The sequence below is a fragment of the Triticum aestivum genome, chromosome 7D, assembly GCF_018294505.1.
Source record: "Triticum aestivum cultivar Chinese Spring chromosome 7D, IWGSC CS RefSeq v2.1, whole genome shotgun sequence".
Taxonomy (NCBI): domain Eukaryota; kingdom Viridiplantae; phylum Streptophyta; class Magnoliopsida; order Poales; family Poaceae; genus Triticum; species Triticum aestivum.
The window spans coordinates 186,448,001-186,520,089 of record NC_057814.1 but is presented as its reverse complement, the minus strand read 5'-3'; the positions used below and the strand labels follow the sequence as shown (position 1 = coordinate 186,520,089).

The 72,089-nt window shown below is 45.1% G+C and overlaps 3 protein-coding genes and 1 pseudogene across 3 annotated transcripts; 2 read left to right on the top strand and 2 right to left on the bottom strand.

Annotated features, from left to right (window-relative positions):
- Nucleotides 1-31,806: 31,806 nt before the first annotated feature.
- LOC123166881 (epoxide hydrolase A) lies at nucleotides 31,807-34,012 on the top strand. The gene is made up of 3 exons (XM_044584688.1): nucleotides 31,807-32,368; nucleotides 32,606-32,841; nucleotides 33,632-34,012. Exons 1-3 carry the CDS (start codon nucleotides 31,886-31,888, stop codon nucleotides 33,879-33,881), a joined length of 969 nt encoding a protein of 322 aa, XP_044440623.1. The 5' UTR covers nucleotides 31,807-31,885; the 3' UTR covers nucleotides 33,882-34,012.
- Nucleotides 34,013-37,936: 3,924 nt separating this feature from the next.
- On the bottom strand, nucleotides 37,937-38,251 carry LOC123170455 (peroxidase 1-like). The gene has a single exon (XM_044588319.1). The coding sequence runs from the start codon at nucleotides 38,249-38,251 to the stop codon at nucleotides 37,937-37,939; it is 315 nt and encodes a 104-aa protein (XP_044444254.1).
- Nucleotides 38,252-45,501: 7,250 nt separating this feature from the next.
- LOC123168167 (peroxidase 1) lies at nucleotides 45,502-46,745 on the top strand. The gene is made up of 2 exons (XM_044586038.1): nucleotides 45,502-45,768; nucleotides 45,884-46,745. Exons 1-2 carry the CDS (start codon nucleotides 45,562-45,564, stop codon nucleotides 46,649-46,651), a joined length of 975 nt encoding a protein of 324 aa, XP_044441973.1. The 5' UTR covers nucleotides 45,502-45,561; the 3' UTR covers nucleotides 46,652-46,745.
- A 12,216-nt stretch (nucleotides 46,746-58,961) lies between these two features.
- Nucleotides 58,962-61,203, bottom strand: LOC123171028 (aspartyl protease family protein At5g10770-like; annotated as a pseudogene).
- Nucleotides 61,204-72,089: the final 10,886 nt, after the last annotated feature.

Below are 72,089 nucleotides of genomic sequence, written 5' to 3'. Positions count from 1 at the left end.
GTGCACTAGTTCGGCGAAGAGATGGTGATACAAGTGCAATATGGATGGTAGATATAGGTTTTTGTAATCTGAAAATATAAAAACAGCAAGGTAACAAGTAATAAAAGTGAGCGTAAACGGTATTGCAATGCGTTGAAACAAGGCTTAGGGTTCATACTTTCACTAGTGCAAGTTCTCTCAACAATAATAACATAATTGGATCATATAACTATCCCTCAACATGCAACAAAGAGTCACTCCAAAGTAACTAATAGTGGAGAACAAACGAAGAGATTATGGTAGGGCACGAAACCACCTCAAAGTTATTCTTTCTAATCGATCTATTCAAGAGTCCGTAGTAAAATAACACGAAGCTATTCTTTCCGTTCGATCTATCATAGAGTTCGTACTAGAATAACACCTTAAGACACAAATCAACCAAAACCCTAATGTCACCTTGATACTCCAATGTACCCTCAAGTATCCATGGGTATGATTATATGATATGCATCACACAATCTCAGATTCATCTATCCAACCAACACAGAGAACTTCAAAGAGTGCCCCAAAGTTTCTACCGGAGAGTCAAGACGAAAACGTGTTCCAAACCCTATGCATAAGTTCACGAGGTCACGGAACTCGCAAGTTCATCACCAAAACATACATCAAGTGGATCACGTGATATCCCATTGTCACCACAGATAAGCACATGCAAGACATACATCAAGTGTTCTCAAATCCTTAAAGACTCAATCCGATAAGATAACTTCAAAGGGAGAACTCAATCCATTAAAAGAGATAGAGGGGGAGAAACATCATAAGATCCAACTATAATAGCAAAGCTCGCGGTACATCAAGATCGTACCACCTCAAGAACACGAGAGAGAGAGATCAAACACATAGCTACTGGTACATACCCTCAGCCCCGAGGGTGAACTACTCCCTCCTCGTCATGGAGAGCGCCGGGATGATGAAGATGGCCACCGGTGAGGGATCCCCCCCTCCGACAAGGTGCCGGAACAGGGTCTCGATTGGTTTTTGGTGGCTACAGAGGCTTGCGGCGGCGGAACTCCCGATCTATTCTGTTTCCCAGTGTTTTTAGGGTATATGGATATATATAGGCGAAAGAAGTCGGTCAGGAGAGCCACGATGGGCCCACGAGGGTGGAGGGCGCGCCCAGGGGGTGGGCGCGCCCCCCTGCCTCGTGCCTTCCTCGTTGCTTCCCTTACGTACACTCCAAGTCTTCTGGATTGCTTCCGTTCCAAAAATAACTCTCCCGAAGGTTTCATTCCGTTTGGACTCCATTTGATATTCTTTTTCTGTGAAACACTGAAACAAGGGAAAAAACAGAAACTGGCACTGGGCTCTGGGTTAATAAGTTAGTCCCAAAAATAATATAAAAGTGCATAGTAAAGCGCATTAACCATCCAAGATGGATAATATAATAGCATGAATACTTCATAAATTATAGATATGTTGGAGACGTATCAGCATCCCCAAGCTTAATTCCTGCTCATCCTCGAGTAGGTAAACGATAAAAGAAATAATTTATGAACTATGAATGCTAGCAGGTGCACAAGTTTGAGCAATGATAATTTCAATCACCTTTTCTAGCATCATTATATGTCATAACAGTAGCTCATATCATAAAACTTTGCATGATCAAGTAATAAACTATTCACATGTTAAAGTATAGATCATAAACTTTCTTGAAAACTAACAAACCGTGTTATTAGTCATCGAACAATTACAATTCATCTTATTTTCAGGAAGAGTCTATGTTAGAGCTTTGATTCAGTAAACTTCACATACTCAACTATCATTTAGTCTTCCATGATTGCTACCACTCAAAGCATATTTTTAGAACACATAGTATTCATCGAACACAGAGAAAGATAGGGGCTTAATGTTTCGCCTCCCAACCTTTTACCTCAAGGGTAATGTCAACAATAATAATTCATGCTCAAATATATTTGAATGGCCATATATGCTTAGATCTTTCCATCACATGATGCATGCCAACTAAAGAGTAGGTTGGAATGAGAAGGAATACTATTGACTCTTGCATAAAAGTAAAAGATAGGCCCTTCGCAGAGGGAAGCAGGATTTGCAGCGGTGCCAGAGCTCGAAGCTAAAACAGAGATGAAAATAATTTTGAGAGGTATGCTTTCATTGTCAACATAACGACCAAGAGTTCCCAATATCTTCCATACTAGATATATCATAGGCGGTTCCCACGCAGAAAGGTAAATTTTTTACTCCCCCTCCACCAACATTCACACTCCACGGCTTGTCCGAAACAATGGGTGCTGTCCAACTATCAACTTTCCTGGGGCAGTTTTGTTTAAATTATTTGCGAATTTGTTTTTGATCTTTTGATCATAGGACTGGGCTTCCCAGTTACCAGCCATTTTCTCGTGAATGATGAGCGGAGTCCACTCATCGTGAGAATAACCCACCTAGCATGGAAGATACTGACAGCCCCTAGTCGCTACATGAGCGATTCGGGCATACAAAACAGATTATTATTTGAAGGTTTAGAGTTTGGCACATGCAAATTTACTTGGAACGGCAGGTAAATACCGCATATAGGTAGATATGGTGGACACTCATTTAAGGAACTTGGTTCAAGGATTTTGGATGCACAAGCAGTATTCCCGCTTAGTACAGATATTTTGGCTAGCAAAGGATTCTAAATAGCAAGCACCACATGTTAGAGGATCCATAACAATATAACTTCTATACAAATATACCCAAGCATAACTCATTATGATGTCTTCCTTGTCCAACTTCAACTAATTTGCTCAGGTTTGAAAATAATTAATGGGGCTCACAATCATAGAAGATGTCCAAGATAGTATATTTATATGTGAAATCTCTCTTCCTTCAATATTCTTTCATGAATTGTTCAAGTGACCAATACAACGTTTGCTAACCTTCAATAAATTTACCACCTCTACTTCTTATATGTAAAGTCATTACTCCCCATGGGATAAGCATATGAAACATATATAATTTCAGATTTATGACATTCAAATCATTCAACCATTTACTCATAGGATCTAAGTGAAGCACACGAGTAAATGACAAACTACTCCAAAAAGATATGAGTGAAGATCAATGAGTAGTTAAATAATTATGTAGCTTTGTGAAGACTCTCTCTCATTTAAGAATTTCAGATCTTGGTATTTTATTCAAACAGAAAGCAAATCTAAAGAAAATAAAATGACGCTCCAAGCAAAACACATATCATGTGGTGAATAAAAATATAGCTCCAAGTAAATTTACCGATGGAAGTAGACGAAAGAGGGGATGCCTTCCGGGGCATCCCCAAGCTTTGGCTTTTTGGTGTCCTTAGATTATCTTGGGGTGCCATGGGAATCCCCAAGCTTAGGCTCTTGCCACTCCTTGTTCCATAATCCATCAAATCTTTTACCCAACACTTGAAAACTTCACAACACAAAACTTAGCAGAAAATCTCGTGAGCTCCGTTAGCGAAAGAAAACAAAATACCACTTCAAGGTACTGTAATGAAATCATTATTTATTTATATTGGTGTTAAACCTACTGTATTCCAACTTCTCTATGGTTTATAAACTATTTTATTAGCCATAGATTCATCAAAATAAGCAAACAACACACGAAAAACAGAATCTGTCAAAAAACAGAACAGTCTGTAGTAATCTGTATCAAACGTATACTTCTGGAACTCCAAAAAATTCTAAAATAAATTGGTGGACCTGAGGAATTTGTCTAGTAATCATCTGCAAAAATAATCAACTAAATATCACTCTCCAGTAAAAAGTTTTAGCTAATCTCGTGAGCGCTAAAGTTTCTGTTTTTTACAGCATGATCATAAAGACTTCACCCAAGTCTTCCCAAAGGTTCTACTTGGCACAAACACTAATTAAAAAACAAAAAAATATTAACATAAGTTAGATGGATTATTTATTCCTAAACAAAACCAAAAAGCAAGAAACTAAAATAAAATTGGGTTGCCTCCCAACAAGCGCTAACGTTTAACGCCCCTAGCTAGGCATGATGATTTCAATGATGCTCACATAAAAGATAAGAATTGAAACATAAAGAGAGCATCATGAAGAATATGACTAGCACATTTAAGTCTAACCCACTTCCTATTCATAGGGAGTTTTTGAGCAAACAACTTATGGGAACAATAATCAACTAGCATAGGAAGGCAAAACAAGCATAACTTCAAAACTTCAAGCACATAGAGAGGAAACTTGATATTATTGCAATTCCTACAAGCATATGTTCCTCCCTCATAATAATTTTCAGTAGCATCATGAATGAATTAAACAATATAACCATCACATAAAGCATTCTTTTCATGATCTACAAGCATAGAAAATTTACTACTCTCCACATAAGCAAAATTCTTCTCATTCGGAATAGTAGTGGGAGCAAACTCTACAAAATGACTATCATGGGATTGAAAATTGAAATCAAGATGACAAGTTTCATGGTTATCATTATTCTTTATAGCATACGTGTCATCACAATAATCATCATAGATAGGAGGCATGCTTTCATCATAATAAATTTGCACATCAAAACTTGGGGGACTAAAAATATCATCTTCATCAAACATAGCATCCCCAAGCTTGTGGCTTTGCATATCATTAGCATCATGGATATTCAAAGAATTTGCACTAACAACATTGCAATCATGCTCATCATACAAAGATTTAGTGCCAAACATTTTATAGATTTCTTCTTCTAGCACTTGAGCACAATTTTCCTTTCCGTCATTTTCACGAAAGATATTAAAAAGATGAAGCATATGAGGCACCCTTAATTCCATTTTTTTGTAGTTTTCCTTTATAGACTAAACTAGTGATAAAACAAGAAACAAAAAGATTTGATTGCAAGATCTAAAGATATACCTTCAAGAGCCAACCTCCCCGGCAACGGCGCAAGAAAAGAGCTTGTTGTCCACTACGCAACCTTCTTCTTGTAGACATTGTTGGGCCTCCAAGTGCAGAGGTTTGTAGGACAGTAGCAAATTTCCCTCAAGTGGATGACCTAAGGTTTATCAATCCGTGGGAGGCGTAGGTTTAAGATGGTCTCTCTCAAACAACCCTGCAACCAAATAACAAAGAGTCTCTTGTGTCCCCAACACACCCAATACAATGGTAAATTGTGTAGGTGCACTAGTTCGGCGAAGAGATGGTGATACAAGTGCAATATGGATGGTAGATATAGGTTTTTGTAATATGAAAATATAAAAACAGCAAGGTAAAAAGTAATAAAAGTGAGCATAAACGGTATTGCAATGCGTTGAAACAAGGCCTAGGGTTCATACTTTCACTAGTGCAAGTTCTCTCAACAATAATAACATAATTGGATCATATAACTATCCCTCAACATGCAACAAAGAGTCACTCCAAAGTCACTAATAGCGGAGAACAAACGAAGAGATTATGGTAGGGTATGAAACCACCTCAAAGTTATTCTTTCTGATCAATCTATTCAAGAGTCCGTAGTAAAATAACACGAAGCTATTCTTTCCATTCGATCTATCATAGAGTTCGTACTAGAATAACACCTTAAGACACAAATCAACCAAAACCCTAATGTCACCTAGATACTCCAATGTCACCTCAAGTATCCGTGGGTTTGATTATACGATATGCATCACACAATCTCAGATTCATCTATCCAACCAACACAAAGAACTTCAAAGAGTGCCCCAAAGTTTCTACCGGAGAGTCAAGACAAAAATGTGTGCCAACCCCTATGCATAAGTTCACGAGGTCACGGAACTCGCAAGTTGATCACCAAAACATACATCAAGTGGATCACGTAATATCCCATTGTCACCACAGATAAGCACATGCAAGACATACATCAAGTGTTCTCAAATCCTTAAAGACTCAATCCGATAAGATAACTTCAAAGGAAAAACTCAATCCATTACAAGAGAGTAGAGGGGGAGAAACATCATAAGATCCAACTATAATAGCAAAGCTCGCGGTACATCAAGATTGTACCACCTCAAGAACACGGGAGAGAGAGAGATCAAACACATAGCTACTGGAACATACCCTCAGCCCCGAGGGTGAACTACTCCCTCCTCATCATGGAGAGCGCCGGGATGATGAAGATGGCCACCGGTGAGGGATCCCCCTCCGGCAGGGTGCCGGAACAGGGTCCCGATTGGTTTTTGGTGGCTACAGAGGCTTGCGACGGCGGAACTCCCGATCTATTCTGTTCTCCGATGTTTTTAGGGTATATGGATATATATAGGCGAAAAAGTCGGTCAGGGGAGCCACGAGGGGCCCACGAGGGTGGAGGGCGCGCCCCCTGCCTTCCTCGTTGCTTCCCTTACGTACACTCCAAGTCTTCTGGATTGCTTCCGTTCCAAAAATAACTCTCCCGAAGGTTTCATTCCATTTGGACTCCGTTTGATATTCTTTTTCTGTGAAACACTGAAACAAGGGAAAAAACAGAAACTGGCACTGGGCTCTGGGTTAATAAGTTAGTCCCAAAAATAATATAAAAGTGCATAGTAAAGCCCATTAACCATCCAAGATGGATAATATAATAGGATGAATACTTCATAAATTATAGATACGTTTGAGATGTATCAGGGCATCATGATCATTCTTATAACAACAACATGTATATATATTGTCATATGATTTCTTATGCTCAAGTAACAATCCATTCACAATGGAAAGTATGAATCAGAAACTTCATTGAAAACTAACAAACTATAATCTCGGTCATTGAAGCAATTGCAATTTGTCATAACATCGGAAAGAGTCAATATAAGAGCTTTTCAGCAAGTCCACATACTCAACTATCATTTAGTCTTTCACAATTGCTAACACTCACGAGTTTTAATCGGACACAGAGGAAGATAGGGGTTATAGTGTTGCCTCCCAACCTTTTACCTCAAGGGTAATGTCAACAATAATAATTCATGCTAACTTACATCCAATTGGATATATATATATTAGGATCTTTCCAACACAATGTGCTTGCCAAAGGATAAAATGTAAAAAGGAAAGGTGAAGATCACCAAGACTCTTGTATAAGGTATAAGAAAAGAAAAAGATAGGCCCTTCGCAGAGGGAAGCAGAGGTTGTCATGTGCTTTTATGGTTGGATGCACAAAATCTTAATGCGAAAGAACGTCACTTTATATTGCCACTTGTGATATGGACCTTTATTATGCAGTCCATCGCTTTTATTTCTTCCACATCACAAGATCGTATAAAGCTTATTTTCTCCACACTAATAAAACATACATATTTAGAAAGCAATTTTTATTGCATGCAAGAATGACAACTTACTTGAAGGATCTTACTCAATCCATAGGTAGATATAGTGGACTCTCATGGCAAAACTGGGTTTAAGGATATTTGGAAGCACAAGTAGTATCTCTACTTGGTGCAAAGAATTTGGCTAGAATGAGGGAGAAAGGCAAGCTCAAAATGTTGGATGATCCATGACAATATACTTTATTTTGGATATAAGAAAACATAACCCATTACGTTGTCTTCCTTGTCCAACATCAACTTTCTAGCATGTCATATTTTAATGAGTGCTCACAATCATAAAAGATGTCCAAGATAGTATATTTATATGTGAAAACCTCTCTTTCTTTATTACTTCCTATTAATTGCAACGATGACCAAAACTATGTTTGTCAACTCTCAACAACTTTTATTCATCATACTCTTTATATGTGAAGTCATTACTCTCCATAAGATCAATATGATCTCTTTATTTCTTTCTATTCTTTCTTTTTATTTTATTCCCTCGCGATCATAGCAAGATAACCAAGCCCTTGAGTCAAAACTAATCTTTATTATATATAGCTCGCCGACTCGATTACATAGAAGGACCATAAAGCAAAACTCAAAACTAAATCATACTAAAACTTTATGCTACTAGATCAAGATATTACCAAAAAGATCGAACTAAGAAAACGGTAAAGATAGAAGTGTGATGATGATACGATACCGAGGCACCTCCCCCAAGCTTGGCAGTTGCCAAGGGGAGTGCCCATACCCCTGTGTTTATATCTCTTTCTTCGGATGTGGTGATGATGGAGTTGTTGATGATGTAAATCGTGCTTTCAGCTTCTTCATATTGTAATTGAGAAGAGCAATTTCCTCCTTTAAATCATCGACCTCCGATTCTAGCCTCAAGATCTTGTCACATAAGTCTCCTTTGCTTTTCTGCCGAAAACGAGAAGGAATAGATTGGTTGTTAGACAGTTTAGCCCTCTTAGGGAGACTAGACTTCTAGAACTTCACGTGCATATCCCCAGGTTGAGGTAGAGGGACATCCTCCTCCTCCGAACTTGAATCATTGATCCTCATCAAATGAGCATCCTCCTCCTCATCCGTAGTTTGACCACAAGGAGATAGATCGCCATAGGTCTTTGGGTCAGCAATAAGATGTGAGACATAGCTCTCTCCGTCTGAGTCTTGAGAATACATCTTGATCTAATCTGCGACAGAAACACCTCGAAACAAAAACAGAGGATATTTGGTCAAAACCTTTGGGAGATTATATAATGAATTTTTACCGACCAAAAGACGTATCGTGCAAGAAAACGGAGTCCGGAGAGCACACGAGGTGCCCATGAGGCAGGGGCGCGCCCAGGGGGTAGGGCGCGCCCTCCACCCTCGTGGACGCCTCATGTCCTTCCCGGACTACTTCTTATTTTCCTATTTTATTAAATATTCCAAAACGGAGAAAAACTGCCATTAGAACTGTTTTGGAGTCAGTTTACTTACCGTACCACATACCTATTCCTTTTCGGAGTCTAAAACGTTCTGGAAAGTGTCCCTTATGTATTCCTCCGGGGTTACGGTTTCAATAACATTAGTTTCAACATTTATGGGATTACCTGAGATATAATGTTTGATTCTTTAACCGTTCACCACCTTCGGATTTGTGCCTTCGAAGTTGTTGATTTCTATGGCACCGGAACGATAGACCTCCTCGCTAACGTAAGGCCCTTCCCATTTAGAGAGAAGCTTTCCTGCAAAAAATCTCAAACGAGAGTTGAATAGCAACACATAATCTCCTACATTAAACTCATGCTTTTGTATCCTTTTGTCATGCCATCTTTTAACTTTTTCTTTACACAGTTTCGCATTCTCATAGGCCAGAGTTCTCCATTCATCAAGTGAGCTAATGTCAGATAGCCTCTTCTCACCGGCAAGTTTGAAATCATAATTGAGCTCTTTAATGGCCCAATATGCCTTATGTTCTAGTTCGAGAGGTAAGTGACATGCTTTTCCATAAACCATTTTATACGGAGACATACCCATAGGATTTTTATATGCAGTTCTATAGGCCCATAATGCATCATCAAGTTTATTAGACCAATTCTTTCTAGATCTATCAACAGTCTTTTGCAAAATTAGTTTAATCTCCCTATTACTCAATTCTACTTGACCACTAGACTGTGGGTAGTATGGAGATGCAATTCTATGATTAACATCATATTTAGCAAGCATCTTACGAAAAGCACCATGAATAAAATGTGAACCACCATCAGTCATTAAATATCTAGGGACTCCAAACCTCGGAAAAATAACTTCTTTAAGCATCTTAATAGAGGTGTTATGATCAGCACTACTAGTTGGAATAGCTTCTACCCACTTAGTAACGTAATCAACAACAACTAAAATATGAGTATAGCCATTAGAGGAAGGAAACGGTCCCATATAATCAAAGCCCCAAACATCAAATGGTTCAATAACAAGTGAGTAGTTCATAGGCATTTCTTGACGTCTACTAATATTACCAATTCTTTGACATTCATCACAAGACAAGACAAACTTACGAGCATCCTTGAAGAGAGTAGGCCAATAAAAACCGGATTGCAATACCTTATGTGCAGTTCTATCTCCAGTGTGGTGTCCTCCATAAGCCTCGGAGTGACACTTGCATAGGATCTGTTCATGCTCAGATACACAACGTCTAATAACACACTCCTTCTTTATAGAGATGTGGGTCATCCCAAAAGTAATGTCTTAAATCATAGAAAAACTTTTTCTTTTGCTGGTATGTGAAACTAGGTGGTATAAATTTAGCAACAATGTAATTAGCATAATCAGCATACCATGGAGCAGTACGAGAAGCATTTATGACAGCTAATTGTTCATCAGGAAAGCTATCATCAATAGGTAGTGGGTCATCAAGAACATTCTCTAACCTAGATAAGTTGTCTGCAACGGGGTTCTCAGCTCCCTTTCTATCAATAATATGCAAATCAAATTCTTCTAGCAAGAGAACCCATCTAATAAGTCTAGGTTCAGCATCTTTCTTTTCTATAAGATATTTAATAGTAGCATGATCAGTGTGAACAGTTACTTTGTAATCAACAATATAAGGTCTGAACTTATCACAAGCAAATACAACCGCTAAAAATTATTTTTCAGTAGTAGCATAATTTCTCTGGGCACTGTCTAGAGTTTTACTAGCATATTGGATTAATTTCTTATCTACTCTTTGTCCTAAAACAGCACCTACAACATAATCACTAGCATCGCACATAATTTCAAAGGGTAAATTCCAATCAGGTGGCTGAACAATAGGTGCAGAAATCAAGGCTTTCTTAAGTATTTCAAATGCTTCTACACAATCATCATCAAAGACAAAAGGAACATCTTTTTGTAAGAGATTAGTCAGAGGCCTAGAAATTTTAGAGAAGTCCATAATGAACCTCCTATAAAGACCGGCATGAGCAAGGAAACTTCTTATACCTTTGATGTCCTTAGGACACGACATCTTTTCAATAGCATCAACTTTAGCTTTATCAACTTCAATACCTCTTTCAAAAAATTTATGCCCCAAGACAATACCTTCATTAACCATAAAGTGGCACTTCTCCCAATTCAAGACAAGATTAGTTTCTTCACATCTCTGCAAACTCGATCAAGGTTGCTCAAGCAATCATCAAAAGAAGTTCCATATACAGAGAAATCATCCATGAAAACCTCAACAATCTTTTCACAAAAATCAGAGAATATAGCCATCATGCATCTTTGAAAGGTAGCAGGTGCATTGCATAAACCAAAAGGCATACATCTATAAGCAAAGGTACCGAAAGGGCAAGTAAAAGTGGTCTTTTCTTGATCCTCTTTTGACACAGGTATTTGAGAGAAACCAGAATAACCGTCTAGAAAGCAAAAATGTGTATGTTTGGATAATCTTTCTAGCATTTGATCAATAAAAGGTAAAGGGTAATGATCCTTTTTAGTAGCTTTATTTAGTTTGCGGAAACCAATTACCATTCTATAACCTGAACGATTCTTTGTGGGATCAATTCATCTTTATCATTAGGAACTACAGTAATACCTCCCTTCTTAGGGACACAATGGACAGGACTTACCCACTGACTATCAGCAACGGGATAAATTATACCTGCCTCCAGAAACTTTAGTATTTCTTTTCTTACCACTTCTGTCATCTTAGGATTTAACCGTTGTTGGTGATCAACAACCGGTTTAGCATCTTTCTCCAATTTTATTTTGTGTTGGCATAGAGTGGGACTAATGCCCTTGAGATCGTCAAGAGTATATCCAATAGCAGCACGGTGCTTCTTCATAGTTTTCAATAATTTCTTTTCTTCATGCTCTGAAAGGTTAGCACTAATAATAACAGGATATATCTTTTTCTCATCAAGATAAGCATATTTAAGAGTATCAGGTAATGGTTTAAGCTCAAACACAGGGTCACCCTTGGGTGGAGGAGGATCCCATAGGATTTCAAGAGGCAAGTTGTGTTTCAAAATAGGTCTGTGTTTAAAGAATACTTCATCTATTTCCCTTCTTGCATTCATAAACATATCATTTTCATGGTCGAGCAAATATTGTTCTAAAGGATCATTAGGAGGCGCGGCAATAGAAGCAAGACCAATAATTTCATCTTTACTAGGCAATTCTTCATCATGGGGTTGTCTACGAAATTTAAAAAAATTAAATTCATGAGACATATCCCCTAAACCAATAGTAATAACATCCTTTTTGCAGTCTATCCTAGCATTAACAGTATTCAAGAAGGGTCTACCAAATATAATGGGACAAAATTTATCTTGTGGGGAACCAAGAACAAGAAAATCAGCATGATATTTAACTTTCCCACACAAGACTTCAACATCTCTAACAATCCCAACTGGTCAAATAGTATCTCTATTGGCAAGCTTAATTGTAACATCAATTTCTTCTATCTCAGCAGGTGCAATATCATGCATAATTTCTTTGTATATGGAATGAGGTATTGCACTTGCACTAGCCCCCATGTCACACAAGCCATGATAACAATGATCTCATATTTTAACAAAAATAACAGGCATGCCTACAACAGGTCTATGTTTATTTTTAGTATCAGGTCTAGCAATTCTAGCAGCTTCATCACAGAAGTAAATAGCATGCCCATCAATATTATCAGCCAAGAGATCTTTAACCATAGCAATACTAGGTTCAACTTTAATTTGCTCAGGGGGTGTAGGTGTTCTAGTATTACTCTTACGAACCACAGTCGAAGCTTTAGCATGATCCTTTATTCTAACAAGGAAAGGTGGTTTCTCAATATAAGCAGTAGGAACAACAGGATCATTATAAGTGATAGTCTTTTCTTCAAATTTAATCGGTGCAACTACTTTTACTTCAATGGGAGGATTATATTTAAACCACTTCTCCTTCGGGGGATCAACATGAGTAGCAAAGGATTCACAGAAAGAAGCTACTATCTCAGAGTCAACTCCATATTTAGTGCTAAATTCACGGAAAACATCGGTATCCATAAAAGATTTAACACAATCAAACTTAGGTGTCATACCTGACTCCTTACCTTCGTTGAAATCCCAATCTTTAGAGTTGCGTTTAATTCTTTCCAATAAATCCCATTTGAATTCAATAGTCTTCATCATAAAACAACCAGTACAAGAAGTATCGAACATGGAGCGATTATTGAGAGAAAGCCGAGCATAAATTTTTGAATAATAATTTCTCTTGAGAGCTCATGATTGGGGCATGAATATAACATTGACTTAAGCCTCCCCCAAGCTTGAGCGATGCTTTCTCCTTCGCGAGGCCAAAAATTATATATATAATTATGATCACGATGAACAAGATGCATAGGATAAAACTTCTGATGAAATTCCAATTTCAATCGGTTGTAGTTCCATGATCCCATATCATCACATAGCCTAAACCATGTCAATGCCTTTCCCTTCAAAGAAAAAGGGAAGACCTTCTTCTTGATAACATCCTCGGGCATACCCGCAAGCTTAAAGAATCCACAAACTTCATCCACATAGATTAGGTGCAAATCTGGATGTAATGTTCCATCTCCTGTGAAAGGATTAGCTAGCAGTTTCTCTATCATACCCGAAGGAATTTCAAAGTAAACATTTTCAGTAGGTTCAGTAGGTTGAGGAGCAACTCTTTGCGCTACTGGTCGGGGTGAAGGTACCCCGAACAAGCCCCTCAAAGGATTACTTTCCATAGTAACAAGTGACAGTAAATTTCAGCACACTATATAAATTTTTCCTTACCAAATTCCACTTACCAAAGGCGCTTCACTCCCTGGCAATGACGCCATAAAAGAGTCTTGATGACCCACAAGTATAGGGGATCTATCTTAATCCTTTCGATAAGTAAGAGTGTCGAACCCAACGAGGAGCAGAAGGAAATGACAAGCGGTTTTCAGTAAGGTATTCTCTGCAAGCACTGATATTATCGGAAACAGATAGTTTTGTGATAAGGTAATTTGTAACGGGTAACAAGTAATGAAAGTAAATAAGGTGCAGCAAGATGGCCCAATCCTTTTTGTAGCAAAGACAAGCCTGGACAAACTCTTATATGAAGGAAAACGCTCCCGAGGACACATGGGAATTATCGTCAAGCTAGTTTTCATCACGCTCATATGATTCACGTTCGTCACTTTGATAATTTGATATGTGGGTGGACCGGTGCTTGGGTACTGCCTGAGTTGTGTTAGATGACAATGTCTGAATCTTTTTCCTTTGCAGTGGTTGCCAAAGCAGTTTACTCAAGATTACCTCTCAAACTACATGATTGGTGGGCATGCAAAGGTTAAAGTATTTCTACCAGAACACGATGATTATCTAGATGTTTTCATGAAGACCGTGAAGGATGGGCGGTCGTCCATCACAAGGGGTTGGACTAGAGTCGTGTGTGCCTTCTGCATGGAGGAGGGCACAATATGGGCATTCCGCTTCACCTTGTTCAGCAACCAGAATGTACTTTGCCTCTTTCTTTACCGTCTTTAATAGTACAAGTATACAACTGTGGTTCATCATTCTTTATTTGGTTCTTATGTAATTCTTGAACATATGTACCTATGAATCGAATAATGCATTGGTTGTTTGAACCTGATGGATATGAATAAAGTTGTAGCATACATTCAAATTCAAATCCAAATCTGGTACAATTTGAAATAGCAGCAATTAAATTACGATGAAATTACGCTCTCCAGGTCGTTACGGCACACACGGTTGGTAAAACACAAACGTTTGTGATATACACCATAATCCGAGACGGTTCACAGGGAGGAAACATGTGCAAGAATGCACACAGTTGCCGTTTGCAAAGCATGTGCGATGTCAGACAATATCACAAACGGTACGAGCAAACTAAACGTTTGTGTTAGTTGCCTTATCTTGCCTCCACCCTCGTGGGCCCCTCGTGGCTCCCCTGACCGACTTCTTTCGCCTATATATATCCATATACCCTAAAACCATCGGGGAACAGAATAGATCAGGAGTTCCGCCGCCGCAAGCCTCTGTAGCCACCAAAAACCAATCGGGACACTGTTCCGGCACCCTGCCGGGGGGGGATCCCTCACAGGTGGCCATCTTCATCATCCTGGCGCTCTTCATGACGAGGAGGGAGTAGTTCACCCTCAAGGCTGAGGGTATGTACCAGTAGCTATGTGTTTGATCTCTCTCTCTCTCGTGTTCTTGAGGTGATACGATCTTGATGTATCGCGAGCTTTGCTATTATAGTTGGATCTTATGATGTTTATCCCCCTCTACTCTCTTGTAATGGATTGAGTTTTCCCTTTGAAGTTATCTTATCGGATTGAGTCTTTAAGGATTTGAGAACACTTGATGTATGTCTTGCATGTGATTATCTGTGGTGACAATGGGATATCACATGATCTACTTGATGTATGTTTTGGTGATCAACTTGTGGGTTTAGTGACCTTGTGAACTTATGCATAGGGGTTGGCACACGTTTTCGTCTTGACTCTCCGGTAGAAACTTTGGGGCACTCTTTGAAGTTCTTTGTGTTGATTTGAATAGATGAATCTAAGATTGTGTGATGCATATCGTATAATCATGCCCGCGGATACTTGAGGTGACATTGGAGTATCTAGGTGACATTAGGGTTTTGGTTGATTTGTATCTTAAGGTGTTATTCTAGTATGAACTCTATGATAGATCGAACGGAAAGAATAGCTTTGTGTTATTTCATTACAGACTCTTGAATAGATCGATTAGAAAGGATAACTTTGAGATGGTTTTGTACCCTACAATAATCTCTTCGTTTGTTCTCCGCTATTAGTGACTTTGGAGTGACTCTTTGTTGCACGTTGAGGCATAGTTATATGATCCGGTTATGTTATTATTGTTGAGAGAACTTGCACTAGTGAAAGTATGAACCCTAGGCCTTGTTTCCTAGCATTGCAATACCGTTTGTGCTCACTTTTATTATTAGTTACCTTGCTGTTTTTATATTTTCAGATTACAGAAACCTATATATCATCCATATTGCACTTGTATCACCATCTCTTCGCCGAACTAGTGCACCTATACTTGACCGGGTCCGCTGGCGATTGGGGCCCGTGGCGCTTCGCTTTTGCCCTTTGGCTTCGCCTCGAAAGCAAGTCCGAGCGCTGCTTGCCTGATTCCTGCTTTCGAAGGAGCCTCCGGAATAGTATTCGGCTGGGGGCCGAATTGGATATGGCCCCCATCACCAGTCTCCGGGGGGATTTGCTCCCCCATGTGTCCGGCGGCCGAGGTATCACCCTCTGGCGCCACCCTGACGGCCTCCTGTATCTCTCCCTGGCCTGGGGAGGTCCTTCGGGACAACACCTCGGCGTCGTCCATGGCCTTCGGAGAGGAGGCCGCCGGAAGTGACCCGCTGTCCATCACCTTCGGATCCAGCGAATTCCCCGAAGATGAGGATCGCTGGGGGCGGGCGTGGGCCAGACTGCAGCACATGATTTGACATATTAAAACCACGAAGTAAAGAAGTTGGATATATGTGTGTATAAGTGCCTTTGAGTACTTACGATTCAGCCAGGGGCTTCTCCCTGGGACGCCACTCGGAGCTGCTATCGGTGTCCAACGCGGAGTTGTCCGCAAGGGAGACCTTCCCCTTCTTGGACGCCTCTGCCTCCAGATCCATGGAGGCCGCCCTTTTCTTCCTTCCCCCCCTCGGGGGGAGAGTTGCTTTCCTCCTCCTCCTCGTCGTCCTCGGCGGCGAAGGAGGAGTGGGTTTCAGTGTCTTCGGACGTCACGTCCGAAGTGCCTTTACGGCGGAGGCCACTTCTGGTCTCCTTGGCCTTCTTCTTGGCCTTCTTCTCCGGCACCTGGTAGGGCGCCGGAACCAGCATCTTCGTTAGAAGTGGGATTGCTGGGTTTTCGGCCAGCGGAGCCCGACACTGGATCCGCTCCGCCTTCTTTGTCCAGCCCTGAAAAGACAGATAGGGAAGCTCAGACATCTTCCTTGAATGTACAGGTGAAGGATACACCTCGAAATATGAAAAACTTACCAAACTGGCAGGATGGGTCAGGTTGTACCCACGGTCCTCGGTCGTCTACGGCCACGTCTCATTGGCCTTAAAAAGCACCTTCCAGATGCCATCGTGCGTGGAGCCGAAGAACTGCTGCATGGTCTGGTGCTTGGCCGGATCGAAGTCCCACAAATTGCAAGTCCAGCTTTGGCAAGGAAGGATCCGGCGAAAAAGCATCACCTGGATCACATTGACAAGCTTGATGTTCTTGTCCACCATGCTCTTGATGCGCGTCTGCAGCGCTGGCACCTCGTCCGACGACGCCCAGTCCAGGCCCTTTTCTAGCCAGGAGGTAAGCCACATTGGGGCCCCAGACTTGAATTCAGGAGCCGCGGCCCAGGTGGTGTTGCGGGGCTCTGTGACGTAGAACCACTGCTGCTGCCACCCTTTGAAAGTCTCCACAAAGGTGCCTTTGGGCCATGTGACGTTGGACAGCTTGCTCACCATAGCGCCTCCGCACTCTGCGTGTTGACCACCCACCACCTTCGGCTTCACATTGAAGGTCTTCAGCCACAATCCGAAGTGGGTGGGATGCGGAGGAAGGCCTCACACACGACAATGAATGCCGAGATGTTGAGGAAGGAGTTTGGGGCCAAATCATGGAAAACTAGCCCGTAGTAGAACATGAGTCCGCGGATGAATGGGTGGAGAGGAAATCCCAACCCGCGGACGAAGTGGGGGATGAATACCACCCTCTCATGGGGCTTCGGGGTGGGGACGATCTGCCCCTTGGCCGGAAGCGGGTGGACCATTTCCTGGGCCAAGTACCCCGCCTCCCGGGGCTTCGTGATGTCCTTCTCCATGACGGAGGAGGCCATCCACTTGCCCTGCGCTCCAAATCCGAACATGGTCGAAGTGCTTTTTGAGGCGAAAAGGATGGAAGCTTGGGCGCTGGAGCTCGATAATGGGTGGGCAGAGAGAAAGAAGGCGTGGGTGAAAAGGTGAATCCTTATCTCTTTATAAAGGCGGCGAATGTCAAGCGCCTCCCCATTTGCCTTAAAACTCGCCTATTCCCCAAGGGTCGTGCAGACGGCGCGGTTGGATTACCCACGCCCGTATTGATGAGAATCCCGCAATAAGGGGACACGATCTCTCCTTCGATAAGACGTGCCAATGGAAACTGCATCTCGAAACACGGAGCGGGAGGCTAAAAAACGGTTCGAAATAATGACCGGGCGGAGACGTGGCGTCTCACTACAGAAGATGTCAGTAGATGGGACTTGTTAAATATTATACTCTTTGCGGAGCTTATTTTGCAGAGCCGGACACGTTATCTGTGTTCGAAGACTACTTTGAAATATTCGGAGGAGGAACCCGCCTTGCAATGCCGAAGACAATCTGCGCGCCGGACACATTGTCATTGAAGCCTGGTTCAGGGGCTACTCAGGGAATCCTGGATTAAGGGGTCGTCAGGCGTCCGGGCTATGTGACGTGGGCTGGACTGATGGGCCATGAAGATACAAGATAGAAGACTTCCTCCCGTGTCTGGATGGGACTCTCCTTTGCGTGGATGGCAAGCTTGGCGTTCGGATATGAAGATTCCTTACTCTGTAAACCGACTCTGTATAACCCTAGGCCCCTCTGGTGTCTATATAAACCGGAGGGTTTAGTCCATAGGGCAGAATCACAATCATACAGGCTAGACATCTAGGGTTTAACCATTACGATCTCGTGGTAGATCAACTCTTGTAATCCTCATATTCATCAAGATCAATCAAGCAGGAAGTAAGGTATTACCTCCATCAAGAGGGCCCGAACCAGGGTAAACATCGTGTCCCCCGTCTCCTGTTACCATCAACCTTAGACGCACAGTTCGGGACCCCCTACCCGAGATTCGCCGGTTTTGACACCGACAGTCATTGCCGAGCCCACCACGACGTCACGATGAGAAGCTTTGCAGGTGAAAACCACCTTTCGTCAGGATAAGATGTACTATTTGTCTTCCTTCAAACTTGGCCGTTGTGGGATCCTTTCCCGCCTTCATTTTGGGGGAAGAGGACCAAGGCCACTATAAATATAGCTTAGCCACCACCATAGGAGGGGATCGAGCCATCCGAACCCTCACAGCTCCTACCTACACAAGAACAGACCTCCTGAGGTAGTTCTTCCTCTGTACTAGTTCATCCACATCCCACCTCGAGGCTAATCCACCACAAAGCAGGAGTAGGGTCTTACACCGCAAGGTGGCCCGAACCTGGGTAAATTGACGTGTCCTTTTCCTTTCCCATTCATCGAGCTAGGCCGTGAGAGCGACGAGTTGATAGGCTGGGGAGATTGAGTTCTTCGCACGCACCCCATAGTTCGAACCTTTCTTGGTCGGCGGAGCCCTGAATCCGCCAATACTGCGTTGAAACATGATGGATAGATCGGTAGTTTTTCCAAAAATAATCAAGACTATAAGAGAAGAAGTGGCCCGACATCCCTTATTGAGAAATTGGTATACTTTTTTTGAAACAAAGAAATTGGCATACTTTTAAGAACTTGTATGCAATGTGAACTTTTTTCTTGAAAGGTGGGAACAAATTCAGCGATAGCCCTCCTGCACAAGTGCACGTGCAAACGGAACACGTATGCGTGGTGCAGGTCGTGGATATATACTGTTGACAAACGTTCCATCTATAATTGGCCGGCAATTCGTTCACGTGTTCCATTTAAAGATTGAACTGGGTCATTGAAAGTAGGGACGTGCTCCTTGCATATCCCTGTGGAAACATCACTATCAAATATCTAGTGATTAATTGCATGCAAACGAAGACATTATATTGTGAGGTATACATAGGAGGAAGCGACGGAGATAAGAACTGCCAACTTTATTACGCAAGAATGACATAGCTTAAACAAAAAAACCTCCCCATGCGTTAGGTACGTGGAAATGTCAGTCATCGGTCACTTTTCTCATAAACCGCTAGATCTTGATCAAATGGCCGAAACCGGTCATATTGTTCATCTTCAACCTCCCTATCTCTTCTTCCTCACATGCGCCTCTAGCCTACCTCGCCGCAACCGCCGGCCCTGATACGTCTCCAACGTATCTATAATTTATGAAGTATTCATGCTATTCTATTATCCATCTTGGATGTTTAATGGGCTTTACTATGTACTTTTATATTACTTTTGGGACTAACCTATTGACCCAGAGCCCAGTGCCAGTTCCTGTTTTTTCCCTTGTTTCAGTGTTTTGAAGAAAAGGAATATCAAACGGAGTCCAAACGGAATGAAACCTTCGGAAAAGTTATTTTTGGAAAGAAAGCAATACGAGAGACTTTGAGTGCACGTCAGGGGATCAACAAGGAGAGCACGAGGCAGGGGGGCGCGCCCTCCACCCTCGTGGGCCCCTCGTGGCTCCCCTTACCGACTTCTTTCGCCTATATATCTCCATATACCATAAAACCTTCGGGGAACAGAATAGATCGGGAGTTCCGCGCCGCAAGCCTCTGTAGCCACCAAAAACCAATCGGGGCCCTGTTCCGGCACCCTGCCGGAGGGGGGATCCCTCACCGGTGGCCATCTTCATCATCCCGGCGCTCTCCATGACGAGGAGGGAATAGTTCACCCTCGGGGCTGAGGGTATGTACCAGTAGCTATGTGTTTGATCTCTCTCTCTCGTGCTCTTGAGGTGATACGATCTTAATGTATCGCGAGCTTTGCTATTATAGTTGGATCTTATGATGTTTCTCCCCCTCTACTCTCTTGTAATGGATTGAGTTTTCCCTTTGAAGTTATCTTATTGGATTGAGTCTTTAAGGATTTGAGAATACTTGATGTATGTCTTGCATGTGCGTATCTGTGGTGACAATGGGATATCACGTGATTCACTTGATGTATGTTTTGGTGATCAACTTGCGGGTTCCGCCCATGAACCTATGCATAGGGGTTGGCACACGTTTTCTTCTTGACTCTCCGGTAGAAACTTTGGGGCACTCTTTGAAGTTCTATGTGTTGGTTGAATAGATGAATCTGAGATTGTGTGATGCATATCGTATAATCATACCCACGGATACTTGAGGTGACATTGGAGTATCTAGGTGACATTAGGGTTTTGGTTGATTTGTGTCTTCAGGTGTTATTCTAGTACGAACTCTATGATAGATCGAACGGAAAGAATAGCTTCGTGTTATTTTACTACGGACTCTTGAATAGATCGATCAGAAAGGATAACTTTGAGGTGGTTTCGTACCCTACAATAATCTCTTCATTTGTTCTCCGCTATTAGTGACCTTGGAGTGACTCTTTGTTGCATGTTGAGGGATAGTTATATGATCCAATTATGTTATTATTGTTGAAAGAACTTGCACTAGTGAAAGTATGAACCCTAGGCCTTGTTTCCTAGCATTGTAATACCGTTTACGCTCACTTTTACCGCTTACTACCTTGCTGTTTTTATATTTTCAGATTACAAAAACCTATATCTACCATCCATATTGCACTTGTTTCATCATCTCTTCGCCGAACTAGTGCACCTATACAGTTTACCATTGTATTGGGTGTGTTGGGGACACAAGAGACTCTTTGTTATTTGGTTGCAGGGTTGTTTGAGACAGACCATCTTCATCCTACGCCTCCCACGGATTGATAAACCTTAGGTCATCCACTTGAGGGAAATTTGCTACTGTCGTACAAACCTCTGCACTTGGAGGCCCAACAACGTCTACAAGAATTAGGTTGCGTAGTAGACATCAAGCAGTTTCTGGCGCCGTTGCCGGGGAGGTTAGGTAAGCGGCACTCACACCCCGTCAACTAAGCTCTTTTCTGGCGCCGTTGCCGGGGAGGCGAGTGCTTGAAGGTATATCTTTAGATCTTGCAATCGAATCTTTTAGTTTCTTGTTTTATCACTAGTTTAGTTTATAAAAGAAAACTACAAAAAAATGGAATTGAGTTTGTCTCATACGCTTCATCTTTTTAATATCTTTCATGAGTATGATGGAAAGGAAAATTGTGCCAAAGTACTAGAAGAAGAATTACATAGAATGCTTGGCATAAAATATGTGAATGATGAGCATGATTTCAATGTTGTTAGTATGAATTCTTTGAATACCCATGATGCTAATGATATGCAAAGCCACAAGCTTGGGGAAGCTATGTTTGATGAAGATGATATTTTTTGTCCCCCAAGCTTTGATGAGCAAATTTACTATGATGAAAGCATGCCTCCTTTATATGATGATTTTTGTGATGACACGTATGCTATAAAGAATAATGATAACCATGAAACTTGTTTATCTTGATCTTAATTTTCAATCACATGATAGTTATTTTGTTGAGTTTGCTCCCACTACTATTGATGAGAATAGATTTGCTTATGTGGAGAGTAATAAAAATTCTATGCTTATGCATCATGAAAAGAATGCTTTAGGTGCTGGTTATATTGTTGAATTCATTCATGATGCTACTGAAAATTATTATGAGAGAGGATCATATGCTTCTACATATTGCAATAATATCAAGTTTCCTCTCTATGTGTTGAAAATCTTGAAGATTTGCTTGTTTTGCCTTCCTATGCTAGTTGATTATTGTTTGCTCACAAAATCCCTATGCATAGGAAGTGGGTTAGACTTAAATGTGCTAGTCATATTCTTCATGATGCTCTCTTTATGTTTCAATTCTTATCTTTTATGTGAGCATCATTGAAATCATCATGCCCAGCTAGGGGCGTTAAACAATAGCGCTTGTTGGGAGGCAACCCAATTTTATTTTTATTTCTTGCTTTTTGGTTCTGTTTAGGAATAAATAATCTATCTAGCTTCTTGTTATATGTGGTTTTTTGTTTTAATTAGTGTCTGTGCCAAGTAGAACCTTTGGGAAGACTTGGGTGAAGTCTTTATGATCATGCTGTAAAAAAAAACTTTAGCGCTCACGAGATTAGCTAAAACTTTTTACTGGAGAGTGCTATTTAGTTGATTCTTTTTGAAGATGATTACTAGACAAATTACTCAGGTCCACCAATTTAGTTTAGAATTTTTTGAGTTCCAGAAGTTTGCGTTAGTTACAGATTACTACAGACTGTTCTGTTTTTGACATATTCTATTTTTCGTGTGTTGTTTGCTTATTTTGATGAATCTATGGCTAGTAAAATAGTTTATAAACCATAGAGAAGTTGGAATACAGTAGATTTAACACCAATACAAATAAAGAATGAGTTCATTACAGTACCTTAAAGTGGTGTTTTCTTTTCTTTCGCTAACGGAGCTCACGAGATTTTCTGTTAAGTTTTGTGTTGTGAAGTTTTCAAGTTTTGGGTAAAGATTCGATGGACTATGGAATAAGGAGTGGCAAGAGCCTAAACTTGGGGATGCCCAAGGCACCCCAAGGTAATATTCAAGGATAACCAAGAGCCTAAGCTTGGGGATGCTGGAAGGCATCCCCTCTTTCGTCTTCGTTCATCAGTAACTTTACTTGGAGCTATATTTTTATTCACCACATGATATGTGTTTTGCTTGGAGCGACATTTTATTTTCTTTAGCCTTGCTTGCTGTTTGAATAAAATACCAAGATATGAAATTCTTAAATGAGAGAGAGTCTTCACATAGCTACATAATTACTTAACTACTCATTGATCTTCACTTATATTTTTGGAGTAGTTTGTCATTTACTCGTGTGCTTCACTTATATCCTATGAGTAAATAGTTGAATGATTTGAATGTCATAAATCTGAAATTATATATGTTTCATATGCTTATCCCATGGGGAGTAATGACTTCACATATAAGAAGTAGAGGTGGTAAATTTATTGAAGGTTAGCAAACATGTATTGATCACTGGAAAAATTCATGAAAGAATATTGAAGGAAGAGAGATTTCACGTATAATTATACTATCTTGGACATCTTCTATGATTGTGAGCCCCATTAATTATTTTCAAACCTGGGCAAATTAGTTGAAGTTGGACAAGAAAGACAACATAATGAGTTATGCTTGGATATATTTGTATAGAAGTTATATTGTTATGGATCCTCTAACATGTGGTGCTTGCTATTTAGAATCCTTGCTAGCCAAAATATCTGTACTAAGAGGGAATACTGCTTGTGCATCCAAAATCCTTGAACCAAGTTTCTCCCATGAGTGTCCACCATATCTACCTATATGCGGTATTTACCTGCCGTTCCAAGTAAATTTGCATGTGCCAAACTCTAAACCTTCAAATAATAATCTATTTTGTATGCCCGAATCACTCATGTAGCGACTAGGGGCTAGCAGTATCTTCCATGCTAGGTGGGTTATTCTCACGATGAGTGGACTCCGCTCATCATTCACGAGAAAATGGCTGGTAACTGGGATGCCCGGTCCCATGATCCAAAGATCGAAATCAAATAAAAAATAATTGCAAACAAAACTCCCCTAGGATTGATGTTAGTTGGAGGCACCCGTTGTTTCGGGAAAGCCATGGATTGATGATTGTTGGTGGAGGGGGAGTAAAATCTTTACCTTTCTGTTTGGGAACCGCCTATAATGTATGTAGTATGGAAGATATTGGGAACTCTTGGTCGTTATGTTGACAATGAAAGCATACCTCTCAAAATTATTTTCATCTCTGTTTTTTCTTCGAGCTCTGGCACCTCTACAAATCCCTGCTTCCCTCTGCGAAGGGCCTATCCTTTACTTTTATGCAAGAGTCAGTAGTATTCCTCCTCGTTCCAACCTACTCTTTAGTTGGCAAGCATCATGTGGTGGAGAAAGATCTAAGCATATATGGCCATTCAAATATATTTGATCATGAATTATTATTGTTGACAATTATCTATATGATAAATAAGTTGGGAGGCGAAACATTAAGCCCCTATCTTTCTCTGTGTTCGATGGATGCTATTTGTTCTAAAAATATGCTTTGAGTGGTAGCAATCATGGAAGACTAAAAGATAGTTGAGTATGTGAAGTTTGCTGAATCAAAGCTCTGACATAGACTCTTCCTGAAAGTAAGATGAATTGTAATTGTTTGATGACTAATAACACAGTTTGTTAGTTTTTAAGAAAGTTTATGATCTATACTTTAACATGTGAATAGCTTCTTACTTGATCATGAAAAGTTCTATGAGTTGAACTACTGTTATGACATATAATGATGCTAGAAAAGGTGATTGAAATTATCATTGATCAATCTTATGCACCTACTAGCATTCACATACATAAATTATTTCTTTTATCATTTACCTACTCGAGGACGAGCAGGAATTAAGCTTGGGGATGCTGATACGTCTCCAACGTATCTATAATTTATGAAGTATTCATGCTATTATATTATCCATCTTGGATGTTTAATGGGCTTTACTATGCACTTTTATATTACTTTTGGGACTAACCTATTGACCCAGAGCCCAGTGCCAGTTCCTGTTTTTTCCCTTGTTTCAGTGTTTTGAAGAAAAGGAATATCAAACGGAGTCCAAACGGAATGAAAATTTCGGAAAAGTTATTTTTGGAAAGAAAGCAATACGAGAGACTTGGAGTGCACGTCAGGGGATCAACGAGGAGAGCACGAGGCAGGGGGCACGCCCACCCCCCCTTGGTGCGCCCTCCACCCTCATGGGCCCCTCGTGGCTCCCCTTATCGACTTCTTTCGCCTATATATCTCCATATACCCTAAAACCTTCGGGAAACAGAATAGATCGGGAGTTCCGCCGCCGCAAGCCTCTATAGCCACCAAAAACCAATCGGGACCCTGTTCCGGCACCCTGCCGGAGGGGGGGATCCCTCACCGGTGGCCATCTTCATCATCCCGGCGCTCTCCATGACGAGGAGGGAATAGTTCACCCTCGGGGCTGAGGGTATGTACCAGTAGCTATGTGTTTGATCTCTCTCTCGTGCTCTTGAGGTGATACGATCTTAATGTATCGCGAGCTTTGCTATTATAGTTGGATCTTATGATGTTTCTCCCCCTCTACTCTCTTGTAATGGATTGAGTTTTCCCTTTGAAGTTATCTTATTGGATTGAGTCTTTAAGGATTTGAGAATACTTGATGTATGTCTTGCATGTGCGTATCTGTGGTGACAATGGGATATCACGTGATTCACTTGATGTATGTTTTGGTGATCAACTTGCGGGTTCCGCCCATGAACCTATGCATAGGGGTTGGCACACGTTTTCGTCTTGACTCTCCGGTAGAAACTTTGGGGCACTCTTTGAAGTTCTATGTGTTGGTTGAATAGATGAATCTGAGATTGTGTGATGCATATCGTATAATCATACCCACGGATACTTGAGGTGACATTGGAGTATCTAGGTGACATTAGGGTTTTGGTTGATTTGTGTCTTAAGGTGTTATTCTAGTACGACTCTATGATAGATCGAACGGAAAGAATAGCTTCGTGTTATTTTACTACGGACTCTTGAATAGATCGATCAGAAAGGATAACTTTGAGGTGGTTTCGTACCCTACAATAATCTCTTCATTTGTTCTCCGCTATTAGTGACCTTGGAGTGACTCTTTGTTGCATGTTGAGGGATAGTTATATGATCCAATTATGTTATTATTGTTGAAAGAACTTGCACTAGTGAAAGTATGAACCCTAGGCCTTGTTTCCTAGCATTGTAATACCGTTTACGCTCACTTTTACCGCTTACTACCTTGCTGTTTTTATATTTTCAGATTACAAAAACCTATATCTACCATCCATATTGCACTTGTTTCATCATCTCTTCGCCGAACTAGTGCACCTATACAATTTACCATTGTATTGGGTGTGTTGGGGACACAAGAGACTCTTTGTTATTTGGTTGCAGGGTTGTTTGAGAGAGACCATCTTCATCCTACGCCTCCCACGGATTGATAAACCTTAGGTCATCCACTTGAGGGAAATTTGCTACTGTCCTACAAAGCTCTGCACTTGGAGGCCAAACAACGTCTACAAGAAGAAGGTTGCGTAGTAGACATCAGGCCCCACCACCCGCAGCCGGTGGGCGCTGCCGTGCACTGCCACGCCGCTCTGCCCTCCCCAAAACCTCCCCCACCGTCGTTGCTGGTCATCGCCCCGGTCATCCCTCTACCCCCCATCCCTCCTCCACCCACCCACCCACACACACACACACACACACAAATATGCAGGAACCCGGCGACCCCCTGGTTAAGTTTCTTCCTCACGTCCACTTGGGACTCCCTAGTTCCCTGCCACACGCATCATCATCCCCGGCTCCGGCGAGGTGTCTGGTCGGCCTTGGCATTGCCGATGCTCGTTGCTGCCGCTCCTCACGTCGCCCTCACCTCCGGCCTCATGCATAGCAAAAATCGGACACCAAGAAAAATTTCAGGCACCTGAGATTTAGCAAAACCGAAAAAATGACATAGCATCATGCGGGAAGACAATGCACACGCCAGTTATACTCGCAGTCTAGGAAGACTTGGTTCGGACTCGATCGTCTGATCGTGGACCATGTATAGGAAAGGATGAGATGAAGCAGGCGGCGGAAAGAACGAGGCGAGATGGAGATGTCGTACTCGCAAAAAATAAAAATAAAATAGATGGAGATGTCATGCAATACTCGTGTAGAGGTAACCATGCATGCGCCTGCAGAACACGCAACCCCTACATGGGGTCACGACACTGGCGGCGGTGTGCATGGGGTCCCGCAGGAAAAGCAGGGGGTAGGCGAGAGTGCGAAGGAAATTTTATTCCAGCCCATCTCAGTGGAGTATATTTAGGGAGAAAGTGTTAGGATCCAACTAGTTGATTCACTCAATCACCATGGATTTGATTACAAGCTCAGATTACATGAGGGATTGAAGGAGGAAGGAAGGGGAATTACAGCAGAAGGAGGAAGAAGATAAGGTAGACTATCGGCCGAAGCCGCCGTCCGGTCCAAGCCAACTCGCATGTAGCTGCCTCTCTTGTATATGTAGTCCATGTCTTACTTGTGGGTTGGGTCCTGGCCGAGGCCCAACGAGGCCCAGGTCGCTGACAATCCCCCCTCCATAAACTGAGGCTTGCCCTCAAGCCGACTATATCCCGAACAACCGAGATCCCAAGGAGCTTGTACGGAAGACTGAACGCAATCAAGAAATGTCTCACTTGGATCATTCTTCAGTTTGTAGGCTTACAGAATTAGCACACCATGAGCCACCGTGAGAAACAAAGTACTTGGTTTACTCACTGTGGACCGATCATTCAATCTTGTGAAGACCTCACACTGGAAGTTGTAGGCCTTATATGTATGCACAGAACAGGGCACCAGCTCGGCCCTGGAGACATGAATAGATCCTGGAAAGGATGGTGTCTAGACAAGTTGCCCTTTGAAATGCTCAAGTATCAGTAGGACCGATCCAGAACAGGGGAACCCAAGGAACAAGAGATTAACATCTCCGTCGTACCCATTCACAGCATAAAATGTGCGGTGAATTTTTGTTGGTGACCATGGAAGCCTGAATGTGCACTCATCCGCCAGCGGGATGCCTAATTCAGTGATTTTAGACAAATGAGAAAATGTACCAACCTTGCCAACCCAAGGAAATGGCAGTGAATTAAGAATTTGAATAGGTATCCAAGGAAACTCGTAAATCCACAATGCTGATTTCAGTAACTCCATCAACGAAACCTGCAATTTCACAGCTGCAAGAACTCCATTCCTCAGTTGCATGGATCCAGCAAGTTGACTGAAGGAGATGGGTGCTTGCTGTCCAGGGTCCCATGGTGATCGCAAGTATCCAACACACGGAATAATCTGTAATATGGTAACTTTTCCAGACAATGATGGCAACCATGGTTGTATATCAGAACTCGGACACCATGCAATTTCCCACTGTAAACTCTCAGAACCATATGAAGAATCATGTTCGGTATAACAAGACTGGAACCAAACACTCCCTGGTCCATGACAATGTGCCCAGGCGAACCAAACACTCCCTGGTCCATGACAATGTGCCCAGGCAATTTCCTATTGCACAAACAGAGAACCCAATTGATCATTATCCCTCAGCAGCAAAGATATCTCCTAGTAATGCCAGGGCTGCAACTCGGCCAGGGAAATGAAATACTGTTGTAGCTTATCAACCTTCAGGAACTCACAACAGAGACATGGCTGAGCAGGAAAACCTTGTAACAACTTCCACATATAGCCCCAAGGAATGCAAAATTCAGTGCAGGTTTCACATGCATGAGAAGAATCACCAAACTCACCAAACTAAGAAAATGGACGTAACTTGGGCATTAGGATTATTGTCGCCGGAACCCCTTTGTTGAGCTGCAAGAATAATGGCCATGGTGGTTTCAATGGCAAGCTATCAACAACAAGCGGTGACACTGAGTCGAGCAGATCGTGTATTAGGAGCTTCTCGGCAACAGTATGCTCTGGAGCTTCATGTGGCTTCCCAAGAGAACACGATCCGTACCTATCTTGGATTGGGAACCAGTACTCCGCTGATTGTACTCCTATTATGCCCTTGCCGTTAACAAATTCCATCCAGGCACAGGAGTAGAAACATCTAGTATTCCATGACTTTTCATGATGCAAACTGAAAATAGGGTCGCAGTTGTGCACTGGAACAACAGAGAATAATTTTTCCTTGTTTTCATCATAACCTTTATCATCTACAGGAGTGAGTCTGAAAATTTTTGTCACCAAATTTTCAGTAAGACAGTAACCCAACCAAGCTTCTTGTGAGTAGTCATCATCAAGTTGGTCTCCTTTCTGACTGTGCATAGACGATGGCCACGTCAGTGGTCGTAGCTCTTGTCCAAGATCACTAGATTTGGTGTTGAGAGTAGTAAGAGTTGCAACTGGAACATTCCTACACGACACAGTCTTGTCGATCTTAGAATCATTGTCAATGTCAACATGCCACGTCCTTTCATTGAACAACTTGGACGAATCTAGTTGAGCATTGGGAATATACATGGTAAGAGAAAGTGCAGAGGACTGGGCGTCGCCGAGCATCATGGTGTGGGTGCCGACTTCAGAGCATTCAGTCGAACATTTGGCAGGAGCTAGCTTGCCAAGCGTGATATCCAACAAGGGATGCAACATTCCGGTGGTTGTGACCTCTGTGGGTGTAGGAGCCGAAATGGATACATCCTTCAGATCCATGGAACTGACCTCCGCGCTTACCTCACACGTAGTAGGAACATCACTGGTCAAGGATGCAGTGGTGCTGTTGTAGGAGTCGGTGTGGTCCTTGTTGAACCGTTGTTTTCTCCTGGACACTTGGTCGAGCACTTGGTGGGCATGTCGAGAGTAGGGCCGGTATCGAGCGAGGCGGACACTGCTGCCATGGAGGTGAAGAAGGTCGTAGATCGCCCTGTGAACACGGTGAGCTTGGGTGGAATCACCGAAAGGCTAGTGTCTGGTACTGCACTGATGTATCCTCTTGGGCTCGTTGATCCCGTGGTTGCCGGCGCGACAAGGGAGGCGATGTCGCCAGACGCGGATGGCGCCTGAGTCGTAGTCGGCGTGGAGATGCCCATCGCCGTCGCCGCACGCACGGAGAGCGCAGCATAATTGGCAGTTGGGAACGCAGCCCAGCCGGTTGTGGAGGAGGAAGCAGCAACTTGTGACTCGTGCAATTCATTGGTGAGGATGCCACTGCTCGGGAATTGCGGAGGCCTCGTCAAGCGCGTTGTTGATGAAGTCGACATGTCCAGGCCGCGCTCGGGGTTGGAGAAGGCCTGGCTCGCAGCGGGCGTCATCGGAGCTGTGGCGGCCACGATTTCCTAGGCGTGCTCACCGTTGACGCGATGAATCCGGAGGAGGTCGGCTACGTCGGATCGGAGATCCTGCTTGATAGCATCGATTCGTGAGTGAGCTTGTCCAGATTGGTGTGGAGGTCATCGAACGCCGTCACCACAGACTTCTCTAGCCTCGCCTTGGAGGCGGCGAAGCTTCGATCCAGATCGCGAGCTAGCTAGGCCTTTAGAACCTCATACGTCGCCAAACCCTCCGGCGAGAGAGTCGCCAGGAGCTCCGCGCGCCGTAGTGAGTCCATGGACTTGATTGGGGAAAAAGTTTGGGTGGAGTTTTGGTGCAGGATCGAACGGCTCTGATACCAATTGTTAGGATCCAACTAGTTGATTGACTCAATCACCATGGATTTGATTACAAGCTCAGATTACATGAGGGATTGAAGGAGGAAGGAAGGGGAATTACAGCAGAAGGAGGAAGAAGATAAGCTAGACTATCGGCCGAAGCCGCCGTCCGGTCCAAGCCAACTCGCGTGTAGCTGCCTCCCTTGTATATGTAGTCCATGTCTTCCTTGTGGGCTGGGTCCTGGCCGAGGCCCAGCGAGGCCCAGGTCGCTGACAGAAAGTTAGGGCTGGAGTAAAAAATTTACTCTCTTATGGTGAATTAGGAATCGGCTAGGTGACGGTTAGAGAAGTAAAATTTAATCTAACCAATTATAAGGGATCTGTTAGAAATGTCCTTAGTGGTTGTTTGAGTATCAAAAATAAAACCTGACATTTTGGAAAACTTGTTTTAAGAGTGTTTTTAGGAAAACCAGTGTAGGGGAGAATTTATGTTACAATGGGTTTGTGGAATAAATCGTTTGGGTGAGAAAACGTTGACACAAGATTTGATAAAAACGTGTTTGGATTAGTACTTTAGTACTACTTTTCTCCTGTCTCTTCCTTAAGGTCGCGCGATTCCGCTTCTTCCCACAAACCGGCAATCTCGCTTCTCGTTCTTTCTCTGTTCCTATAGTTGCTCGACCCAGCCCGAGCTCGCCACGCCATCAAAGGTTCCCGGCGACCTATTTACAGGCTGGGAACATGTTTTGATGTAAACGTGTTTGTACAAAAACGAGTATTAGTGGTTTTCCACAAGATACATTTTCGTGGCTTTGTGGAAACCCAATTCTGCTTATCCACATTTCTGATGGGCCACCCAAACGTGATTTTAGTTTTTTTTTTTTTTGATGTAAAACGTGATTTCAGAAAAGATTACACGAAACCAGCTTTGATAAGCAGGGGGCGGAAAGAACGAGGCGACATGGAGATGTCGTGCAATACTCTTGCACCCGTAACCCCTGCGATCCACCCACACTCCTTATATATAGTGCGTTCCGGCCGTCCAGTCCAGCCACATCCACCATCAACCTCAACGAGCTCTAAGCCAGCTGCTGCTCCTGCTTACTCCCATCGTCGATCAGTTCGTCACCGCGAACTAACCAAGACATGGCTTCCGACGGCGTCATCACGCACCGCAGCGTCGAGGTCAACGGGGTGCGCCTGCACGTCGCGGAGGCCGGCCCGGCGGGCGCGCCCGTGGTGCTGCTGCTGCACGGGTTCCCGGAGCTGTGGTACACCTGGCGGCACCAGATGCCCGCGCTGGCCGCGGCGGGGTACCGTGCCGTCGCCCCCGACATGCCCGGTTACGGCGACTCCGAGGCGCCCTCCGCCGGCCCGGACCAGTACACCGCGCTGCATATCGTCGGCGACTTTGTCGCGCTCATCGACTCCCTCGGCCAGGAGCGGGTCTTCGTGGTGGGGCACGACTGGGGCGCCATAATAGCCTGGAGCCTGTGCCTGTTCCGGCCTGACAGGGTGAAGGCGCTGGTCCCCTTGAGCGTCCCCTTCATCCCTCGGAGCCCGGCGGTGAAGCCCGTCGATGCTGTCAGGGCTCTCTACGGCGACGACTTCTACATCTGCAGCTTCCAGGTACCATGCAAGGCAAAAGTCTTGCTGCGAGCCTGAAGCCATACTTGTTTTGAAAGTTGGTTAACAAAGTGAGTGTATAGCAGATAGAGCGCTCTACAACCTAAGAACAGTTAAATGCCACTTTATTTTACAGAAATTTCATACGAGTGATGAAACCATTGCCTTTTCAATCCATATATTGTCTCCGGAATTGCACGCAAAATAAACATGACCGATCTGGTGCTAATTTAATTGTAGGAGCCTGGGGCAATTGAAGCAGAATTCAAACGCCTTGGTACGGAGTTGGTGCTAAGAAAGTTTTTCGCTGATCGAACTCCTGGCCCACTGTTCATCCCGAAGAGCGGGTGGGGCTCACCAGATGATGAGGTGCCCTTGCCGAGCTGGATCACAGAGGAGGACGTCAAGTACTACACGACCCAGCTTGATAAGTCTGGTTTCACCGGGGGATTGAACTACTACCGGGCCCTGAATAAGTAATAAAGTTACGCTTACTTTGGACTATTTTCCTCTTGAGCTTTTTTTACCTAATTATGAAGGCCTAAACTTGAAATTTGATCCAAAGCTTAACAAAATGTTTTCTAGAAAGTTATAGGAATTTTCTAGAGAAAAAGAGACTAGATTTGATTCAAAGCAAATATATCTACAATTTTTGGAATGCTCTATATAAGGTCGAAATTCTAAACTGTATTTTAGATATGACCAATATTATTATAAAATATAAAATATACAGATTTTTGGAAACACTGATTACTCCATTTAGAATTAACTCAATGAGTGGCAAATGATTTCCCCAAATTAAATGGAGCTCCAAGAAATATTTACCATGAATATGTAAAGTATGGCTCAAGAGCAAGTTCACCTTGCTAAGATGCTGCAAAACCTGTAATATATTATTACTCATAATATATTGATTGTGTCATTTACCTGTCCAAAACTTTTGTATTTTTTTTTTCAAATTTGTCCAGAATAATTCCATATTGATTTAACCATTTACTTGCCCAAAACTTTTACTCCCTCCATCCGAAAATATATCTATTTCTCCGACTAGTATTTCCGGACTGAGGGAGTATACTTTTACATTTTGTCTGCAGTCATACCACACGAAGTTGTCTTATAAACCAATGTGGTACATCGTCCACAATCCAATCGTAGAAATGTAATTACCATATATCTCTCGGAGAAATGATGGAAGAAAAGTTCTAGGGTAACTGGACCGCACCACACAATATTCTTGTCTAACAACAATATCTGTTCTATGTTTAGGACATGGGAGTTAACTTCACCATGGACGGGAGCTGAGATAATGGTGCCAACGAAGTTCACAGTTGGCGACTTAGATCTAACATACAATATTGCAGGCGCAAAACTTTTCATTAACAAAGGTGGTCTCAAGAAGTTTGTTCCATTACTAGATGACGTGGTGATAATGAAAGATGTGGGGCATTTCATAAATGAAGAAAAGCCAGAGGAAATTAGTGCGCTCATAATCGGCTTCATAAAGAAATTCAACTAAACTGAAGTATATCGAATACATAATGAATAAGGTCAAAATGTTCATGATTATCGGAAAATTTATATTTTGACCATTGTATTATTGTGCTGAAAAAGTACGGACATATTTATGTAAGTATATTTTTTACTGTCCACTACTTGTATAATTTGTGATGTTTACTACTATAATTATACCTGCTCCACTTGGTGTGTTCCCTCTCGTGCGTTCGAGCGCTTCGATGGGCTTGCCCATTAACAATTGTAGGAATGGAGGGGGTGTGCGCTCGTTTGCACTCTAGTCTATATCGGGTGCTTAAGACACCAACTAGGACGCAATGACATCAGAGGCAATGGCGATGAGAGACGGACTGAACTTGGCAAATAGCCTAGGGTTCCAGTGAGTTGAAGCGGAATCCGACTCTCTAATGGTGATCAACTGCTACTCCGGTCAGAGTACTTGGTGGGACGCGGCGACAACGATATTCATGGAATGTGTGGACATCTCTACCTTGATTGAGAGGTCAACTTTAAGCATTGTTTTCGATCAGCAAATCAAGCGGCGCATGTGCTGGCTAATTTTAGTTATTGTAATAAACTTTCTTCTAGTTGGACTAACGAGCCTCCAGATTGTCTGGTGAGCAAGCTCGTAGACGATGTATCTTTATGCATTAATCAATAAAGCTGGCCATGATAGCCTTCCCTGAAAAAAACTAGGTGCCAAATGTGTTGTTTGCTTGTGGTCCATTAGTTTTGTGGGGAACAAAGGAGCTCACCTGATCACCATTGCTCTTCATCGAGACTAAATAATAAAACTATAGCTAAACACCGAACAATTCTACCTTCCTCTCAAAAAAATAAATACTGCATAGAACAACAAGCCAAGACAGTGCCAACTAAGAAAAACACCACTATACCCAGCATAACTAAAGTGCAACCTAATACAGGAACTCAAAACCTCTTGGCTCTGACACCATATTGAATTCATGCACCAGCCAACTCATCCAAAAGTCCGAACTGTTGAAGAGAGGCGTGCAATATATTTCAACAGAACCGACTGTAATAACCAAGTCTGAGAGCTCCAGTCCTGGGTTAACACGCGTGATAGACAGAAAACGTGCAATATGCAGCCGCACTTGTAGTGCTATGTGTGTATTGCGCTGGCAGGTTTTTCTCAATAAGCTTCAGAGATTTTCTTTATTTTGGTCATTTTTCTGTTAAATACTTTCCAATATTTTTAAAAACATTTAGGATTGCGAGCAGAAGCACGGGGTCAGGATCCATATAGCGCTTTGTGCATATTGTACCGATAAATATTTTTGTGCTCGATTTTTCAACCAATTTTATTATTTCATTTGGTTTTCTACTAGCGAACATGCTTGTGCATTGCAACGATAGATAAAAAAATTACACGCTACTCAAATAAGTATGACTCAATACCCCGACATATGAGCGTCCTCTATTTTAACATGGTGGCACATCATTTTCCACTTATCTTTCTTCCGACCCTCACTGATGATGGACGTGATGTCCACGTGATCGCAATGCATTCGACATGGTAAATCCCAAGGCAACGAGCTTGCCACCGCATGACACACTTGTCATTGTGTACCGCAAGGAAATGTTTAAAATTTGAAAATATATCTCATCTACCACGAACTACTCCCAACGCCTAGACATATAAAGACTTTCCAAAAACTAATCAAAACCTAGACATAAAAGACTTTTGAAACGGCGGACAGTTTTTTGAATCGACATATTTTTTAAACTTTGGGCATTTTTTAATTCACAAACATTTGTTTTGTTTAGACGAACATTTGAACACATGAATAGTTTTTGAATTCCTGAACATTTTTTGAATTGATGATTGTTTTTAAATTAGGGCCAAAAATTGAAATTCACAAAAAAAATGAATATTTTTTAGTATTTTCAAAAATTTCTTGGATATTTTTTCAGATTCATGAATATGTTTTGAATACATTATCATTTTTTTCAAAATCAAGAACTTGATTTTATTTGCCGACAATTTTTTGCAAATTGTGAATTTTTTTATAATTTGCGATTTTTTTGTAAAATCACCAATATTTTTTGAAATCTTGAAAAGTTTATGATTTTTCGAACATTTTCTAAATTCATAAACATTTTATGATTTCTAGAACATATTGTTTCAAAATTTGCCACTTTTTGAAATTTGTAAATCTCGAATTAAAAGTTTTTTTCTAAATCTCGATTTTTTTTTTCAAATTGTGATTTTTTTTATATTTTGCGAATTAATTGAAAGAAGAAATAAAAAAACGGAAATAAGAAAAGAAAATACAAAAAACGAAATGGAAAAAAAGGGGCGCCACGCTGGGCCAGCCCATGAACACGTACGTGGTGGGTGGGGTTGAGAAAAAGGAGAGAGCAACTTGTTAACGAGCGCTCCTTCGGAGCCTCGCAACGATCAGCGCCACTTGGTGCTCTCTCAGCCATTCGCCACGTGTCGCGCTCTGGACGCTCCCTCCGGATTTTTTTCCCGCACGCGTTTTTGGCTTTTTAAACGTTTTTTTCCGGGTTTTTTCGACGTTTTGGTTTCCCCCGGTCTTCCTTAGCTTTTCGATAAAAAAATTCAAAAAAAATTGCGCGAAAAAACACGTTTTGTTTTTTTTCTATCGCGAAAGTCACAGTTTTTCTTCCGCGAAAGGCACGGTTGTGCTTTAGCGAGAGTCACGGCCGTGCCTTTCGGAAACGGAAAAAAACGCGTTTTCTGTTTTTTCTTTCGCAAAGGTCATGGCTTTGCTTCCGCGAGAGTCACGGCCGTGCCTCTCGAAAAGGGAAAAACAAAACGCGTTTTTTGTTTTTTTCTTTCGCGAGAGTCACGGTTTTGCTTCTGCGAGAGGCACGGTTGTGCTTTCGCGAGAGTCACGGCCGTGCCTCCCGGAAAGGGAAAAAATACGCATTTTTTGTTTTTTTTCTTTCGCGAGAGTCACGGTTTTGCTTCCGCGAGAGGTACGGTTGTGCTTTCGCGAGAGTCACGACTGTGCCTCTCGGAAACGAAAAAAACGCGTTTTCTGTTTTTTTTTCCTTCCACGAGAGTCACGGTTTTGCTTCCACGAGAGGTACTGTTGTGATTTTGCGAGAGGCACGGGCGTGCCTCTTTCGGAAACGGAAAAAAACCGTGCTCCCGTTTCGTTTTTTTGCCCGGTTTTTTTCGTCGGTTTTTTTTTTGTGAAAAAAAGTTTGTCAAAACCTATCAACATGGGATCTAGTTTTGAAGATCTTGACGCGAGGAATCCAATGGTGAAAACGGTTCGAGATTTGGACGCACAGTTTAAGAGATAAAACGTTTTGAATAAACGGATCTATGAAAAAAGGAAAACATCCAGGTTGCGACAAGTGGCGCGCTGCATGTGCACCACTTGTCGCGACCTGAAAAAGTAGAGTGTTCTATGCAACGAGTACTTCTTAATTAGTGATTTCGGAAAAAGGAGCGGGAAAAACGTTGGAGAGATAGGCTGCCAGTGTGTGATATATGTTGGGTATCATACCTATAAAAAAACTGAGCACGACGGTGACTTAAAAAAAAAACTGAATCATTTTCTTCACTTATAGATGGCATAGCAGGGAATATATAGCAACTTTAAGGGTAATTTTTTAGATGGACGACCAAAAGCAATATTTGCATTATTATTAGGGGTAGATTAAAACACTTATAATATTTTTGAAAAACAAAGGTTTTTTGTCTACAAATTTACAAAAATGTTCACAAATTGGGAATAATGTTGTGAATTTAAACAATGTTCGTAACTTTAAAAAGTTCACGAATATGAAAGATATTCATGAATTTTTAAAAATGTTCGCAAGTATTAAAATTGTTCACAAGCTTTAAAAAATGGTCATGAATTTTACAAAATTTCCTTAGATTTAAAAATGTTTAATTCTCTACGTTTGTGCCATATATATTTGTAAGCGCGAGCAGTAACAATAGACAAACTAACAAACACCATCTGGTGCTGCGAAAGTGTTACGATTAAAGATTGACTTATCGATTCACTTGTCAACAAACATTTGTTCCACGGAACTAATCCGCTGGTAGCTTGTCTAGTTGAGGACGTAGCATTTCTTCCTGATTTCTCCGTCGCTGCCGGTGAGCATGCCGACGTTGGCCATCTTGATCATGGACTCGCTGAAATCCCTGAAGAACGCGTCCTCGAATTTGCCGGTAGCGACGCGTTGGACGTATTCCTTGATGGCCGCGTCGGTGAGGAGCGCGGCGTCGGAGCGGAAGAGCCCCTGCGCTTGGCGACATGGCGGCAGTAGCTGGTGTCGAAGGTCATGTAGCTGCCGGGATCCATCTCTGACAGCATGCTCTTGTTGTCGACGCTCTTGGACTTCAGCCTCATACTCCTCATGCATGTGCACGTTGCATGTCACCCTACGGCTTAAAGTTTTTCAGCTGCGCTGGCCGCATGCAGATGCACTTATCGCGTCGAGAGCAAGTGAAAGCCATACACGCCGACAGCTCCAACTTGGAGCCTCCAAGCTAACTGGCCCATACTTGTTTCACGCTTAGATGACTTAGACTTTCTCACGCTGATTAACACAAGTACTCTACACTGTCCTGCTCCCATAGTAGTTCCTAGAAACACATATACACATAAGCTAGCTTCGCATGTTGGCCGGCTAGCTACGCGACCACATGTAGCTATGTCGCTCGGGCGAGCGGCTCCTATCTCGTCGGTTAAAACTTCAAAACATCATCACAGTCGGGAGTGCTTCTTCAAAATTGCTACAACCACAGAGAGCTTGTCCCCGATCATATTTACATCCGAAAAATGAAAAAAAAACACATAAAACAAACAATGACAGAAAATTGCACACAATTTGCATGAAAATTGCAACTTTTCATACTATGCAAAAATAAACATATAGTAGTGCAATTTTTAGACAGTGATATGAATTGTACACATATTGCATAAAAATTGTTACGGGGACTATTATTTGATAGGCACCTAGTTTTTTTGGGCATTCAGTCAAATCGTCTCCACCACCCGATCAAGATCCAAAGGCCCAGTCGCCTTCTTCTTTCTCTACCCTTCTTTTCCCTATAATAATACTACCCCCCCCCCCCCCCCAAAAAAAAGGAAGTTTTCTAGGGAAGAATGAATTAATGCCATTGGTATTACCCTTTAAGAAAAATAAAAAGAAAAATAAGAAACTAAAAAAACAGTGACAAAATGTACACAAAATTTGCGCTATTTTATAATATGCAAGAATAACCATATAATGGTGGATTTTTTTTTGCAAAATTAAGTTTTCTAAGAAGGAATAATTTAGTGGCATTGGTATTACACTTAAAGAAGAAACAAAATAATCAACATAATAAAGTTTTCTAAGGAAGAATGAATTAGTGACATTGATATTACCCTTTAACAAGAAATAAAATAAAATAAAAACTAAAACAAAATCAAGATAATGAAGTTCACTAATTAAGAATGAATTAGTGGTGTTGGTATTACCCTTTAAGCATTTTTATAAAAAACAAATAAAACAATGACAAAATTTACACACACTATCAACAGAATATGCACTTTTCTATAATGTGCAGGAATAAGCATATAATAGTAGAATTTTCACAAAAAGGAATTTCACAAGAAGGGATGAATTATTAGCATAGATATTACTTAAAAGAAGAAATAAAGTAAAATAATAAATAAAAGTAAATCAAAATAAATTATTTATAAGAAAAAATGAATTGGTGGCATTGGTATTACCCTTTAAGAAGAAAGAAAATGAAATAAAAATGAAGCGAAATCAAGATAGTGAGGTTCTCTAAGAAATAATGAATTGATGGTATTGGTACTGCCCTTTCAGAAGAAATAAAATAAATCTAAAACAAACAATGACAAATTTGCAAACAATATACACAAAAAATTTGTTCTTTTGAAACTATGCAAGAATAAGCATAGAATAGTGATATCACAAAAAAAAGGTTTTCTAAGGAGTGTATTCGTGGCATTCGTATTACATTTAGAGAAGAACGAAAACAAAATAATAAAAATCAAAATAAAATTAATAAATTTTTACATGGAACACAAAAAATCATTATTAATTCTTTATTCTTTTCTCTAACACAGTATAGACGTAGGCGCTCATATATACACGCTTACACTCATCTCTATGAACACATACATATAAACACACACCCTAACCTTATGAGCACCTCTGAGATACTGAGCCGGCATATCTTTGTTCTTATCTTTATTCTTAAAGAGTAGTACCAATGACACTAAATAAAAATGAAGTTTTTCTTTTTCATTATCTTTATCCATTAAGAGTAATACCAATGAAAAAGGTTAGATAAACTTGCACATAACTTTGCACTAAAATTACACTTCTGTAGTATGCAAACAACGATAATGTAATAGTGTAATTTACTAATATTTGCTTAGTATTTGTGTGTATATATTTACAATCATCCAACATCCCAAAAATACCGACAAAGGAAAAACGTAAAACAAAGTAATAAAGAAAAATAGAAACATAAGAAGAAATGCATAAAAACAGAAAAAGAAAAGAAAAAACAGAAAGAAGGATGGGCTGGGCGGTATAGGTAATGGGCTTCAGCCCAGTAACAAATCGACTGACCTGAATATATGTGGTCAGTCAGAAAATAGCCCAAACTAGCTCATAGAACATACCCGAAAAGATACAACACAAATTTTAGACCAGGAATCAACGGTAAAAAGAAAAAATTAACTACCCCAAATTGTCAGGCGACTTACATATAGCCAAAGTGTTAAATAAATGAAGCTTTGATCCGCAGCGAGATTGTCTGATAGTTCTTGTTCTTGTGAGTTGTTGAGTGATGTAGGGCTGGTTGGATGGGAATTCTCTCGGAGTTCCTTGTACACTTTGGTGCCAGTTACGTACACTTTGGTCCGACAACCTATTTGTGTGCACACATGCATGTGCTAATTTCCTCTCTGATACAACCGCCTCAATAAACAAATGCACAGACATATATGAACCGCCGGTGCGCGTATACAACAGGAGAAAATGGGCTGCGCGAAGCCAGTTCATTTTTTGTGAAACAATTCGAGGCCAGTTCATGAGCGCGTCGATACATGCATAGTCCGAGCACAACCGTCACGATTATTGGCTTTTGTCTAAGTAAATCCTACGCAACAATGGGTTTTAGCAAAACGTTGTACTTGGACGGCGGTGGATGATACCAAGTATTGAGTGTATATAGTTAGCAACTAAAATCTTGAATCTTGAGTCAACATTTCATTGCTCATCCTAGCACCGGACACAGTCAGGCGAAACGTACGAGGCTTGGCAGTTGAGGAATCTCACCTCCCGCCAACGCCTTCAATAATTTTAGTAATATTTAAATGTTTTCAGAACACATATTCCAATGATTTAAAATTTTCATAAACATATGTTTTAGTATTTCAGTAATATTTCGAAAAAAATCATTAACAGAAAATTTGAATAATATTTCAACAAGTTTTAAACTTTTGAGTACATATCTAGTGAAAACCATACATTCAGTGAAAGCACGGAAACCTGATCTTGTGCCGTTGGATAGGGAATGTGCGTTCTGAGATGAAAAGTTGTACAGATTGCAAATAGAACCTCACAACAATCCTGTACATCGGTACAGAAATATCCCCAATGGAGGCTGAGCCATCCCGTTCCTTTTCCTATGGAGCCAGCCAATCCCGATTCGAATTTCTTCCCCATTAACAGCTAGGATTAGGAGAGTTGTGGGGAGATGGTGCTTTCCTACAGCACGAACCTTCGTTCCGCGCAGGACCAGCGAGCGATGTGGGTGATTCCTCTTCGGCGACTGTCTGGCCAACCATGTCAATCCGCTAGCAACCTTAGTCTCAAGTTATGGCAGGAGAACATTCATATTGAGTCTGTCCCGTCGCACATCAAGTCTTTGTCTTTGTGTGAGCAACAAGGGAATCATAACGAGTTTGATTTCCTTCGGTTCATCGAGGAGAATGCACTGAAACCAGAGAGGTTGTTCATCGTCATGAAAAAAGACCTAACCTACAGCGAGAGGCAAGTGGTGGTTGTTGTTAAACTGATGGATCTTAGTTATGCTAATTTGGCTAGTAGAGACTGCAAGTGCCTGCATATTTGGACGCCCCAGATTTGTCTTATGATGATCCCTTTTACTGCCTCTGTACTTAAACGTGCCTTGGTCGCCCAAGATTTTGATAGAACTGCAAGTGTTCTGTTTGCAGTATCCATTCCTGTACATACTTCTCTTGTCTGGGCAGAGTTTTGTTGGATAGAGTTCTAATTCTACTAACACTGAGGGGCTATTTGCAAAATAGCAGCGCTGCCAGCGGGCGTTCTAATGCAAATACTAAGTAGCAGTAATGTGTGGATCTAGTCCATGCATATAGGATCCAACGGCCAGCGCTCAAGTTTCCAAGCTTCCACTGAAGAAGGGGTTTTCACCTGATATTGTCTCTAAACTTTTAGCAACACGAATTTTAATTACTGCACAATTTTCAATAATTTCACAATTTTCAAAAACACGTCTTCATATAATTTTACAATTTAGCATCACGAATTTCAACAATTCCATTAATTTCGAAAAAAAATCAGCAACACAAATTCAACAATTTCACTAATTTTACAAGTTTCAACAACACAAATTTCAATAATTCCACTAATTTCAGGGGGGAATGATAATTTTTTGATAATACTCCACTAATTCCATTACCAGACCACAAATTAAGTAATTCCATTAATTTATAATTGTAAATCAAATAATTTCACTAATTTCGCAACCATGTTTCATAAAATAATAAATGGTGTTTCTAGTATGTACGAATACAAACTGAAATTGGGGTAGACTATGGGCTCAGTAAAACGGTGAGGGGGGGGGGGTCAAGGAGGAGCTTCCCATGGCATGGAACATGTGGGAGAATAGGAAGGTGGCCAACAATAGGGAACTTGAGGAGGAGCACACGATGGCCTATAGCACCTTGGCATAGGGGAAGGTGGTCAGCAATGGGGAGCTTGAGAAGGAGGATGGATCAGCTTGGAGCAAATGGGTAGGGGGGTGGTCGGCGATGTGGCGGTTGTTGGGAGATCAGGGAGAAGGATGATCACGGGATGGTGATTTTCTTTTGCACTTCTACATTGTTGTAGCGAAACATAACGAGGTGGGATATAAAACTTCATATCCATCTTGAATGACTCTAACACCATTTGGCTTGAGGACATTGCATTCTCTGTAATGAATGATAGCCAAGAAATGTGAAATAGTAGTCCATAACGCAGGAGATCGAGCCACATCTCATAGAAGAAGCAAACAAGGTTGTGAAGTTACATGCCCAAGCAGGATGTGTGTTTGCGCTATGTTTGGATGTTCGTCTCTCTTGATGTCGTGGTTGACACCGATCTAACCAATGAAACATTTTGAAAGAGGATTGACGAATAGTATGCAACCAATGTCAAGGTTCCCTCCAACCAAACACAAAGTTCTCTCACACACTGTTGGAGTGTAATTCAAGGTGGTTGCAACCGGTGCTCGAGATGATGTGTTGATCAAGTGAAGAGCACACCTTCTATTGGAATGACAATTGATGAGTATGGCATCTACGACCAAGAGCTATGTAGGAAAAATTCAAGATGAATGGGAACAAGCCATTTACTTTGTTGCATTGTTACACGCCGCTCAAAGGAAATGTGAAGTGGGCAAGGAGAAATTATGAAACAACACCGATGATGTCAAGATTGAGCGTATCATCTTCAATTGATCACGAGGAGGATGACCAGGGTGATGATTGTAGGGGGAGAAGCCCCAGTCCAAGCTCTCGGCTGGATGGGAGAAAAAAAAGAGAAAGTGGCTAAAAAGGATGGTTGAGTGGGTGCATACAAAGAAGAACTCAATGCGTGGATCAAGACGAGGAAGGAGTTGGTAGCCCAACACAAGCAAGAGAAGATGGTTGGGTGGTTGGAGCTCGAACATATTCAGAAGTGGTTGTGGGTGAACGCTAGTACTAAGGCACACACGCTTTGATGGAAATTTGAGGAGATGATACCCATGACGGAGGAGCATACGGTTGCTACAAAGGAGAAGTGGTTGATGATCAAGGCAAAGAAGGAGATGAACAAGAGGAAGGAGCAAGAGTACTAGAGGATCATGCTCATGGACGCGAGAGGGGTGGATGACATGTCGATATTATTGGGGGCTCACTCATGGATAGAACTTGGCTTCCAAAACGCCAAGATCGATATTCTATGATCGTGATAGTGGAAATGGGAGTGTGTAATTTATGTTGCATGTGGTCGCTTTTTAAGAACTGTGTTGGATGTGTCGGGTTTTAAACTTTATATGTTGGCTTTTGGATGCTCTTTGTTATTGTTTTTGGTTGAATTCTTATGTGATTTAAATTTGAAATGTTGGGAGGAAGGTGTCCCGGTGTGTGTGTGTGTGTGTGTGAGAGAGAGAGAGAGAGAGAGAGAGAGAGAGAAGGGGGGAGGGAGGAGAAGAAGAGATGGAATGAGGATGACATGTGGGACCCACATCCACCTCAAGCATTTGTGCACATATGCATGCCACATCAGCTTGACAGACGGGTCCCACTCGTCCGTTGTCAAAACATGGTAAGCCCAAGACCAGTGCAATTTGTAACCAATAGGCCTATAAAATAGTGGTTTTTTTGAAGAAGAAAAAAGGTGTGGTAGCAAACTTGCACCCTAGCCCAAAATATGGTGGGTTTTTTCTTGTAATTTGCTTGATCCTTCCTCATCTCTTCTCAGTTCTCGCTCGGTCACCCCTTCGTCCTTCCTCCCTCTCGTCTCCTCCAGACACTTACCCCGCCGATGGATATTCTCAACTGAAATTTGTGGTTTCATAACTGGCTTTGCGGTAAAGCTCGATGCAATGACGTTGTAACGCCTGTTTATCAGGCAATGAGTTATAACTTTGTCTGTCAAATAACCAGTGTACATTTTCTCAAAAAATAAAATAAAATAACCAGTGCACATATATATCGGTCTGCAGGTTGTTCCAAACTCTCCATGTTGGCGCGCAAAAGGCCAAACGGGCATGGTCAACCTACCTGCCAATGCTGCGGAGAACGTGCATGTTTCGTAACCTTCACGTACGTTACGGGACGTGCCATTGAAATCCGCCGCATCACCCAAGAATTCCTCCTCATCACAGAGCTATACTGCTATTCCCTTGGCGACGAACTGCCCAAATCATTGGCCAGGCACATGGAGTTTTATTCCCTTCGTCTATTACTGTACTCCGATGTTCCTTTTTTAAGTCGAGGATAATTGCATGCCTTCCCGTCCGCTGAAGCTAGCTAAGCTCGGGCAAAATGACATAGATACAGCATGTCATTTTGTGATGGACGCGGTCACGAACTGGCCGGTGTCTAATTTGTTTCGCGTCAATGCTTCGTTGCATAATTCTGTGTGTATTTGTTAGCCACGTACATAGCTGGTGGTAGCTAATTGAGGTGGAACCGTGGAAGTTAGCACATGCGTGTATACGCAGAAACAGGGTGTCCGTCGCACAGATGCATATCCACCCAAGTACGTCTACTACGTAATCAGCGGTCCTCCTGACACATCTATAAATACCGGGAACTGCAAGGACATATCAATCCACCCACGTTTCATCGATCTTACGCAGATCACTTAACAATCCAGTAGCAAGACATCCTTGCTTCTGAAGCTTCATGGCGATGGGGTCTTTCCTGATCCCTCTATCCCTGCTGGTTCTCGCCGCGAGCTCGGCCGTGGCCCAGCTGGAGATCGGATACTACCGCAAGTCATGCCCGGACGTGGAGGCTATAGTCCGCGAGGAGATGGTGAAGATCATCTCCGCCGCGCCCAGCCTCGCCGGCCCGCTCCTCCGGCTTCATTTCCACGACTGCTTCGTCAGGGTAAGCACATCCCTCCACACTCTGCGTTCCATTGATCATCTCCAGTATTTGTGCACTTGCAGAAGTATGCATGTCCGTGTACTGATGATGTACGCAAATGCAACGCAAAATGCAGGGCTGTGACGCGTCTGTGCTGCTGGACTCCACCAAGGGCAAGCTGGCAGAGAGGGACGCCAAGCCCAACAAGAGCCTGCGGGGATTCGGCTCCGTGGAACGGGTGAAGGCCAAGCTCGAGGCCGCATGCCCTGGCATCGTCTCCTGCGCCGACGTGCTCACGCTCATGGCACGCGACGCCGTCGTCCTGGCCAAGGGGCCCTCCTGGCCCGTGGCGCTTGGCAGGAGAGACGGCAGCATCTCCAGTGCCACCGAGGCGAGCGACGAGCTGCCTCCTTCCTTCGGCGACGTCCCTCTGCTCACCCGGATCTTCGCCTCCAAGGGTCTCGGCCTCAAGGACCTCGTCGTCCTCTCCGGCGCGCACACGCTCGGCACGGCGCACTGCCCGTCGTTCGCCGACCGGCTCTACAACACCACCGGCAACGGCCTCGTCGACCCGTCGCTGGACAGCGAGTACGCCGACAAGCTGAGGCTGAAGTGCAAGAGCGTCGACGACAAGAGCATGCTGTCGGAGATGGATCCCGGCAGCTACAGGACCTTCGACACCAGCTACTACCGCCACGTCGCCAAGCGCAGGGGCCTCTTCCGCTCCGACGCCGCGCTCCTCACTGACGCCACCACCGAGGAATACGTCCGGCGCGTCGCTACCGGCAAATTCGACGACGCGTTCTTCAGGGATTTCAGCGAGTCCATGATCAAGATGGGCAACGTCGGCGTGCTTACCGGCGGTGACGGAGGCATAAGGAAGAAATGCTACGTCCTCAACTAGAGAAGCAAATAGCGGATTAACGCCGTGGAACAAGTGTTTGTTGAGAATTGGAAACCAGATGGTGTATCTTAATTTGTCTATTGTTACTGCTCGCGTTCAGAAATATACTACTCCCTCCGTCCCATAATATAAGAGCGTTTAGTGTCAAAAACGCTCTTATATTATGGGACGGAGGGAGTAGTATATATGAGAGAGCGGATGCTTGGCTCTCGGGAGCCATGGTGGACTTTTTTTGGAAACAAATCAAAATTCAAACTTTTTGGTTTCAAAAAAATCTGAAAAAATTTGTGCAAGTAAACAAGTATGTTATGTCTATGTGCGTAAAATTTCAGAACGTTGAAATGTGACCTGTACAAAAAAGACAAATTCATGGCCTGGAAGGATGGATAGTATCATGTGTTAAAAAGTCCCAGATTTGTCTTTTTGCACAACCCTTATTTCAACTTATTTTGCCCTGAAAATTTCCACATGTGTGTTATGCCTTCATGTATATGTTTGTTTTTTTAGAATTTTTTGAAATGTAGAAAATATGAAATTCGACAAAATTCAAAATTTTCAAAACCGAGCTTCATGGAGCTCGGCCTCCAAAGACAATATCCATATATGAGACACAATCTTAGAGAATTAAACATGGTATTTATACAAGGGAAATTATGCAGTAACAGAAATTAATTTGGAAACGGCAACGTTTTTTGAAGTTTTGAACAATTAATGAAAAACTCAAAATAAAATAAAAATTCCAAACATTTTTCAAGAAATTCAACTATTTTTAAAATCTTGAAAAAGAAAAACAGAAAACCAAAAAGGAAAGAAAAGAAACAGAAAACATAAAAAAGAAGAAAAGAAAAACAATAAAAAACCAAAAGTAGGACGGCCCATCTTGTTTAGCTCCTTGTGCAAATCCGTCAAAAGTGAACTACGGGACAACCATGTGATCTGGACTATTGGTAAGCACGATCCAAGGTCTAGCAAGATGAAATCGCTGAAAAAGGTCGTAGATAACTACCTTTTACTTTTTTATTAATGAAAAATGGCAGAGCTTTTACCATTGTTTTGGAAGAAAAAAAAATTAATAGTACATATCATCAACACTTAGCTGTAAACAAAGAAAAGTGTGGACTGTAATCAGCTATGGCTTCCCGCAAAAAAGAAAAAGGACCATGCACTGCATAGGAAAACAAGTGTGAGACAGTGTTGTATCATCATGAGGTATTTACAAAAAATCATCACATTTAGGGCTAGAGTAACAACCTAGTACTACTTTCTGGTCAGAGCACGATGAATTGCGCTTAATGACTGACGGAGTGTATTGATGGTAAGATTTGCTCGTGAAAACAGGGAAACCGACAGGTTGGGCCCACCTGCCGGGATGACATGGCTTGTTTACATGTACATTTTGCTGAGGTGGAGATGGGTCCAACCTCTCATTCCGTCAATGACTCGGCCTTTATATTCTTCCTAGGTTTATTTTTACTTCTTCCTCTGTTTCTTCATGGCATTTTATCAAGCAAGTCGTGTGCGGGTGTCCACAATGTGCTGGAGCTTAACTTCGGCGATGGTGGAGCTGAGTGGAGTAGTTGTCTGCAGAGAAATCCCACGCGGAAGCGGCTGGCTGAGGAGTGATGGCAGCACACGAGGGTGGAGGACCTGCTCGATCTGGAAGCCCAAGCTCCGGATCCACTCCTTGGAGGGTCGTCGCTCCGCGCTCCGGTCTTGAGGCAGTAAGACAGTTAGTGGGCGTTGCGCTGAGCCATGGCAGACAGCGAAGCTTTGGAAGTCGCGCCTATCTGTGATCAAGACAGGGAGGCTCTGGAGGTCCACGTCACCGGCAAGCAGGAGAAGGCACTGGCTTGCACCGCAGAGCTCGAGCACCCGGAGTTAGCGCTCGCTCTCAACCTTGCCAGATAACTCCACTAGGCCACGGTCTTCATGACGTGGAACGACAGCCCCCCGACAATGGAGCGGCACGAGGCGGAGAGAGGAGTTACAGGCATTCTATTCCCAGCGGATGAATCATGGAGTTGGCTCATGGCGGGCAAGACGCGGTAGTGCGGGAGTGTTGAACGTGACATATATCTTGTATTTCTAGTCTTATCTTCTCTAGTCTTGTATAGCTAACTCCCAGAGATATGGTAGGATTAGTTACCTTGTCACGCAAGACATCCTGTGTATATAATGTAACCTACTCCATGAAATACAATGAGTTGCACCAAATATCCTCTCTACATGGTATCAGTTTTACCGCGATCTTCTGTCGCTTCCGCACCCCTAAGCCGTCGCGCCTATCCCTAGTCGCCGCCGCGCCAACTCCTAAACCCTACTGCCGCCGCCGTCGCTACTCCCCCCGTAGCCACCGCCGCCGCCTCCTCCTTCCCACACCTCAAGCCGCCGCCACATCTCCCGTAGCCGCCACCGCCGCCGCCGCCGCTTCTCTTCTTCCCCCTGCCCTCACCACCTCTCTCCCGAAACCCTCAGGGCCGCCGCCGCTACCCTCTTCCCTCTGTAGCCGCCGCCGCCTTCTCCCTCCTCCTCCTCTCACCACCACCCAAAACCCTAACCACCCGCCGTCTCCATGGCCAAGGTTGACGCATCCGATGCCGGTTCCTTTTCCGGTGCCATGTTCACCTCCGATCGCCTCAACGAGATTCACATCAAGGACCACGTACCTGTCATCCTCGACCTCGACTCGCCATCCTACAACGCATGGCGCACGTACTTCGCGCTGCTGTTCCGCTCTTACCGTCTCATCGAGCATGTTGACGGGAGCGTTGACATCCGCGACATGAAGGACGACGACGAGTGGCTCGCTGTGGACGCCTGCATCGTCAAGTGGCTCTTCCTCACCATCTCCGGCAGCCTCTTCAACATGGTGAACGCCCGCGATCCGTCCGCGTATGCTATGTGGACGCACCTGTGTGATCTCTTCCTCGACAATCAACTGCAGCGCCGCGTCTTTCTTCAAGGGGAGTTCTTCACTATGCAGCAAAACGATCTTTCGATCGACGAGTACTGCACGCGGTTGAAGGTTCTCGCCGATGAGCTATGCGACGTCGGCATGACCATCGATGACTCGGTCCTCCTCACCAACCTCCTCCGCGGCCTCCACCCCGACCTTGGCCAGTCCGCCGCCAACCTCTCCCTCATCACGCCGACGTACGCGAAGGCGGTCACATATCTTCGCATGGAGGAAAAGCGTCTCCGTCACACCGCTCGGCAAGCGACCCACGCCGCTCTCCACGTCGGCCTCGCCGCCGGCCACGGCTCTTCCCCAACCCAGCCGGGGCCGCGCGTTCCCGCTCCAGCCCCCCCACCCGCGCCTGCGCCCTCCGGCGGCCGCAAGCAGAGGGTCGCGGGGGCCGGGGCCGCAACTCCAACACGACGCCGCACACCCCTGCGCCCGCGGCGGCTGCACCTCCCCCGCCTTGGCTCTCGGGGTATAACCCATGGACGGGAGTAGTGCACGCCTACTCCATGCCCGTCCCCCGCCCACCAGCTCCGGGCATTCTCGGGCCACGGCCGAGCACCCCTCAGGCGCTGCTGACCGCACCGGTCCCTGCCGCGTATGGCACCGCCGCGGCCAACGGTGGCCCGTCGGCCTATGGTGGTCCCTCGGCGTACGGCGGTGCGCCGGGCTATGGTGCATATGGTGGCGCCCCTCAGGTCTACGACCCGACGCTTCTCTCCGCCCTTCATGCTACCCCCTCACCGAGCGCCTACAACGGAGGCGGCGATTGGTACATGGACACCGGCGCCGCTGCTCACATGGCCTCCAACCCCGGTATCTTATCTCGTGCCGCTCCCTATCCCTTCTCCTCCCGCATCATGGTTGGTGATGGCAGCTCTCTTCCCATCACCCATCATGGTTCATCCTCCCTTCTGTTACCCTCTTCTTCTTTAACTCTCAATAATGTGCTCGTTTCACCATCCTTAATTAAAAATCTTTGTTCTGTTCGTACTCTTACTCGTGAAAATCCTGTCACTGTTGAGTTTGACGCTCTCGGTTTTTCTGTTAAGGATGCTCGCTCCCGGAGGGTTCTGCACCGATGTGACTCTCCTGATGATCTCTACCCATGCGGTGCTTCTACACGCAGTGGCCCGGTTGCTCTCCATGCCGATGTCTCGCTTTGGCACGCTCGTCTCGGTCATCCCGGCGCCGACGCTCTTCATAAAATTTTGAGCACTTTTCCCTTTTCATGTAATAAATCAGTGGCTCATACTTGTCATGCTTGCCGCATAGGAAAACACGTTCGTCTACCGTTTTCTTCATCTTCATCAATTGCTACTTTTCCCTTTGATATTATTCATTGTGATGTTTGGACATCCCCAGTGCCTAGCAATTCGGGTTTATCATATTACCTTGTGATTTTAGATGATTTTTCACACTTCACTTGGACTTTTCCGTTACGCCGCAAATCCGATGTCGCCTCCACCCTCCACTCATTTTATGCCTATGTCAACACCCATTTTCATCGCACCATTGCTCATCTTCAAACCGATAACGGAAAAGAATTTGATAACATCGCCATTCGCCATCTCCTATCCACTCATGGCACCATATTTCGCTTAACTTGTCCATACACATCCCAACAAAACGGCCGTGTCGAACGTGTTCTCCGCACCCTCAATGAGAGTGTCCGCGCTTTGCTCTTTCATGCACACATGCCACCTCGCTTTTGGCCCGATGCACTCGCCACCGCCACTCTCCTTCTCAACCTCCGGCCTTGTAAACCACGATGGAACTATACCCCTCACCATCTTCTGTTTGGGTCTCCTCCATCCTATGATGATCTCCACGTCTTTGGTTGCTTGTGTTATCCCAATATGACCGCTACCGCGCCCCACAAGCTCGCACCACGCTCTCTCTCTTGTGTCTTTCTTGGCTATCAACCCAACACCAAAGGTTTTCGCTGCTTCGACCCGGTCTCTCGTCGAGTGTTCGTCTCATGGCACGTTTACTTTGATGAAGCTGTTTTTCCCTTTGAGCAGGTTTCATCGACAGCAGCTCCGACCTCGGACGCTCCCACTCGACGGTCTCGGGGAGCCCTTGCGCTTCCTTCACCGCGCCCGCCCTCTTCTTTGGCGGGCCCATCAGGCCTCTCGGCGGGACCTCGCTCGCCGGCTCAGGAGGAGCCGGCCTTGCCTCGGTCGGCGTCGCACATGCACGTCGCGGCCTCCCCGCCACCCGCGGCTCCACCTGCGGCCCTGTCGCCGTCGCCATCGCGGTCACCCGCGGCCCTGTCGTCGTCGCCATCGCGGCCACCCGCGACCTCGTCCGCAGGTCCATCGCCGCTGCTGGTACGGCCACCCGCGGCTTCGTCCGTGGCCCCGTCGCCATCGCTGGTGCTGCCACCCGCGGCCTTGCCCGCGGTTTCGTCGTCGCCACCTGCGGCCTCGTCGCCCTCGTCACCCACCGTCTCGGCTGCGGTCACGCCGTCCTCATCGGCGGTCCCGTCTTCGGCTTTGCCTGCCGCCTCGTCACCGGCTATCACCGTCGCCCTGCCTTCTCCCAAGGCTGTGGCTCCTCCTCGACGGCGGGCACGGCCACCGCCTCCGCCGCCTCATCATTCTATGGTGACACGTGCCAAGGACGGGATCCGGCAATCGAACCCTCGCTATCATAACCTCAGCGTCACGGTCGTCTCACCCGTACCGCGCTTGGTGCGTTTTGCGTTGAGTGATCCGCATTGGCTTGCCGCCATGCGCTCTGACTATGATGCCCTCGTCGCCAACCGGACTTGGACGCTGTGTAACGCCCACGATGCGGCTATATCTCTCACGTGTCGAGGCACCACTTAGAGGCATAACCGCATTGTGGTTTTGTCGCAAGAAGGGTCATCTTCACACAATCCCATGTAATGAACAAGAATGGGATAAAGAGTTGGCTTACAATTGCCACTTCACACAATACATAAATATAAATCATACATCATCCAAAATACACACATAGACCGACTACGGTCAAGATCCAAATGAAAATAAGATAACCCCAAATGCTAGATCCCCGATCGTCCCAACTGGGCTCCACTACTTATCATCAGGAAAAGAAACATAGTAACGACCACGTTCCTCATCGAACTCCCACTTGAGGTCGATCTCATCAACTGCACTGGCATCGTCAGCACCTGCAACTGTTTGGTAGAATCTGTGAGTCACGGGGACTCAGCAATCTCACACCCGCGAGATCAAGACTATTTAAGCTTATAGGAAAGGGTGGTGTAATGAGGTGGAACTGCAGCAGGCACTAAGCATATATGGTGGCTAACATACGCAAATGAGAGCGAGAAGAGAAGCAACGGAACGGTCGTCATCTAGTAATGACCAAGAAGTGATCCTGAACTCCTACTTACGTTCATTCATAACTCAAACCGTGTTCACTTCCCGGACTCCGCCGAGAAGAGACCATCACGGCTACACACGCGGTTGATGTATTTTAATTAAGTCAAGTGACAAGTTCTCTACAACCGGACATTAACAAATTCCCATCTGCCTCATAACCGCGGGCACGGCTTTCGAAAGATAATACCCTGCAGGGGTGTCCCAACTTAGCCCATCATAAGCTCTCACGGTCAACGAAGGATAAACCTTCTCCCAGGAAGACCCGATCAGTCTCGGAATCCCGGTTTACAAGACATTTCGACAATGGTAAAACAAGACCAGCAAAGCCACGCGAATGTGCCGACAAATCCCGATAGGAGCTGCACATATCTCGTTCTCAGGGCACAACGGATGGGCAAGACGTCGGGTTGGCATAGACCCTGGTTGCCCAGGGGGCGCCGGACATCGCCCAGTTTGGGCCAGCACTCGAAGGAGCACTGGTCCAGGGGTTTAAAAATAAAGAAGACCCTCGGGCTCGCGAAAACCCGGGGGAAAAGGCTTAGGTGGAAAATAGTAAAACCAAGGTTGGGCCTTGCTGGAGGAGTTTTATTCAAGGCGAACTGTCGAGGGGGTCCCATAAATCACCCAACCGCGTAAGGAACACAAACTCAAGGAACATAATACCGATATGACAGAAACTAGGGCGGTAAGAGTGGAACAAAACACCAGGCATAAGGCCGAGCCTTCCACCCTTTACCCAATATATATATATATATATATGCATTAATTAAATAATAGATATTATGATATCCCAACATATCCATGTCCCCACATGAAACAAACTTCAACTTCACCTGCAACTAGCAACGCTATAAGAAGGGCTGAGCAAAAGCGGTAACTTAGCCAAACAACGGTTTGCTAGGAAAGGATGGTTAGAGGCTGGCATGGCAATATGGGAGGCATGATATAGCAAGTGGTAAGTAGCGCAGCATGGCAATAGAGCAAACAACTAGCAAAGCAAAGATAGAAGTGATTTCGAGGGTATGGTCATCTTGCCTGCAAGGTTCTCAGAGTTGTCGAAAGCTTGATCCTCGTAAGCGTACTCAACAGGTTCCTCGTTCATGAACTCGTCTCCCGGCTCTACCCAAGACAAGAACACAAGCAACGGAACCACAATCAATCACGGGAGATGCACAAGCAACATGATGCAAAACATGTATGATATGCAAGATATGATATGCGATGCATATGCGTGCTCCGGAAGGAAAATGATGAACAAGGCAGTAACTTGCCAAACCAAGCATGCCACTGGAAAGAGGAGATGATTTCGGTCAAAATCGATATAAATATCACCGGAAACGGATGCACGGTTTGCAAATGGCAAGCAAAACAAGAATGACACGAATCTGCGATTAACAGCATGATAGCACTTAGAATGCAACAAGTAACAATGCTACAGCACTCCAACACAGCAACAAAGCATATGAAAGTAATCTACAGGAGATGCTTGAAAAAAGATAAACACTGAGCTACGGCTAGATCACAACATAACAGGTTCAAACAAGCATGGCACAAGTGCAAAAGATAACAGGTTCACAGACTTAGTGAAATTACTGGACATAACTGAAACAGCATCAGGTAGCAATGTCCAGAGCACGAAATCAACATGCTACAGGAACTTAACATGGCGAAACAGGGCATGGCAGTATTCTACTAAATGCATATAACAAAAGTCCCTTACTGACCATAAGCCAAAAAGGACTAGAAGATATGATGGCAACCATGTAAACATAGCAAGTTTCGTTAACACGTTCCAGACTTGGCAGAAAACAGAGCATGACAGAAACAATAATATGAAGGCATCTTGGTGAGCTTGATGCACTCACCACAAAGCAACGAATGACAAAACAAGCATACCTACAGCAAGATGGCATGTTTATGAAGCTATACATGGCAAGATTGAATACATAGCATGTATGAACCAACTACAACAAGCTTGGAAAAATTGAATATCATGTTAACAATCTGCCAGAAATATTTTATAGCAAAATTAGAGCAATATTGAGTCATGCTATGGCACTCTATAAATGCAAAAAAGGTCAGGAATGGATCAACTACAACAATATCTACAAAACATTCTTACTAAACATCTCCAAAATATGCATGGAACTCTCTGTAGCATCAAGTTTACATGGCAACAAAATAACAGCAGACAAAGACAGAAATTACTAAGTCCCTGAAATCAGAAACAATACGGAGCCTAGTTTGCATGCTTGTGCTAGTCACCACAGAGATCACAAAAATACATGGCATACACCCTGGAAAGATGGCATGGCATACAACAAAACACATGTAGAGCTCATGCCCATAAGATGCACAAATTAAATGCAACAAAAATAACAAATCTCCAAGTTCTGATAAGTAACAGCAGATAACAGCAACTAGCACTCTTGCACCAGAGATTTGGGCATGAAAATGAACTCAAATGAACATGGTGCAATGGAACAAAATGTAGAGCATCACAAGACGAACATTTTGATATATTACACACGCGAAACGGAGCTATATGCAGAGAGTTATGATGCTATGAACATGGACATGTACTGTAAAAATAAAAGACAGAGAATTTCGGGATACGGGAAAAGTCAACCGTAGGTCTCTTCCAGATCCGATCGGATCGAGGCACGGGGTTCAAGCTCGAGGGAGCTCGCCGGAGCTGCCGGTGCAGTGGACGCCGGCGTCGGGCGAGGAGGCGGAGCGGCGCGGGGAGGCGGCGGCGATCGGCGTCGAGGGCGGCGGCCTCGGGGCGCGGCGGCGGCGGGGCACGGCGAGGCGACGGCGGCGGGGCACGGTGGCGCGCGTCAGAGGAGGAGGCGCGCGGGCGGCGGCGGATCTGGGCCGGGAGGGCCTCCCGCGGGCCTTGCGGGCTCGCGCGGCGGCGCGGCGTACGGCGCCACGTGGCAGGCGCCGGTTGGGCGAGGGCGGCGGCGCGATTTCGTCCGGCCGCGGAGAGGGAGATGGCTAGGGTTCGATCTGCGAGATTTTTCGGGAGGGGAGGTGTATATATAGGTAGAGGGAGCTAGGAGGCTCCAAATGAGGTGCGGTTTTTGCCCACACGATCGTGATCGAACGACCTAGAGCATGGAAGAGAGTTTGGTGGGTTTTGGGCTGTTTAGAGAGGGGTTTTGCTGCAACACACAAACGGATTTTGCGGTTACCCGGTTAACCGTTGGAGCACCAAACGACCTCCAAATGAAACGAAACTTGACCGGTGGTATACCAAGGCCACTGGACAAGCCTCGGCCCATTCCGAGAACGTTCAACACCCGCTCACTAAAAGAAAACAAGAGGGGTGCGCCGGAGGAGGTGGGAGTGCCGGATTGCAAAACGGACAACGGGAAAAATGCTCGGATGCAAGAGACGAACACGTATGCAAATGTAATGCATAAGATGACATGGTATGAGATGCATGACATGAACAAAAGCAAAACGACAAACAAAACCCGACCACGGAGTGAATATCATAACACACGGCCGAAAATGGCAAGAGTTGGAGTTACAAATATGAAAAGTTACATCCGGGGTGTTACACGCTGGTGCCCCGTCCCCCTGGAGCTAACATCATTACTGGCAAGTGGGTATTTCGGCATAAGTTCCTTCCGGATGGCTCTTTGGACAGGTACAAGGCCCGTTGGGTTGTTCGTGGCTTCGCACAACGTGTCGGCGTTGATTTCTCGGAGACCTTTTCTCCGGTTGTGAAACCCGCCACGATTCGTGTTGTCCTTCAGCTCGCTGCATCTCGTCATTGGCCTGTTCATCAGCTTGACATCAACAACGCTTTTCTTTATGGTCATCTCCAGGAGCGTGTTCTATGTGAGCAGCCTACTGGTTTTGTTGATCCCACTCGGCCTAATGATGTCTGCTTGCTCTCACGGTCTCTCTATGGTCTGAAGCAGGCGCCTCGTGCTTGGTATCACCGCATTGCAGCATTCCTCACTGCTCTTGGGTTTCGCAGCACCACCTCGGACACGTCGCTATTTGTGCTTCATCGAGCTGATCATGTCGCCATGCTTCTCTTGTATGTGGACGATATTTTCATCACCGCCTCTCGCGCGGACATACTTCGCGACATCATCGGTCGTCTTGGTTCTGAGTTTCGGCTGAAGGACTTGGGCGCATTGCACTTCTTCCTCGGCATTAATGTGCGACGTGATGCCTCCGGATTTTTTCTCCATCAAGGACAGTATGTTCTTGATCTCCTGGATCGTGCTGGTATGACCGACTGCAAACCTGCTGCCACACCTGCTGAGGCCAAGCTGAAGCTTTCTGCCACTGCTGGGCAACCTGCTACCGATGCCACTCTCTATCGCAGTATTGTTGGTGCTCTTCAGTATCTCACGCTCACCAGACCAGACATTCAGTTTGCAGTCCAGCAAGTTTGCTTGCATATGCACTCGCCCCGTGATGTTCACTGGTCCTTGGTCAAGCGCATTCTTCGGTATATTCGTGGCACACCAACCTTCGGACTTCGTCTTCGTGCCTCTACCTCCACCGAGCTGCTCGCTTACACTGATGCGGATTGGGCTGACTGTCCTGACACTCGACGGTCCACATCAGGATATTGTGTCTTCTTTGGTGACTCTCTCATTTCTTGGTCCTCCAAGCGGCAGCCCACCGTCTCCCGCTCGAGTGCCGAGGCCGAGTACCGTGCCGTCGCCAATGTTGTTGCCGAGACATGTTGGCTCCGTCAGTTACTTGGCGAACTTCGGGTTTCCATCCCGAAAGCCACGGTGGTTTACTCTGATAATGTTTCGGCCACCTATCTCGCGGCCAACCCAGTGCAGCACAAGCGCACTAAGCATATTGAACTTGATGTTCACTTTGTCCGCGAGAAGGCACAGTTGGGTCAGCTTCGTGTTCTTCATGTACGGACCACCCAGCAGTTTGCCGACATTATGACCAAGGGGCTTGCAACCGCTGCATTCCAGGAGTTTCGTTCCAGTCTTTGCATCGCCGACGGCGACGCTTCGACTGCGCGCGGGGGGGGGGGTGTTGAACGTGACATATCTTGTATTTCTAGTCTTATCTTCTCTAGCCTTGTATAGCTAACTCCTAGAGATATGGTAGGATTAGTTACCTTGTCACGCAAGACATCCTGTGTATATAATGTAACCTACTCCATGGAATACAATGAGTTGCACCAAATATCCTCTCTACAGGGAGCTACTGCTACATGACATGGTGTGGGAAGCCACGCTTACGAGAAAAACTACCCACCAGGACTCCATGAAGAGGCGGACGAGCTGCCGCTGCACACGCTCTCCACCAAGAGAAAAAGTATTAGCGCCCAAATGTTGTTCGATGAAATGCCTCAGAGAGAGAGAGAGAGAGAGAGAGAGAGAGAGAGAGAGAGAGAGAGAGAGAGAGAGAGAGAGAGAGATGTGAAGAACATGACCATCTAGTTATTGATAGGTGGGGCCACGTCTCATTTGACACGTCAGTTGGTCAAAAGTTTTTAATATTCGCCATGTCAGCCCGACAAGTGGGGCCTACCTGTCGGTTTCCCTGTTTCCATGAGCAAATCGTACAATCATTGCTCTTTGTTAAGTGCAAAGATGGTGTGGTTCCTCATGCCCTGACCAGAAAGTGGTACTAAGTTCCCTAAATATGATCATTTTCAATAAATACCCAAATTGCGATCAGACAAAGTAGACACACGCTCATAAAAAAGCATGAGATACGAGCAGCTCTTCAAATACGATGCATGCATGCATGCACGACACATGATAAGACGGGACACGTGGTCGGCTGTGTAGGTGACCGAGAATCCTGCTCAAATCAGCCGGGTGAACACAAATGTTTTCGATATGCAAAGGAAGCAGCCACCGCTTCAACCCCTTTATTCGTAGTTGGAAATCGAAAACAAAGTAAAGGATACCGACACCCGCTGGCACATTGGGTGGCGATATGCATCGCTCACTTTTCTACCACGAAATCAGCAACTCAGCGGAACAAAACCAATCTTCTCGGCTACAACGTCGTAGATCACCTCAGCAGAACGCTGCTGAGTGTTGCCGATGATGGAGAACTGATCTGTGGGATCAGACGACGCGAACGCGAAGCACCCGATGGCCGGGTGGTCCACATAAGGGTATATCATGACCCCGAAGATGTCGATGTCGAACACGGCTCCATCGCTGAACTTGAAGGACATCCCTGGTTGGAAGATCACGCTCTGGCCAGAGAAGTCATAGCACGTGTCGAGGTCTTGGAAGGGCGGCGCCGGGTTGTACCCCTTCATGGTGAACTTGAATCGGTCGCGGAGCAAGGTGTAGGCCTGCGCGGGGATGTACGTGAACGTGGTGCCGGAGTCGAGCAGGGTGCCCTTGCTGGTGAACACGGATGGCGGCACCGGCAGGACGTAGCCACCGATGTCGATTGACACGAGCTCCACGAAGTAGAAGGACGGGTACTGCGGCTTCTTGATCATCGCCGTGTACTGGACCTTGCCGGTGTCTGGGGCGGCGCCAATGCTGAGGAACCCGGGCCTCGTCATATTGTGAGACGGCAGACAATAGGAGAAGGTGCCATCGAACGAGGAGGCCGTCTGCGAGGCCAGCGAGAGCTGGCCACGACCAAGGCCAAGCAGCCCGTCGACGCTGCCAAAGTCACCCAGGTTGGTCGTGCCGCATCCGAACGGGAAGCTGGAGAACTTGCGCGACGAGGAGAACGTCAGCGTCTCCTGTGAGAGCGCGCCAGATGTGGATGAGCCGTCACCATAGGTCACGTTGTAGAGGCAGGTGGTGCCATTGCACATGCCACCGGCTGCCGAGCACTCTGGCGTACCGCAACGCACGACGTCGTAGGTCGAAGACTTGGTCGGGTCGAAGAGCGGGTCGTTTTGCTGGTAACAGTGGCCCGTGCACGGCTGGCACTGGACCCAGGAGAGGTCGCTGCCGGTGTCGAACAGCAAGGCAGATGGCTGAGATGGCGTGCCGAAGCCAATGACGACGACGAACTCCGTTATGTTGAAGCCGCTGGTCCCCGGGACATCCGGGATGGTGACCGACGGCCCCTCCGCTGGTGCAGGGGCCGGCGGGAAGTATATCGGAGGGAAGGCAATGGCTGGTGATGGAGGCATCCCCTCTGATGGTGCTGGGTTTGGCGGGAAGAACATAGGAGGGAAGGCGACGACTGGTAACATCGGAGGCATGCCATCTGCTGGTGCTAAACCTGGCGCGGGGCTTGGCGGGAAATAGGTGCCCGGGTGGTCCGGGATGCTGATAGGAGGCAGGTCCGCTGATGCTGGAAGAGGTGTGGGGCTTGGTGGAAAAAACAGTGGAGGGAAGGCGGCGGCTGGTGCGGGGGTCGGCGGGAGATACATGGGAGGCATGGCCGAAGGGTAAGACCTTTGGCGGATGGTGCTCAGCCGGGCTCTGTCGTGGGCTGAGGATGTCGCGCTTGCTCGCCCGCGCCACAAGATGGATGGATGGTGAACTTGTTGCCGGAAGTCTCGCCTGTCAATCATTTACATATCACATGTTACAAAAACGTATACGTATTGCTCTTTCTGTAATAACGGTAAAAAATGCATTTGAAAAAAATAAATGTCTCTTATTTTTAGAACATTCTAAGACCTATATGTGCCTATATTAAAACGTTCACATGTTCAGCAAATTATAATACGTGCTGTGATCCAGTGGATGGACATATATAGCTGCATAGATATGGTACACGTACTCTAGATACAACTTCTTTTCTGCGGTCAAGCAAAATTGTTTTTTTTTTCATAGTGTTACATAATGTTCCATTAGTTTTCTGGTTTCAAAGTGTGTATCATAATATTGCATTGTTTACCACCAATAAGAGTGCCTTGTTTCAGAGCAGATTTGCTGGTACACAATAAAACACCAAAATACACTCTGAAAAAAGAAAAGAAAAAGTTGTAATATTTTCAAACAAGACAAATTGTATCAAAAATCAGAAAACGCAGCACACTTCTTTTCAAAACGAAGCATCGGCACTTTGTACGGTACTTTCACACCTGGCCGTAGTACACCCCGAGCCATACCTGAAAACGAGGAGGGATCATAGCACTGGGCTCGTGCCTTGGAGCCGACCACCTGGTCGAGGCTGACGGAGAAGTAGCGGGTCGGCCCAGCCGCCAGAGCGCCGCCGCAGAGGAGCGCCAGCACCAGCAGACCGCCGTAGAGCGACGGCAGTCGGGGCGACGCCATTGCAAGCACAGCTCAAGGACTTTGTCTCGCACTGGTGAATGAATGGAGCGGCAGTGCTCCGAATCCTTATATAGGCGGACGCGGGGCATCGTGTCAGGTCCGACATGATCACGAAAAACAAAAACGGGCGTGGTCGTTGCCAAGGCCTGCGCCTCGAACGAGCTGAGCAGGAGCTTGGCTGCGGCCTCGGCGCGATGGATCCGATGAGGATGATGCAACCCATTCCGTCCGATAGGTCGGCTGATGCAACCGATCCCCTCGGATGGGTCGGCTGAAGCTTTTTTTCGCTTGTAAAATTATCATCACAGCAGCTTGCCGCACGGCTGGCTAGCTAGAACATATTGTGGAGCTTAGGCTCTCGGCAACCTCTTATCTAGCCATTCAATTCTGCATCGCAATTCGTGCAAGTATTTTCTTTTCCGCTCTCTTGTAGAGCAACATATGAACTTCAAACTTTGCAGCACAACAAAACATTCTAACTAGAATGTGGGAAAAATCAGACTTCTTCGTGCATCATAAATACTAAAAACAAGATTTTTTTAATTAACATATCTCATTTTGTATATATTTATGTTGGACCAATAAACTGAAGTTTTATAATTATAGTAGGATTTATTTTGTTGTCATGCAAAGTTTGAAATTCATATGTTGTTTCGTTTTGAAGAAACAAAAAAAAGAAAATTTCATGTACTAAGTTAGTTGTATAGCACGGATTTCAAAGCAACATTGGAGGGTCAGGATAAAAGGTGTCTAAAAACCCGAGCTCAAAAAATCCACGTCTGGCTATGATGCGTGGCGCCCTCCTTCTCCTTCCTCTCCGCTTTGCCTTTTGTTTTAAAGAAAAACGCTTTACTTTATGTATCAACATTTAGGGGAATACAAAGATGATCTGATGGATCCATGAGCCACATATGTCGTCCAATGTCTAGGGTAGTGGCCATTCTAGCTAATCTATGTGCCTCATCATTACTTGTGCGTTGCTCGTGGACGAGCTCACGACTCTAATGTTTCTGCTTCTTCTCATTGATCTTAGAGAGTATTTGACAAAAAAAAACTATCACAATTGCGGTTGGCGTACCACTGAACTACCACTTTTAAAAATTTAAACAAAATTTACCATTTTTTTGGACGACAACAGCCGCCGCCTCCTCCTCCGCGAAAAGAGATAGGGTTTCTGCCGCCCGCCGGCGCCGCCGCAGATCCGCTCCTCTCCGGTGGCCCTAGGGCCATGGGGCGCGGTGGACCTCGGCAATGACCGACGGGAGGGCTCCGTTTTTAGTCGTTTCTTTCAGTTTTACTAGGGTTTGTGTCCTGCTTGGGAAGACGAGACGGCGGCGGCTCACTGACGATGGAATAAAGGCCTCCCCGCCTAGACCCATTCCGGTGGTGCGTCTAGCACCGTTGGTGGCGTCTGGAGGTGTGTCTCCGGCGGATCTATCTTTGGTGGATTTGCTCGGATTTCGTTGTTGTTCGTCTACGTTCGTGTGTCTTCGAGTTGGATTCTTTTGATCTACGTTATTTTTCATCTGCGACGGTTGCTGTTCTGGTGCACTAGTCCTAGAGGGCCTTAGCACGACGACTTCCCGACTGTCTACTACAACAAGTTGTGCTCGTCTCCGGCGATGGAGAGGCGATGACGGCAGCGCGCCTTCGACTCATTTAAGTGCTTATATAGTCGTCGCTAGGTGGTCTACAGATATGGATGTAATTTTTATTATTTCTGGTATTCGTTGTACTGCCATGATTGAAGATAAATAGATCGGAAATTTTTTCGTTTTCGTAATCCGTCCCTAAAAACTACCAAAAACGATTTAAACACGTTTATGACAGGATCAGGATTGATGTGCCAGAAAAGTCAACGCCATTTAGTTTGATCACTATGTTGACTGTTATTACAGTTGGGACCCACACGTCAATATCATCTCTTTTCTTCCTCCTTCCTCTCGTGCATTTCAACAAGCACCTCGTGTGCACGTAGATAACTCACGATCCCGGTGCTCCTCCCGTGCCGCACGTTCACATGCTCATAGCGGCCGTGGCCAGGAACAGAAGGTGCTTGCGGCGCCGGCTTCGCGGGCTGGCGCAGTCCAGCATGAAGGCGGTAACGAACACGGCGGCCGCGACCTTGTGAGGGAACTCCTCAGCTCGCGAGCACGAAGCTCATACTGCCGAAGCTCTGGCCCATCAGCACCGCCCTCTCGTCGTCCGTGAGGTCGCCGACCTCGCCTCCGACGTCGGCTTCTTCCGCGACGTCGTCACCGTTAACTACTACTCCTTTTTTAAGGAAAGGCATACGTCCGACTTTATAAATAAAGCCATAAGGCAGGTAGCAACAGCATCATCGAAAAGTATCAAACACACCCAAGCCCCAACGCTGGGCAAGACGACGAAGGATAAAGTCAGGTACATGGCTCTCACGCCAGTACACGGCACGCAGGCCGGAAGAGAAAGAACCAACTAAAGCTAAAGCATCTGGCCCAAAAGAAGCAAACAAGCATCCTGCTCTTGTCTGCATAACTGAGACGCCGTCGTCCGGATTTTGTAGATCAGCATAGCGAGCGCCTCTTGGTCGTCGACCTTAGTCAATGCTTTCCACTGCTGCAGGAAAGCACACGATTTAAATAAGCAGTCAGCCGGTTTAGCCGGAAACACGTGCTCGATAGTAAATTTGTTCCTAGTAGTCCACAGAGACCAGCATAAAGCCCCCAAGCCCACCCAAAAGATGTGTCTAGATACACCGGAGAGGTTGGAAGCCAAGCTGCGCAACTCGGCAAAGGAGGCAGGGGCCCAAGACACATGAAGCCAGCCCCGCACACAACTCCAAATAAGCTTAGCTAGGTGACAGTGAAAAAAGATATGATCCGAGTCTTCCACATCACTGCAAAGAGCACAAAACTGGGAGCCCGGCCCATTTCTCTTACGAATCTGATCAGCCGAGGGCAACCGGCCTCGAAAGGCTTGCCACAAGAAAATTTTAATCTTAGGGGGAATACGGCCTTCCAAACTTGGGAAAAACGATTGGTAGGCGTGCCACCAACGAGCTTAGAATAAAGAGACTTAACAGAAAAACGCCCAGAGGCAGAAAGCGGCCAAAGCACCGAATCCTTGACCGTCGAGAGCGTAGGGAAGAGGGCAGTAAGACGTTGCCAATCTTCAAACTCTACAGGCGACAGAGAACGGCGAAAGGCTAGGTTCCACCCCTGGGATGCAAGCTTCGCAATAGAAATATTAGGGTCAGAGCAGTAAGAGAAAAGGGTAGGGAAGGTCACCGAGGGAGGTGAATCTCCACACCACCAATCAAGCCAAAACCGAATCGAGGAACCGTCCCCAACAACAAACTTAACGAAAGATTGAAAAACAGGTCTAACTTTGACCAGAGACTTCCAAAACTGAGAGCCACCACGCGGCAGAGCAAACATCGGGCTCGAGGACGGGAAATATTTAGCCTTAAGGATCGACAGCCAAAGGGGTTGATCCTCAGCGCTCATAATCTTCCACCACCATTTAATCATCAAGCATTGATTCATGATGGAAGTATTAAGAATTCCTAACCCCCCAAGGTTTTTGGGCCTGCACATCAATTTCCATTTGACGAAGCGATATTTGCGACGATTGTCCGCAGCTTTCCAGTAAAACGCCCCACGGTGTTTGTCAAAACCAGCATGAATCCCAGCCGACAAGAGAAAGAAGCCCATAAGGAACATGGGGAGGGAGGAGAGGCAAGCATTAATTAGAGCCACTTTACCAGCATTCGTATTATATCTACCCCGCTAGGGAAGGACCCTGTTTCCCACCTTAGTGACTATCGGGGCAAAATCTTTGGCATGGAGCACATCCGGGGAAATAGGCAAACCCAAGTACTTGAACGGATAGGAGCCCTGCTTACAGTTGAGAAGGTGGGCCACTCGCGCGGCTTCCGATTCGTCCACACCAGTCACAACTACTTCGCTCTTGGCAAAGTTAATCTTAAGCCCCGACATAGCCTCGAAGCATAGTAAAATAAATTTGAGGTGGGCAAGGCAGGCCTCATTCAACTCGACCAGAATAATAGTATCGTCCGCATATTGGAGATGGGTGAGACCATGGGGAATGAGATTAGAACAAACCGAAGTAATGTGCCCACTAGTGGCTGCCCTAGAGAGTAGGCGAGATAAAGCATCTGCAACAAAATTGAATAAAATGGGAGAGGCAGGATCGCCTTGCCTCAGGCCCCTACCGTTGGCAAAGAATTTGCTAACCTGACCATTAACATTGATGGCAGTGTGGCCTCCCGAGACCAACTGCAGAATCCTATGGATGAGGGGCCCCTCGAACCCTTTGGCCAATAAAACTCTACGAAGAAAATGCCAACTCACCGAGTCATAGGCCTTCTCAAAGTCTAATTTTAGAATCACCGCTTTCAACTTGCGAATCTTAAGGTCATGAATGATTTCATGCAAACAGAGAACCCCGTCCAGAATGAAACGACCCTTAATGAAAGCCGACTGAAAAGGGCTAATGGTACGGTGGGCAATGGGGGAGAGACGAGTGGCTAACCCTTTAGCCGGAAACTTGGCGAAGTTATTAATAAGGGCAATCGGCCTAAATTGCGAGATCAAATCCGCGCCCTTGACTTTAGGAATAAGGGTAAGGACAGCGTAATTAAGGCGAGAGATGTCCACCGTACCCAACTAGAACCCTTGGATGATCGTACAAATGAGAGGCCGCAACTGCGGCCAGAATTTTTTGAAGAAGGGGATCGAAAAACCATCAGGGCCGGAAGTAGCATTCGGGTTAGCCGAGCTAATCACCTGCCAAATCTCTTCATCAGATAAGGGGACCATCAGGCCCGAATTTTCGCCCGGAGAGATCTTAGACCCCTCATCCCAGAAGTCAGGGCAAAGGCCAAGCCCAGGGTCCGGCTTAGAGCCGAGTAGATTGGAATAGAAGCTAACAATGTGATTCATAATGAGGGACTGGTCAGAAATTCTAGCGCCGTCAATCAACAGAGTGTCAATGAAACATCTACGGCGTCTGCCATTCGCGATCGCAAAAAAATAAGCCGTCATAGCATCCCCTTTCAAGGTCCAGTTAAGGGCACCTCGTTGGCGCCAGTAAATTTCTGACTGTTGGTGAAGCAACACCAAAGCGTCTTCCAGGGAGTAGCGAGTAGCCCACTGAGAGGCGGAGAGCCCAATGTGTCAGTAGATTGGTCCAAATCCCGGATTTGAGATTCGAGGGATTCCTTGTCTCTACGCAACTCGGCCGCCCTATTCCGAGACCACCCCCTTAAGAATTTACGCAACTCATAAGACACCTTGTGCCAATCATCCATGGGACCAAAGGAGCGATGAGGAGAAGAAAGAAGATTAGTAATCTTAGAAACCATCATGTCACAAAAGCCCTCAATAACAAGCCAAGAAGCATCAAACTGGAAACGGGAGGGAGAAACAAGAGAAAGGATACCAGCATCCAGGATCAGGGGAACATGATCAGAGCCCACCGCAGGCTTAGCCTTAAGCAGCGCGCGGGGAAACAGCGAGTCCCACTGAACAGAAACAAAAACCCTGTCCAGCACCGACCGGACAGGCGAGGATTGATGGTTAGACCAGGTGAAACGCGCCCCCACCCTAGGGAGCTCACGCAGCGCGCAGTTACTAATGAAATCATTAAAAGCATTGGCAAGAGGCCAGGAGAAATTAGGATTATTCTTGTCGGCCGGAGAACGTAACAAATTGAAATCACCCCCAATTAGAAGAGGAATATTACATGCTTCAATCTTAATCGATAGTTCGTCCAAAAAGAGAGGAGCAAGCGTGTGATCCGCAGGGCCATATACCACCATAAATTCCCACAAAGTGTTCAGCTGACGATGATGAACCACACAGCTAGCCCAAAAGATGCCATGATCAAAAGCAATGAAATCAAAAACGTCCCGCTTGGACCCAATCAAGATTCCCCCGGAATGACCCGAGGCGGGGAGAAAGTGCCAATCGAACCTATCCATCCCAGCTATCGCAGAGAGTTCAGAAGGGGAAAAGGATTCCTTAAACGTTTCGACCAGCCCTAAAATGTCAATATGTTCACCACAAACCAAGTCATGAATCTGGTCACGGCGCCCCCTAGCACCGAAACCACGAATATTCCAGAATAAAGCTCTCATTTGAAGGAAAGGTTTTTAATACGGAGACTCGATCAGCACGGAGCCCCACAAGGCTTAGATCGCTTGGGACGCCCAACCTTAGCAAGGGCCGGGGGGGCAGATGACTCGCCACAACCATTTGTCGCCTCCAACCCCCCGGCTTGGCCCTGAGCACCAGCAGGACCAGCACCTTTTGCGGCCTCAAGGGCCTTAGCAATGGCAGCCTGGGCTGCCTCATTGGCCCTAATGACAGAAAGAAGGTGAGAGGGGGAGCCCATCCCCGGTATAGCAGCCACCCCAATAGCAGACATGATATGCAACAAATGATCATCTGATAGAGCTGATAAAACAAGGCGAACAGGAGAGGCAGGAAGAGATGGTTGGGCAGACGAACCTGAAGGAGGGAGATCCCTGGCCGCGGCACGCCGTTCCGCCCGCACCGCCACCGAAACGCCAGAGTCGCGCACACGCCGGCCCTTCCGCGCCGTGGACGCCGGAGAATGCAGCACAGGGGAGCACCGGATCGGCGACGCCGGCCCAGGGCCAGACCCCGAGGCGGAACCCAGATCCTTGTCCAAACGACGAGCCAGACCCGCCGCCGAAAGCTTGGAAGTGGAGGAGGCCCGACTCTTAGCCGAGAATTTCCGGACCGAAGACTTCTTCTTCTTCTTAGTTGAGGGCTCGGTGGAGCGCAAGGGGGAAGCGGGAAGATCCTCGATCCCAGAGAAGGAAGGAGACTGCGGGCGAGTAGGCACATTGGAGCAAACACCAGAGAAGGGGGTCCCCTTACCAACACCAGCGTCACGAGAAGCCAAGTCCTCCTTCTGAGGATTAGGAGCAGGGGCATTATCCTTGAGCAGCTCGCGTTCATCCGGATCCAACTTGTCCCATTCAGATTGTGTAAAACGCGGATCAGTACCTCCACTTGGGTTATGCCCCCCAGCCGAACCATCCCCCTGCGTGTCATCTTGGTCCGAAGGCTTGGAAGGAGGAGGCGGAGGTGGAGGTGGAGCACGGGGTTCAACACCCTCCACCCGAACCCGAAGACGCACACCCTCAGGAGAAGGGAAGACATCCACGGAACCATGAACGCAGACGGGGTCGATGCACCAAACATTGAGACGAACCAGGCCAACCTTGCACAGGGATTCCGAATCCACTTCCACGGGCTTGCCAATGAGCTTACCAAACGCCATCATGAACTCCACAGATCGAAGCCCAACTGGCACGTCGTCAACTAGCACCCAGATCTTGCTAAGCGGGCTGAAAGGGCATGTAGCCCCTAAGTGTGATTTTGGTAATTGAATGACAATCTCTATGGACTAATGTTTTCAGTGAGATATATTTGAAGGTTTTTTCCATAGATGGTGCCTCAAGGATATTGGATGGAATCAAGGATGAAGTCCATATATATGAAGATAATGCCTCAAGGATATTGGATGGAATCAAGGATGAAGTCCATATAGATGAAGTTATATTTGCTCTAAGCTTTGGTATTAAATGACAATTCCTATGGAGCATCAAGTGCATTGAATCTTATATGAAGATATGTTCCATAGTGATGCTTGAAGTTCTTTGGGTTGTTATGTGAAGATTGCCATCAAAGCATCCGAAGAAGTCCTCATGGTATCCCTCTCTGGATACCCCATGCACACGGGCTTATACCGTGCGCACGGGGTCGAGTGTCAACTCTCTGGATACCCCGTGCTCACGGGGCCTAGGTGTTGGCTCTCGAGATTCCATATCCAGCGAGGTTTCAAGTTGGTCTTCTGAGGATCAAGGCTTGAGAGAATAATCAAAGAGAAGAATTCGAGTTATGGTTTCAAGACAAGATCATGGTGAGCTCATGTGTTGGGTTTCGGTTGATCAAGCCTTGAAGCAAGCAACTAGAGTGAAGAATTCATTATGCCTCTCAAGACAAGATCATGTTGATCAAGTCTTGAAGCAAGCAACTAGAGTGACGAATTCATTATGCCTCTCAAGAGTTTGGGATGGAGTTTTTAGAAGGGCAAGTGGTGACCAAGATGATATTCATAGTGGAACTTGATATGGTCATGAAAGAGTCTTTGGTGATATTGTCTTGAAGCAATGAAGTGAAATGAAGAGTTCATTGTGGCTTTCAAGAAACCAAGATGGAGCTTGAAGTAAAGATGTTGGTTGACCAAGATGAAGCTCGAAGAGTATATCTAAGTGGTCAACTCACAAAGCACAAACAATGTACCACGTGAGATCAAGTGATCTAGTGGTATGGTAAGTAATTGTGAATTGTGCTTTGTTACCTAACCCATGCTATATGTTTGTTATGTCTATGTGGGTTAGGTGTTTCTCATAGGCTTGCATCAAAAGGAAAGATCTCGTGTAGCCTATGTGTGGATGACATCAAGTGGTGATGGTCATCGGATTCGAGGAGTCCAAGTGCAAGATGAGATGACATCAAGTGGTGATGGTCATCGAGTTCGGGGAGTCCAGGTGCAAGATGAGAAGCCGGAGGTTATATGCTTTGAAGCTTGCGGTCCACATCATGATAATGTGCATGTGAAGATGGGCTTGAGATAAGGCTTCCCTCATTGCATCATGAGGAAGCAATTCGAGTATCTTCACCAAGTGGTCGTGGACAAGAAAGGGATTCCAACTTGAGGCAAGCATTAAAGTCATCATCAAGCTCAAGTTGAATGTGCAAGGCAAAGGTATACCTTAGCTAGGTTTTCCTAGTTTTGCCGGTCTCATAGTGCTTGGTGGGAGACCGGATTATAGGTTTGATAGCCGTACTATCAAGAGGGACTCTCGGGCAAGTAGCTTGATCACGTCGCATGTAGAGAGCTCAAACCTTTGCATTACTTGCATCATTCTTTCTTGTTGATCTTGGGTGGTTCTCTATGTGAGGACCTTGGGCTTTTCCATAGCTTCAAAACGAGCCCAAGATCATCGAATTCGGAGTCCGTATGCCCAAGTTATCGATGTTTTAGTGGGCTGCTGCTGGCTGTCCTGGGGACCCCGTGTGCACGGGGTCTTTGACCCCCGTGCGCACGGGGTGTCCAGAATTCTGGGTACTCCGTGCACACGGGCTCGTACCGTGCACACGGGACCCGTGCACACGGGGTCTCAACCCCCGTGCGCACGGGGTGCCCAGGAAATGCCCGTTGGAGCCCCAACGGCTAGTTTCGGAGTTTGGCTATTTAAGGGCCCTTTCCTCCCACCGGTTGGGGGTTGGTTCACACACATTCTAAACACCATTTTGAGCCTCTCTCCACCTCTCCCAAACCCCTATCTCCCCTCTATGTGAAGGGGGATTTGTGGATGGATTAGTGAGCCATTTGTTGATCATATCCAAAGCATCCCCTCTCTTCAATCTCCTACTTTCAAGAGTGCATCTTATGAGATTGAGAGAGTGAGTTGAGCATTTGTTGCTTGACCTTGCATTGCATTTGTTGCATTGGTTTGAGCTCCCTGCATCGATTTGTTCGAGTGTGAGCCCGTGAGTTTATTACTCTTGGAGGCCTCCGCCTCCTAGACGGTTTGGTGATACATTGAGAAGATTGTGAAAGAGGCCTATGTGGCCAAGGTTCCCCCGGAAGCTTCCTCTTGTGGTGTGCTCCGGGGAAGGGTGTTGAAGTGGCCTAGGTGGTCAAGTTCCTCCGGAAGCTTCCTTGTTTGTGGTGTGCTCAGGAGAAGTTTGTAAAGGTGTGGTGGTCGCCTTCAAGACCAACCCCGAGTGAATCGAGGCTCATCCGTTGGGGGTGACTCGAAAAGGAGAATACGGTGAGTCACTTGGTGACGCCCCGGAGCTTTGGCTTCGGCACCGCTCTAACGGAGATTAGCACTCTCACGAGTGTGAACTTCGGGATAAATCCGCGTCTCCGACTCACTTGTGGTTATCTCTTACCCACACCCTTTACTTACCGCAATTCATACTTGCTCATATTGATATATCTTGTGCTAGTTGAATTGCTTAGTTGTTCCTACATTTCCATATCTTGTGATATAGTTTGTGCTTGCTAGTTTCCTTAAGTGCCTATCTTGTTTAGCATAGGTTGTTGGTGCACTTAGTTGAGCCTAGCATATTTAGGATTTGTGCTTGAAAGGTATCCGTTTAGTTTAATTCCGCATTAGGATAAAGCCAAATCCGTAACAGTTTTAAAACGCCTATTCACCCCCCCTCTAGTCGTCATCTAGATCCTTTCAATTGGTATCAGAGCTTTGGTCTCTCCTTGCTAGGCTTCACCGCCTAGAGAGTAAAGATGTCGACTAGTGGTATAGTGCACGATGACACTTTCTGTTTTAGTGGCACAAACTATCACTTGTGGAAAATTCGCATGCTTTGTCATTTCTGGGCCATGGGTCCAAATTTTGTGCGAATTGTTCTTGTAGGGGCTTCTCCATGGAAGGATGAACTTTTTCCATCTATTAAGGAAAATGATGATATGCTTTGTGGGTATGGTGCAAAGAATGCCTTAATCCGGTCTATATCCCTCGAAGTGTTTGAGTCAATTATGACGTGTGCGTCGGCTCATGAGATGTGGACAAAACTTGAAGAAATATATGGTGGGTCCAATCTTGATGAGGTCAATCATATTTCGGAGGTGTCTCTTGAGGAGTTCTCCACATCTTCATATCATGAAGAACTCCATATTGCTTCTTCCTCCGTGTGCTTGGACATTTCAACTTCTTCCACCTCACCATCATATGACATGTCCCAAGGTAATGACATGGTGAGTGGAAATATAATTTGTGATGATGATGTTGTGCTCAACATTGATGATCTTTC

Coding starts and splice junctions, on each gene's coding strand:
- LOC123166881 (XM_044584688.1), top strand. CDS start 31,886: ATGGCTTCCGACGGCGTCATCACGCACCGCAGCGTCGAGGTCAACGGG. Junction 32,369..32,605: donor TCTACATCTGCAGCTTCCAG/GTACCATGCAAG, acceptor ATTTAATTGTAG/GAGCCTGGGGCAATTGAAGC. Junction 32,842..33,631: donor TACTACCGGGCCCTGAATAA/GTAATAAAGTTA, acceptor TTCTATGTTTAG/GACATGGGAGTTAACTTCAC.
- LOC123170455 (XM_044588319.1), bottom strand. CDS start 38,251: ATGCATGAGGAGTATGAGGCTGAAGTCCAAGAGCGTCGACAACAAGAG.
- LOC123168167 (XM_044586038.1), top strand. CDS start 45,562: ATGGCGATGGGGTCTTTCCTGATCCCTCTATCCCTGCTGGTTCTCGCC. Junction 45,769..45,883: donor TCCACGACTGCTTCGTCAGG/GTAAGCACATCC, acceptor CGCAAAATGCAG/GGCTGTGACGCGTCTGTGCT.